The 72,089-nt window shown below is 40.3% G+C and overlaps 1 protein-coding gene across 1 annotated transcript; it reads left to right on the plus strand.

Moving 5' to 3' along the window:
• Positions 1-4,798: 4,798 nt before the first annotated feature.
• On the plus strand, positions 4,799-48,948 carry KL (klotho; the record flags this gene model as incomplete). Its single annotated transcript, XM_081305589.1, has 5 exons — positions 4,799-5,608; positions 40,386-40,896; positions 41,633-41,901; positions 46,840-47,941; positions 48,611-48,948. 5 exons carry the CDS (start codon positions 4,799-4,801, stop codon positions 48,946-48,948), a joined length of 3,030 nt encoding a protein of 1,009 aa, XP_081161715.1.
• Between the last annotated feature and the right edge of the window lie 23,141 nt (positions 48,949-72,089).

Raw genomic sequence — 72,089 nt, forward strand, 5'->3', positions numbered from 1 at the left:
CAACTGAGAAAAGCAAAGCAAAAGTAAAATTTAATCACCATGAGTTAACCTCTAGATCAGTTCTCTCTTCTAGGATCATCTTGTAACAGTGTCCCACTTTATGTTTTGAATATAGCCCTTGCTGCTGGCAACTTACTCTTCCTCTCTCCCTGCTCCTCCTTAATCTCTCCCCCTCCCTAATCTCAGGGGAAACAGGGTTATCTTTCTTCCCCATCCTAGACAAAGTTGTCTGTCCTTGAGCACACACCCACCACAGGAAGGAAGTCATACAGACTCTGGGATGGCATCAGAAGATCTCAGAAATCACTATCTCCCAAATTAACAAGGAATGGCCACTCCAACAGAGAACATGGGGAATGTAGCCTTTGAATCCCTCTTTAAAAGCTTCCTGTTCTTGCTGATAGTCAGAATCACAGCTTCTGGGACAGGAGTCCCCCCCAAGTTTCTCCTTTGCTGACAAAGCAATAAACCTTTCTTCTTTTTTCTCAAAACAGTGTCCTCATTACTGGATTGGCACTGGGGACAAGGACTGAGCTTTTAGTAACAATCTCTGTTATTGAAATATTTATCTAACCTTGACAGGGACCCTGGAGCTTTTGATATTCCTCAGTATTTTTTTTTTTTTTTTTTAGAATTGTTTTGGCTTCCTTTCTTACTCCATCCTACCCATCTCCCCAGGTGGAGAAATACACCAGGCTTCAGTCAGTTCTTTCTTTTTAGTTGTATGTCTTTTACTGCCCTCATTTTGTCCAGTATTCAGGCATCAAAGTTTCTGGTCTTAACTCTTTCATTTGTAACTGCCTCTGGAGTTTTGATTCTATATCTCCACTTATATGCTTGATATCTTCATTTATATCTTTGACAGATACTACAAATTCAACCTGTTTGACATTGAACACATCTTTTGCCCAAATTAATGATACCTCCTGATGTACTTATGCAATACTTATGTTCCTGTCATTTTTAATTTCAACTCATCTCAAACTATGTAAATCACCTCTAATTTCTCCTCTCCTACCTTCCATATTTCATTTGTCTTCTTTTGTATTTTCTTGCACCTTTACCTCTCTTCTTTGCATTTTAAACCATGCCTGGGCATAAGCCTTCCTTAGTCCATTATCCAGATTACTACAGTTGCTTTCAAAGTGTTTTCTAGATCCAAGGATCTCCTCTTAATTAATATTGAATGTTACCGCCAAGTCAATCGACTCGCTAATTAATACTGCCCCTTTATTACAATAACTTGAGGCGTCTTACAGTTTGCCCTTACATTCTTCTACTCAAAAACTCTAGGTGACTCCTGAGTTTGAAATTGGGATCTTGGAAAATGTAAATCACTTTTACTTTTGTTTCACTTACAGATAAGCAGACAGAGGCTGCTGCTGGGTGTGAATGCCCCCCTGTTGCCTCTCCAGCTCTGTATGGAGGTGTGCCTGATATTTGGGGGTTCTGAAAATCTCCCTGAATGAAGAATTTGCTAGGTCAGAGCAGCTCTAAACTCCAGTGTCCCTTCCTTTTCAATTTTGTTTGGCTTGTCAGAGTTGAACCAGGGAAGTAGAATAAAATGAAACCTATTAAAGACTCCTAATAATCTGCCCCTCATCTGACTTTTCAGTCCTCTATTTCCTTGCACATATGAACTTATTTCCACCATAAATACACTGTGAACCTTTTTCTTCTTCAACACATTGCTGTCCTGGGTTCCCTGCCTCCAAGTCTCTTTGCAAATTTTACTCTTTAAGCCCCGGATATTGCCCTATATTCTCTGAGAAACTTTTCCAACTAACTCAAAGTAGAGTAATTTCTCCTCTTTCTGAATTTTTCTAACAGCTATTTAAAGTGTCATTTATCGACACTGAATAAAACAAACGAAACCACTTATTTATTGTCAGCTTAATCCTTTCTTTCCAATTACACATTGCTTTTGAGGGCCAGGGCTGTCACTTATGTTTCCAAGTCTAAGCACTTCACAGTTGTGTTGTTGGTTCATGGTTGTTGCTTAATGAAATGGTGGTGCCCATAGAAACACCTTCCAGGGAGGCTGAGTGTCTGCTGCTAGTGAATTGACTGGTGAGATTGGTATGTGTTTGGGTTCATGAGAATCAGTGAACCTCTTTCTGTTCCTTTGGTGGTGGAGGATCCTATGATCCCAGAAGCATGCAGGAGAATAGTTGCGAAGGGACTAGATGAAAGAATGTGGATAATGGAGGAAAAATAATCAGAATTTTGGCCACTTTCAGGCTGTAGGACCCAAGTAAAAGGAAATTTTAAAACGTCCTTTCCTTCCATGTACGGATAATTCCACCTTCATATTCAAAGCACAGCAAGTAATTAATCTCTCATATGCAAAGGAACAAAGCATGTGAAACCAACTTGGTAAATGTTTGAAGGTGGTAAAAAAACAAAAAACAAAAATAAAACCAAACACATGAAAAGCAGCATTAGTACTTATTCACACTTTGGGAATCCAGAACTTATTAATCATGAATGGAACTTTGATAAACAAAAAATAAAGTTTAGCAATCACATGATTTTTTTCTGTTGGGTTAAATTAGCCATCACTGGGGAAAACTGCAAATGCTGAAGGGTTGATGTCCATCCTAAGAGATGCATGTGACTTATGTTCCCTTTAGGTGAATTTGAGATGTGAAGCATTTAATCAACTTGATCCCACTTTTTAATCACTGCTCTAAAAGAAACTTTAAAAAGCTATCAATTAAATAAAAACAGCAATAGATACAATCTGCCCCGAACAAACAGACCTTACATCAATAAGTGAATACTTAGCCTAAGCTATTCTCCACGAGACTCATCAAGCATTTCTAATTGAAAATTAACAAGCTCCCACCCAGCAAACACTCTAATCTTCAGCTCTTCAGTTCCAAAAGGGAAAGGTGATGCAAGATGTAGAAGCTTTTTAATGTAGCTGGAAGGGAGGGTAACTGTGCAGTTGTGTGGTATAATTTTTTTAATTGCTGAGGTATCATTGTTTGTTATTTTACATTTATTGAAAAATGTAAATAGCACATTTAACAGAATAGCAATAAGCCTTTTTTTCCAGTCTGATGACTTAATCTTACTAATCATGATAATGTATGCTAGCTGGAGTTGGGAATATTTAATAAAATACTGCAATAAATTTGTTGTGCTTTCATTTCAAGGGAATTAATAAAAGTAGCTTGTCTGCAACACTTAAAACTTCATTGCCTTTAAATTTGTGTGAGACAGTGCAGGGGAGATCACCAGTGAGAATGCAGGTACCTCTGTAAAGAGATTAGTCATGCGACACATGTGTGGGTGGTCAGGGAGTGAGTTATAACACGCTGAATAGGAAGGTAAAAACATTAGCTGTTAGCAAGATTTTTCCTTTGTCTGGGCTTTCCATTTTTGAGTCACCTTTATGTACATTTATTTTCATTCGAGCACCAGAATCCTCTGAAGTGACAGGTCAGACAGTCCATCCTCCTTTTATAGAAGAGAAAACTTGAGCTTTGAGAGATTGCTCTGTTCCAAATCACAAAAGTGGCATCCAGGGCTTCTACGTCAGCAAATGTATATCAATTTTTCACCATTCCTGTATTTATATGTAGGTACATGTATATATACACACACATGAGTATGGCTGTCCTGGCACCTAACTTTTGTCCGAAGGGCTTTATAGCAACTGGAAAATTGTTATAGCACTATTTTGTTGTAGGGGTTGGGAATGGTTGTGCTAAATCTCCTTTCCCTTTCCCTCTATAGAAAAGGGAGCAAATGTGGGGACCCTGGGAGCCTTAGGCTCCAGTACAGCTGTGTCAGTGCACAACTTTGCCTAGGTAAGTTTCTTGCTAAGTCAGAACTGAAAGCTGAAAAGTGATTGTATATAAAATGAATGCGAAAGGGTAAAAACAGTTGATGAGATGTACTCAAAGTCAAATCTTGGTGGTTTTGTTTCTGTACTTTTGCTCCTTCCCCCCACCTCCCAGAAGAACAATCAACATTTGTGATTTGAAGTTCACTAGGGAATTCCGGGATCCATTTAAAGAACTAGTGCTTGTTTAAAATGGTTAAAAGGTGAGTGGGGGTGGGGGAAGAAGCAAAAACCTAGCGCAACCCATAAATCTATTTTGCATCGTCTTTCTAAGGCTTCTTAGACGGCGGGGGGCGGGGCGGGCAAGGAAGGGCCATCCCTCTCCTGATGCCAAGGTGGGGTGCATCTCTGAAAGCACCTTACCTAAGGGAAAATCTGCCACATAACCTTTCTCTAAGCACAAGGCAAAGTTCAACGTGGCCCTCCCTCTACAATGTCAAGAGGATTCCTAGCAATGTCAAAGTCAATCCCAAGCTTCCCTCGTCCTCCAAGTCAGAGAAAAGAGAAAGCAGGTGCTTGCCCGCCGGTGGGCTCCGTGACGGCCCCGCGAAGACAGCGCGCCAAATGCGGGAAAGTTGGGCGCCACTGTTTCTCCCAGGAGGGCTCGCTGATGGCAAAGAGAAGGTGGCGCTCAGAACTTGAGCGTCGCGGAAATATCCTGTGGGGCTCCCATGATCTGCGAGGAACAGGTGCCCTTCCTCCGACGTCCGCAATCAACACTGGCCGCACTTGACCGGCTGTCGCGCTGCGTCCCGGGGCGCCCCTCGCCCTTTGCGCCCTGGTCCCCCTCCCATGCCAGGGCGGAGGGAGGCGCCTGCTCATAGGTAATTATTGCCACGGGGCCCATGGGGAGCGGGGGTGGGCGCCGGCTGGGGCGGGCGGGACTGAGCGACGCAGGCATAAAGGGGCACGGCGCGGGGCCCCAGCACCAGGTTCCCGCGCAGCATGCCGGCCCGCGCCCCTCTGCGCACCCGGCAGCCTCAGCGGTTGGTGCTGCTGCTGCTGCTGGCCCTGAGCGGCCGCTGCCTGCGCGCCGAGCCCGGCGACGGCGCGCAGACCTGGGCCCGCTTCGCGCGCCCTGCGGCTCCGGAGGCTGCAGACCTGCTCCACGACACTTTCCCCGACGGCTTCCTCTGGGCGGTGGGCAGCGCCGCCTACCAGACCGAGGGTGGCTGGAGGCAGCATGGCAAGGGCGCATCCATCTGGGACACGTTCACTCATCACCCTCCGGGGACCCTGGGCGATCCCCCGACAGCTGATCTGCCGTCGGGCGCTCCATCACCTCCCCCGCCCGCCACAGGGGACGTGGCCAGCGACGGCTACAACAACGTCTTCCGAGACACAGAGGGGCTGCGCGATCTTGGAGTCACCCATTACCGCTTCTCTATCTCGTGGGCGCGGGTGCTCCCCAATGGCAGCGCGGGAGCCCCCAATCGCGAGGGGCTACGGTACTACCGGCGCCTGCTGGAGCGGCTGCGGGAGCTGGGCGTGGAGCCCGTGGTCACCCTGTACCACTGGGACCTGCCCCAGAGCCTGCAGGACGCCTACGGCGGCTGGGCCAACCGCGCCCTGGCGGAACACTTCAGGGATTATGCCGAGCTCTGCTTCCGCCACTTCGGTGGCCAGGTCAAATACTGGATCACCATCGACAACCCCTACGTGGTGGCCTGGCACGGCTACGCCACCGGACGCCTGGCCCCAGGCGTCCGGGGCAGCCCGAGCCTTGGGTACCTGGTGGCGCACAACCTTCTTCTGGTGAGTGCGAGGGGGAGAGAGAGGGTCTGAGAGGTGCCAGAAGCACGAGGGGCGCCTGAGTCTCCAGCTCTCACACGAGGCCTCGCTTGAACTGCTTTGTGGGGTCACTCAGGATTCGCACCTCGCGAGGCAAGTGAGCAGCTTGGGCTGTCCTTGAAGGCGTGGAGTTAGGACCTGCAGGGAAGTCCTTCAGAGAGCGCGCGAGTGAGTGCCCCTTGGAGCGCATTTATCCAAAGGAAATAGGAATCAGTTTCTTCTGTAAGGAAAGATAACTTTCTCTGGTGTTGAGGAATTCTAGAGGGAAGAGTGGCAGGGATTTCCTTGTGGCAGCAGTAGGGAGAGAATGAGGAGGATGGATGAAAGAAACAAGTGCGTTCACAAGCTACACAGACGGGCGGGCATTGCAATCAGCCAGAGATCAGTGTTAATCCGTTAAAACCTTTTTTACTTGAGGCACAAGGGCACACTGCTTCAAATGCGAAGGTGTCAAATCCGCACCTCAGGGAGGGTCGGGTTTAACCCGTGTTTGGAGATTCCTTCTGCCCTAGGGCAGAGGACAACATTCACACCAACCTTACTCAGTCACCAAGGATCTGAGGACCCCTTTACACAGTCTTAAACAAAGCTAGGCACAAACAATACAGAACCAACTGCAGGATGGTATAGATTGTGTCTGCAACATCTGTATTTCCCCAATGCTGTCTCTAGTTGAAAGGATTCTTAACTGATGAGATTATTAGCCTGACAAAAGTAATTTTAATACCCTTGTGCAAAAGATCTCATATATTTTGACAGCAGGAAATATTGATATGCCATGATAAAACTGTCTCTCAATTATTGCTTCCTCCTTTTCTGCTTAATGTTCAAATCCCTATTGGTTTGAGGGCTCATGCCAGTCCTTTCCGTACCCCTTTTGGGTGACTTGTGGATCTACTGGAAGATAGATTTTTCAATTTAGAATAAAGCCACATATTATGAACAAATTCAAGATGAAGACTTTCTAAACACTTTTAATGAAAGCCATAGATAATTGAGGCAGAACAATACTGGGTTATTGAGTTGCTTTAGTGCTCTGAGCTGCTGGTAATGTAATAATGGTGAAATTAGATTGCATGTCTGCTTCACAACCCTGTTTGTTACCATCGGTCATGCAAGAATGTCAAATTTATTTGACAAGTTGTGATTTTGCTGATCATATATATATATATATATCTATATATATATATCTATCTATATATAGATATATATATCTTCTCATAGGGTTACTTGTTTAATTTTTTTCTTCTGTAAGTCCTTTTAAGGAACTAATAAGCTCTAACCATCACCAGTTGATGGTAGGTAGTAGAAAAACTATGGGTAGAACTGCCTCATATTTTGAAGAAGACTTAAGCAAATGGTCAGTTCATGTCACAAACAAATAGGAGATTAGTGGACTAGCTTGGGGGGATCTGATACACCTGTCTTGTAAAATCACTATTTAATATTTAAATGATACAAGATCTATTTTTTAGAGTGCATACAACAGACTATATGTACACAAAAGTAGTTGGTTGTTATTATATTGACCAAATTGCATTTATAAGATGAGGAATTGCAAGAACTCTCTGGTGCTCTGGTATTTCAAATGATTAACACATTTTAGGTTCTTGTGTCCACTTTTGACCTGTGGTTAACTTTTCAGTTACATTTTTGAGGAATTACACAAAAAAATTGCCAACACTAACCATCTGTCCTAGAAGTGCAGTGGACTTTGTATTCATAAGAAATTAGTGACTGATAGACACTAGGCTTGGTTTTGCTGATGCTGCAAACACAATGTTAGTTGTTGTAAAATATTAAGTTTCCTTTCAAATTTGTTCAGGCTTGGAATTTAGTCATTTTTGTATCTCATTTAGAAGTTGCCATTATTTAGGAGGGTATCTTAAATTTGCTTTGTTGTGTGAAATTCTTTAATTCTGTTTTCAATGTTCTTTCTAGATGTGTGTAGGGGGTAGAGGGTTGGATAGTTCATTTTTTACCTTATCTGAAAAAGAGAAAACTTATTCTGCAGATTTTGGTAATAGAATATTTCTGCTGAGGCTAGATGTTGCTTTTGTGCAGAGTTAGAGACCAGGGATCCCTTAGCATATTAATTACCATCTGGGGATCTAATGATGGTGAAGGACAAAGCTGGCCCACCCCACCCCACACCTCTCTGTTTCCACTAATTTTCAAGTGGCTTAGGAATACTGGGGAGAATGGACACTTGAACCCCACAGAGATTCCAGAATCCTTGTCTGATGGCCTGGAGGCTAGGAGGCAGGGCAAACAAACAGCAGGACAAATAATGGGGGACTCTGTTCACAGTGGAGGTCTCCATGATCCTCTCCCAGGTTCCTGGTATAGGCATGAGCCTTGACAAAACTGTGTGTTGGGGAGGGTAGGGTGGAGTGGGAGAGACACCTTCAAGAGGAATTTCTCTGCTTCTCTGGCTTAAAAATGGTCTGCTCAGCTTTCATGGCTCTTGAAATAGGGTTCTTGATGTTCTTGAAAAACCAGCATTAAGTTTTGGAGTCTAGCCCCAGGAGCACTTTTGAGATTTTATTTTGCCCCTGGGTTTCTGAGAGGATCAACACCAAGTTGAAGATACAAGTATCTCCAGCCCTGCCTGCCCGCAGGAGATGCTTGTCAATATTGACTGGTGTTCAGTGCAGCGTGGAAGCTCGTGTCTTGGCTGATCTGTCCTGTGCGGCATGCATCTAAGCCTCCGCACATCTAAAGCCCCCCTTCTTGTCACACTTCCTCAACTTGGCTTCCAGACCCCTGCTCTCTCTTGTTTCTCTTCTTAGCTCCTTAGTGATTCCTTTTCCTTCTCTGTTGTTTCTTCCTTATCACTTCATCTGGAAAGAGTGCAGGGGCCAGGGCTGTGTCCAGGGTGTCCTGTCTAGATTTACTCTAGGGATCCCATTGAACAGTCTCTGTAACCTGATAATTTCAAATTTTGTGTCTCCAGCTGGGACTTCTCCCCTGAGCTCCAAACCTGGAGAGATAACTGTCTTGTCCTCTTAGCTGTCTAATCGGTGAGTTACAAGTAACACGTTTAAAACCCAATGCCTGCCGTCTCTGTTATGGCACTCAGCTTTTCCTGTTTGTTGGGCCCCAAATCTCAACTCTCCCCTTTCTCTCACATCTTATTTCTAATTTTTGACAAGTCTTAGAGCTCTACCTACCATAATGTATCCAGAATCAAACCCCTTCCACCTTTATTTGTGGCTGTGGCTGAGGTCCAAGCCACTATGGGATTCTGCCTGGGTGAGAGGAAGAGCCTCCTACCTGGAGCCCATGCTTATGTCCTTGCTCCCTGGCAGTCCCAGTTTGTCACTGTGTGAACAAGTCAGGAGTCTGCTTATAAAAGTCCTACCCATTCTTCAAGAACCAGCAAGCTTACTCTTTTGGCCCCATACCTGAATGCTACCTTTCCCTTCTCTGGAATCCCACAGTACATTGCTTCACTCTGGTGCCTCTTACCGCATTTCCCCTTCTATTTAACCACTAGCTGGACAGTTCCTTAAATGAGGGAGCCTTGTTCCCTTTACCTGCTTCTCCTAAAATGGTATCATGCCCTTGGTAGCTGCTCAGGGGGTGGCTTCTGGCTACTGAATAACCTTGTTTTGCCTTTATAAATTTGTGCTTCTGGGATTTTCTCTCCTTGCCAGTCTTTCTAGCCATTTGGAACAGGAAATACCAAATCCTATCCAGATAGAAAAACCAGTGAACATAATGATGTAGCATCTGACATTTACAGTGAATATTTAAGGTTCATCACCAAATTTATGACTCCATTGTAAAAACTTCCAATCTAAAACTATCTGTATTCACTATAGAGAGCATTATGAGATGTTTTCAAAATGGGGTGAGTGGTGGAGTCTCTTGGTTAGCTTTAGGCATATATGTATTTGCTATCTGGTTGAATTTTCATTCCCCAAGTAATAAGTGTAAGCAAATCATCTACTACATGTAAGTTCAAATTATATATACTATGTACTTTTAGGAAGCACTTTACAAATTTACCTCTCATTAAAATGTATGTGGTACATGGCTGGGTTGAAAGGTAATGTATTTTGTAGAACATGACTGAATGCAATCCCCACTCAATCAGAACTAGTTTAAATGTTTTTCAAAGAGCTTGACTCACTCCTCTTTGAATAGCTGATTGAAGACAATATTTTATGAAGATTACAGACAAATCCAAGAAAAAATTTAAAATAGGAAAAGAACTAATAAAATAATGTTAAAAATCATAGCACTACTTTAACAACATCAATTATTTTGAGTTGAAGATGGAAAATGTAAACTGATAAGCATCTAAATAAGGTCAGTGTGCATTTCTCAAGTGTAAAATGAGTGAACCGTGACACCTGCATATGTAGTCAGTCACAGCTTTGCACACAGGAACTTTCTGAGTTATCTTAGTTTTTCAAAAAGATCATTGCTCTAAACCATAATTTTATTATAATCGATTTGTGCAAAAGGTGACTTTCTTTCAGTGAAGGTTATATTTTTTAGATATAAAGGAATTTTTGGTGTAGGAGGACATAGAACATATGTCTATTGGGAGGGTAGCAGATAAAGAGGGGATGACTAAAAACGCCTATTGTTATTAAATCCTCCAAAATGCACATCTTCTCCAGAAATGTTACAAGAAACATTGTACTTGTAACCTATATTTAAATAGAACCATAATATACATTTTATATGCTCTATTTTGATACACAGTGGGTACAAAGTTAATCTGAAGGAAATATATATCTCTTCTCACCTCCATCTTGGATAAACCAGTTTATTGTCCAATTTGGGGACAACAACTTGCAGAGTGGATCATTTATTTACTCATTTGTGGCTATTTGAGGGCACAGACTACATATATTTATTTTCAAATTTTTAGGGTTTATGTCAGTATTTGACACAGAGGAACTATTCCATCTACTTCTAATGAATAAATAAATGTATATGCAAAATATTTTCTGCTTATTTCAATATGTCCATCTTCTTGTAAATTAAATGCTTATAGTTTGCTTTTTCCTGCTTTATCTTGGGAGAAATTTTTCAGTGAAGAAAAATAGTGAAAACGTTCCTAACTCTATGTACAAACAACCTCTGTGAGTTTCTAGAGCAAGTAATATCCCATTTTCATTCAGTGGGCAGGGGAAGAGAGTAGGAGGGAGAACAGGGCCTTTATCAACTTCCTGACCTGGAAGTTGTTTCTTCACTTCCACTCAGTTCCCCTTGGCAGAACCCAGTCGTGTATGCAAAGGAGTCTGGGAATTACTGTCTACTGCTGAGCCATGATCCTATTATGCTGAAAGCAGGTAGGAACAAATCACTCAGGACAGACAACAATCTCTACCCTGTTGCTTCCCTTCCAGGTATTGTGAGAATTAAAACCACATCATACATGCCAATATGTTTTGAAAAATGCAAAAAGTCCTATAAAGGTAAGTATATTAGTTAGCTTCCCATTTCTATAACAAAGTATCTATGATAAATAACTTAAAAAGAGAAAGGGTTACTTTGCCTTACAGTTTTAGAGGTTCCAGTCCATGACCTGTGACCCTATAGTTTGGGACCCTGGGAGGGCAACACATCATGGCAGAGGTCTGTGGAGAACAAACCAGTTACCTCATCAGCCAGGAAGCAAATGGGCATGAGAAAGGGACTCAGGTCCCATAGTCCCCTTTGAGGGTACAGTCCCATGACCTAGGACCTCCCACAAGGTTCCACCTCCTAAAAAGTCAGCAGAATGTTCCAACAGCACCATCGTGGGGAACAATCCTTTAACACATGGACCTCTCGGGGGTACTCATCCATGCCATGGCAGTGAGATATGAATTTACCATCAATAATGATAATCATAGCAATAAATATTTAAGAAATGATCCTCTCCAGTTAGAAGAGAATCAAACAAATGCTTTAGAATGTGTAACGTCATCTAACTTCTCAGTTTGGCACCTATGGCATTCAATAGGATGGACTCTTCTTTGAAATTACTTTAATAGCATTTGCCCAAAATTATCAAACCATGTTTAAAATAACCTAATTTTTGTAATATGTACTATCAAGTACCTTTTTGGGACCCAGTTTGGTGTTGGAAAGACTCAAGTTTATGATTGATGTAATATAATACATGAGCTAAAGAAAATAAATATTTAGTGAAATTTGTGGTCACAGTCTAAATAGATGTTATTGGTTAAAGTAGAGATGTCAGAATATCAGCCATGACCCACTGTCATTATAGTTATTCACAAAATAAACTGAAGCACTGAGGTATGTTGAATATAGTGGTTATGCAAATATTATTTCCATGTCTATATGTGCACTTTTTTAGTGGATGATTAAAATATTAGAGTCAGAGGGACCTGGGAAATTCCAGGCCACATTTCTCCCTGGGACAAACCCTGGTGGGGTCATCTACCTTCTGCTCTACTCTCTTCAGTAAGGCGAACTCAGCTCTTCTCAAGTTTCCAGCTTGATTTTGTCTTTTGTAATGCACTGAAATCTGCTGCTGTACAGGACTGGACTCCTGGTTGTCTCTTTGCTTTCCTAAATCTCAAAGAATAAAGTCAATCACCCTTTGACAAGACAACAGCTGTGCTGTGAATGCTTGTCCCCTCCAAAACTTGTGTTGAGATTTAATTGCTGGTGCCATGGTAGTGAGAAGCGGAGCCTAATGGGAGGTTGTTAGGTCAGGGGACTTTGTCCTCATGAATGGATGAGGGTTGTTATTACAGGAGTGGGTTTGAAACTTCAGCATCCTCTCAGTCTCTCTCATGTGCATTCGCTCTCGCTCTCTCTCTCAAGAGAGAGAGAGAGAGAGAGAGAGAGAGAGAGAGAGAATTTTTTAGTATTTATTTTTTAGTTTTCAGTGGACACAACATCTTTGTTTGTATGTGGTGCTGCTGAGGATCGAACCTGGGCCGCACGCATGCCAGGCAAGCGCGCTACTGCTTGAGCCACATCCCCAGCCCCTGTACATGCTCTCTTGCTGTGTGTCCTTCCACCGTGTGATTATGCAACATGAAGGCCCTCACCAGATGGAATCCTTGGACTTCCCAGACCCCAGAACTGTGAGAAATACATTTCCTTTTAAGCCATCCAGTCTATGATATTCTGTTCTAGAAGCGGAAAATAGACCAAGACAACAACTTTTCTAATATTTGAAAAAGCTACTATGTTCTTCCTAAATAGTTTCCCTTTCATTAGAGTGAAATTCTAAAACATGCTCACAAAAGACAGCGGAGCTGGACATTGAGTCAGGGATATTTCTTGAGAGCTTCCTGTGGGGCAGGAAGCTGTGGAACACAATGAAACCTTTGACTAGGCCCCTCAATCATCTGACCCTTAAGGATGGGGTGGAGGAGACGGGATGGAAAAGTGGACCTGTCTCCCCGCAGAGGGACGGGCCTTGGGTTGTCTGTGGAGTCTGCCTCTGTGCCATTGTCCTTCATGAGGGAAGGTGATGGGTATAGATGACTAAGGACGAGGTGCTGGAGGTAGGCCTCCAACTCTGGCTCCTGAGCTGTAGTTACAGGCTCTTTGTTTTAAGGGGACGGCTTTAAAGTCCCAGTGGGGGAAGGGCTGGTGGAGGCAGTGCCCACTGCATCAAGGCCCTTGCAGAGCCATTTGGGGGTCCTCCTTCCCTCCCTTAGCCCTTCTTCTCTTTGGATTCCTCATCCCATGATCCTCTCCTTTCAACCCCTTCCTCTCTTCAAGTGTCCCAAATTCCTTCATGGTGTCCATTTGCTACCCCTGGCCTTCCTGACAGATTTTGTAGAGGTAGGGGAATGGTGGTAAGGGTCTTTCACTCTGGTGTCAGGTACCTTCTCCCTGAAATTAAGTCAAACACAAGTTATTGCAGTATTTCTTACTAAAAGGACACTGGTCTGCATGAGAGAGACAGCTTCCTCCCGTGTTCCTAACGCCGGCTGCTGAGGAAGCCCGAATGTGGGCGGCCTTTTCGATCCTTCTTCTCTGGGGTTGCATTTCCAAGTCTCTGTGAACTGAGAGAAGAACAGCCCTCACTCTGATTCTGCTGCTTTGCCTCTCCCTCTAGAAGGGGAGTGGGTATTGACTGTGGCTGGGATTTTAGGGTGGCAAATCTCACTTACGTTGCTGCCAAAAAAAATGGGGAATTAAGGTAAGACCTCTGTCACCATGTCACAGATTAGCGAGGGAGAGATAATCATCAAATAATTGCAATAGAATGTATAAGTGCCTCAGTTTTGAGGGACAGGAAGAATGTTGGGGAAAACTGTTCAGATGAGATCAGAGGCTGACAAGCTTTTTCTGCAGAAGACTAAGTTTCAGGTTTTATGGGTCATGTAGCGTCTGTTGCAACTTCTCAGTCTGTTGCACCAAGGGAACAGCCATAAGCAATATGTTAATGAATGGACACATGCTGGGTTACAATAAAGTTTTATTTATAAAACTAGGGAGTGGGCCTTTCTGCTGGGCTAGACATGTCAGACACACAAAGTAGGAAGCACATTGTGTAGTTCTATATGAAATAGCCCTTCTGAAGTCAGGGCAGGTGAAACAATTTGACAAATCACAAAACAGGATGCAGTACTTCGGAAGCCCTGGTAGAAAAGGACAAAAAGATGAAAAAAGAGGTCTGGGAATTTCCAATGCCTCTTTTAACATTTGCTGTGTAGAGCAAAGAGGTGCCCCAGATGTACAGTCGACTTGAGTGATTACATTGCTTGCTCTAGACACCGAGTCATTTTCACGCTGTCCAAGATTGCATTAAACAGTTTTGGCTGTCACCTCATGGCTGGCTCAGATGAGTTTGTCATCAGCTAAAACCTCTCAGGCTTTCCCCTCTCGTGCACATTACTGTTAGGCCAGCCACCTCCTGTCATCTTTTGTAGCTTAGTTTTGAACTTTTAGTCTTATTAAATTTCATTCAGAGAAAGTTTACCACAGGTGATGGGTTATTCGTAAGAATTGGAAATAATCTATATGTTGTAAAATGATCAGTTTAAAGAACAGTGTTACACTTGTCCAGTGCAAAACTAAATGATTATTGAAAGGTGGACATTTGGTTTTCTATAAGTTGCACGTGGTATATTGTTAAGAGAAAAACAAATCAGTTGTGTTATGCTTTTTCCATATCTCTGCTGTATAAGTAAGTAACGTACACTTTGCAGGCCTTTTTATCTTGTCTCCCAGGAACTCTGCCTGGTATGCAGGTCCAAGAATGGGTTTTATAGTTCTTCCTTCTTTTCCTCCCAAATACTGTACTACCCTTTAATAGTACTTCACACATTTTATTGAAGTGGTTTATTAGTTTCCCCCCAGAGATCTCAAGCTGGGAGGAAGGAGCCATGTTTATCTTACTTTCCAATATACCCAGAACCTCACAGGGCCTGGAGAGAGGAGCTGTGCACATATTTGCTATGTGAGGGAAAGCATACTCTGCTTCTGCCTACACCCATACAGTGTGAAAGGAGAATTTGGGTTATTTGGGGATGGTGGGATTACAGGTTATTTTGTCCTTTCTGATTATCTAGATTTTCAATTTTCTGTAGGTGATACGTGTCACTGATGTAACAGAGAAACACCAAATACTATTTCTGAGGAAAGACAGCAGATTGAACTCACCCATCAACTTTGTTCCCTGTTGAAGCCTCATTAAATTCAACTGAAGAAAGACACACACACACACACACACACACACTCACACACACAGACACACACAGAGAGATCTGGAGTGAGCAGAATAACTGTATTTTGGAATTTGAAGGGCAGATGGACAAATGTTTATGGAGTTGATTTAGCAGACCTGGAAAGCTGACCACTAAATTGGCAGTAGGAGAAGCCAACAGCCAATCTGATGATTGCAGAACCTTCAAAGGGCTGAAAGAAGCAAATCCAGTTACTCTGGAATTGGGGGTAAAGGGAATGATTGGCTAAAATGAGGAGAAATAGTTGAAAGCTGTTTAAGAAACAATACATTTCTAGGTCTATAAAACCAGTCTTCATTGTTGGACATTTGCCCCTCCTTGTTCAAGGAGGGAAACGGGGAGTTAATATTTGCAGAGTATCACATGAAAGGTGTGTGGACTATGGAACATGAAGCACACTTGGGGCATGAGTGAGCACCACACTGATACAGATTCAGAAAACACACGCAACTGAGAGCTGGGCCCATCCCAGAACTCTCCTCTCCAGGTTCTCAGAATGCTGAGTTTGCTTCTACTCTGAGGCAGGGACGACTGGAAGACCCTTTCCCAGGAAGTCTGATGAGCTCATGAGGAAAGATCACAGATGCCAATCTTAGAAGTTCCACAATAAATGGTCAAGGTAGTGCACGGTACAGCACAGCTCAAGTCAACAAACCACATCCATGTGCTCACACCTCCCAATTAGGATTTTGTTTCTCATCTCTTAATATGAGTAGGCAATCAAGAATAAACAGACATCTGAAGAAAGCCTTTCACATGAAAGACTGAGACCCACTCAAAAAAACAGGAGGGAAGAAAGCTACTTAGAGAAAAATGGATTAGGCAGGGAGGGGGGAAAAAGACAACAGTAACAACAGTAAACCCCAACTTACACTAATCTTCTTGAAGAGATCAGAGAAGATCTAGAAAATGGGAACAGGGTAATATATCAAATATTCAAGGGATGAAAAAGGAATATTTTGAAATTAAATACATTATAGCAGAAATGAAAGTTTTAGTAGAAAGTTTGGAAAATGAAGTTTATGAATCTCCCTTAGAGTAGAACAAGAAGGCAAAGAGATGGAAAATAGTGGAAAAATGTAAGATAATCAGTGGAGCAGTCAGAGGTGTAGAATTCAAATAACAGGAGTTACAAAAAAGGGAGCAAGCAGTGTTGTACCAGTTTCCCCTACTGAAAATGTCGCTCAGTGTCTACACCTTTGTACACTTGCCTCCCATGTGAACTGAGGGCTTGACTATGTGACTTGCTTTGGCCAATGGGATAGTAGGCAAGTAAAAAGTGGATAAGTCTGTGCACATTGGAATTTTTCCTGTTGGGTCACTCCCTCTTAAAAGCCAGCTTTGATACTTGGGCTATGTTGTGGTTTCCATTGTTATAGTTTACTTTTAATTTACTCGAGAGTGGCCGTAAGCCAAGATAGTCACTCTTTAGGAGAGTCCTGATGAGTGGAGGAGTTCAGGGGAGTTAGGTTCAGGTGTATATGTCCATCAAGACACGGTGAGGAGGTGAAATCAGAATATATGTAACTGAAAAAATGTATTATTCATAGGTCTCAGAGAGGTGAGGGCACCAACTGAAGGTCGATGAAAAATCTTCTGGTGATGGGGAGCTCAACCAGTGGATGGGTAGGAGAGGAAGAGGGAAGATGGGAAAGGGGAAAGGAAAGGACCTGTGGGACCGTGCTTTCATGAAGGTTCACTGGTGTCATTCCCTTGGCCTTCCTGTGGGGTTGTGGCTAGGCTGGTTTAAAGAAAATAAATGCAAAGGAGGACATGATTTACATGATTCTAAGTGTTGATCATTAAGTGGTCTGTTAGGGGGATGTTTTGGAATTTGGGTCATCGGGGTGAGGAACAAACAAGATAAATCACAATCAATCATACAGAGAAGTTTTAATGAGGCCAAAGGTGACAGGGCATGACGGGGTCTCAAACAACGACATCAGACCTGAAAGTGGATGTCAAAGCAGAAACTTAACCGTATTAAACAAATTTATGGCAGACACTCTTACTGAAAGATGAGAGGTCGTGTGGACGGAGACACTGGGGAATAAAAGTGCATCTTGGTCAGGCTAACTGAATCCTAACCGAATTAACCACATGAATGACTTCTGCTATACAGCACAGAGCAGAACTACCCCAAAAGGCCCAGTTAGCCCTCAGAATGAAGAGGAAAAAAATAAACACTATACTGGGGAGGAGGTTTCAGTATTTCACAGCAATAAGTAACTGAAATAAAAATAAAGGAAATGGTGAAGTAATAAAAAAATTTCTTAGACCCAGAGGATGTGAAATGTCACATCAAATGCGAAGAACTGAGGCAATTTCTGTGGTAAGCAAGGTTCTTTTGCCCAGGGACCTGGTCACCTCTTTCATCAGTGTTATGAGATGAGAAAATTGGCTAAGTCTGGGGAAATGAGCAAGGGATCATGACTTCTTAAAAATTTTTAAATTTTTAATTTTTAGTTGTAGATGGACACAATACCTTCACTTTTTTTTTTTTTTGAGAGAGAGAAAGAGAGAGAGAGAGAGAGAGAGAGAGAGAGAGAGAGAATTTCAACACTTATTTTTTAGTTCCCGGCGGACACATCTTTGTTTGTATGTGGTGCTGAGGCTCGAACCCGGGCCGCACCAGGCGAGCGCGCCACCGCTTGAGCCACATCCCTAGCCCATAATACCTTCACTTTTATTTGTTTATTTTTGTGTGGTGCCAGGGATCGATCCCAGTACCTCACACATGCTAGGCAAGAGCTCTACCACCGAGCCACAACTCTGGCCCTGGGTCATGACTTTTTATTGAGCCATTCTTTATTAAGCATCTTTACAACTCCCTGGCTTCCAGAGCTTCAGCATGACTCCCGACCTGCTCTCTATTACTTCAGGGTCTTAGTATCTCTGTGCATGCCCAGCCCAGCCCAGCCCTGACTCCCTCTCCTACCACCAGCCTGGCCTGGAGAAGAGCACCACCACTGAATTTCTTAGAAGAGCTGGTGTCCCTGACAGGTGTGTTCCTGATGGCTTTAGTGATTGGTGTGTGGCCTTACTTGGAGAGTTATTTGGCTCACATAATATATGGGTTCCAGAAGACCTATATTTCTTAGTTTAGTCCTTCCTGTACCAGCGTTCAGGGCCAGGTTTTCAGATACTTCCATCTACTTAACATTGGTCATCCCTTTCTCCGGGCATATCTGAGCCATCCTAGCAGCAAGTTTACCCCATCCCCTGGGTCCTTGGTCAGAGCTTTAAACGTATTTTTGGAAAAAGTGCCCCTAGTCAATGGATTATTTCTTGTCCTGTCTTATATTCTAGTTCCTTGATAAAGGACCTTCAAAATTTGATCCCAGTGGTCTGGTTCTTGTAAAACTTGCTAAATCATGAAGCTACTTGGGTATATAATTTCTTTCCTCCTTGTTCAGACATGGCTCTCTCCAAGTAGGTTATACTGGAATTCAATCTTAGTGATCTGTCAGCTCCTAGAAGCGGTACCTGTTGTGCTTTAGGAGCGAGACCTCTTTAGTATAGGAAAGTGTAATCTCTTACCAGGGAAGTATGGACTACTTCTGTAAGCTCTAAGGATGCCAAGGAATCTGAAGAGCCAGCTTCCTCAGGTGTGACCACATCTCAAGTTTCAGAATCCCAGATTTTCCTGGTCAGCCTTCTGGCCTCAGCATGAAAGTCCTGCTGTGGCTGAACATCTAAGTATCCCTGCAACTCTATTGGGTCTTAAGTCTGCTGCTAACCTCTGTCTACTTCTCCATTGCAGTAGATAAGGACTTCTCTGTGAGCTACCAATGGGTTATTCTTGCTCTCATATTGATCCTTTAACTACTTGATAATGGCCCTCAGTTTCTCATTCCCTCTCCATAGGATTGCAATATAATATAAAAAGCAGTCAGTGCCCCTTTCCTTCTGGGCACTGGAATGCCTAAATCATCGTACCTAAGCAATGGCATGCCTCTCCACCAGAACACTTCCCCGGGTTACCCCGGGTGAGATAATCAGTAACTGGGACACCGTTTATGCCGGGAGACTCTCTGTCCCTTACACGTCACTCAGAATGGCATACTCTTTGTCTTCTAGGAAATGAGTGAGTTGGTTCTCAAAGCCCAGTTGTGTTAGTTTGGGTCTTCTAAGAAGTAAATGTCAAGACAGGATTAGATGTGCAAGAAATTTACTGGGGAACCAACTATAAATGATAAAAGGGAAGGAGCCAGAGAAGGTAAGGGGGCCTTTAGAATGCTGCATATCTGGCCTCTGTGAAGGAGAAGGGCAGGAAGGAGGGAGGACTGGGTAGGAGGATCTCAGGTGGTAGCACAGGTCTAAGAAAGATCTGGCCAGGTCAGTGAGGAGTCCTTGAGCCAACACTGTCCACAGGAGGAGTCCACATCTTGCCGCAGTGGGATTCCATTAGTATCCCTGCCATGTTCTCATATGAGAACAGCCTATGAGAAACACGGCCTCAGGACCAACTGTGGTAGGGTTCCAAAGGGATAGCACCTGGTGCCATCAGTGGACTGTGCTCCTAATAGCCATTATTATAGCTATTTTTATGGCTATTGTGAAGAACAGTGAGGAATGCCATACAGAAGGGAATGAAAATTATTTCCATCTAGAACTTAATAGTTGTCCAAACCATCAACCATTTATGACTGTAGAATAAGGAAATTTCCAGATATTCAAAGTCTCATAAGAAAAAAAAAATTTCCACGAATCCATGCTCAGGAAGCCATGGGAGAATAACTTCCACATGAGCTATTAAGACAAGAAGAAAGAGTACATAGGAAAAAACAAAACAGAGGTCTAACTCAGGAACGATGAAGTATGGACCCAGAGGGTTGGCAGTGCAATACATGTAAAAGCGACTAGTGCAGAGGAGAAGATTCCAGAATGTAGCCTCCAGGAAAACTATTGAGGCTAATGTGACCTCTCTGCAGTCTGTGCAGAGAGTCTACTGGAAATTGTAGGAAGAATGATCTGCAGACAAAGAAAACCAAACAAATGAAAAAGCAATGGAACTATTATCATTAAGGAAAAACATTAAGAAAATAGAGTATTTGTTACTGTATTATTACACCCATCTGTGAATAATAATCACATTGGCAGAATAATGTCAGCACTGAATGTTAGTTAAACTAAAAACTGTTGTATAGCTAACGTGGCTGTACAAGAGAGCTAAATCCTCCTGTGCTGTAACAGGAAGTCAATGGAGTTATTTCAGTATGGGAGTTATTAGGTGTGTAAATTCCATAGTAAAGGTCTTGAATCACAAATGATTTTACCCATAGGGAGAGTAACTGGAGAGAGATGAGAAGGGAGGACAGAGAACTATGATTATTCTTGTAAGTTGTATTCAACCTTTTAAAACACTAATGTGTTGCTTTCATAAAATAAAAAAATAGGCATTTTAGCATCACTTTAAAAATTATTTTTGCTAGTTATAACACATTTATAGCATTCCGGACTATAGAGATCTTTTTGAGTCAGGCTTTGGAGAATTTCCATATTTTCAGAGTAATGCCTTCTGAGTTTCTCTCTCTTTCTCTCTCTCTCTCTATTTGGTACTGGGGATAGAACCCAGGGGTGCTTAACCACTGAGACACATCCACAGCCCTTCTCTTCTTTTTTTTTTTTTTTTTTTTTTTGTATTTTATTTAGGGATAAGGCCTTATCAAATTGCTCAGGGCCTCACTGAGTTGCTATGGCTGGCTTTGAACTTGAAATTCTCCTGTTTCAGCCTCTCAAGTCACTGGGATTTCAGGCATGCGCCATTGCACCTGGCTCTGTCCCTGTCTCTTTGATTATAAAAAGTTATAAAGAAATAGGATTATGAGTAAACTCATATTGTTAGTTACTTTCTTTGAAGTGGATCTGTCTCATTAATCAGTGTTTCACTATGTGTCAGTGTTTGGCACTTAGAAAGCAACAACAAATTTTTGTTTAACCAGTGAATACTCTTAAAATACAGTTTTTCAGATAGCACCAGTACTATCTTATGTATGCTCCATTTTCTTCTTTTGGGCTCCAAGAATTTCACTGGGAGGCTTTATTGGTTTTGAAAATAATTCCTCACAGAGATATGATTATTGTGTTCCAGATAAGCTATATAATACTGTAAAAATTATTTGAGGCTAGTTTGGTAGACTGAGTCTACGGGTCTATATTGTCTCCTATTATCTTCTCTTCTTTCGTACTTAGGCAGTTTTATTAAACATTACATGATACTTTATTCATGGGTCTGTTGTTTCTGCAAACTATATTTCCTTCCCTTTAAAACTGAGATTTTCATCTTTCATATAAATGTTATTATCAATTGTTGTACCTATTATGCAACTAACATATTGTATGTGACTTATAATCCTGGATTTTATTTCATACAGATACAGTTCCACTGAGGAAGCTCATAGGAACATGTGGGTTGGCATGTTGACCAATTCATGATCTTTCAGGAGGGCTGCTACCTAGGATAATGATGCTGAGCCGGGCAAATAGGTCTTTTGCTTTAGTGAAATTGGCCAGGGGTAGGAAAAACTGGCCTTTGATGAACCTGGGTCCCAACTAGTCACCACAGCAGACCATTATCAGATGTGGTCCTGCTAGATTCTCTGAGCTTTCAAAAGAAGCTAGAAATTCAAGATCTTAGGTAAAATTTCCTGATTTTCAAAGGGAATGGCTGAGATGTAGCACCTCATCTTTCTGATGAATTATTAAATTTCAGAAAAATCATAGTATTTAGGATGGTGATGGTGATTACTAGAAGAAACAGCTAAATGTGACTGTTGGGAGCAGGAGTCGGGGGCTGAGAGGTAGGGAAGAGGTTCACTGTTTCTCGTGATAAGCCTTTGGTATTACTTGATTTTAAGCTGCATGAATGAACTTAATTAAAAGTAATTAAAAATACCACTGAATAAGCTTTAGAGGATCTGAAGTGTTTTTGTGTGTTTTTATAGGGCAGGTAAGTTTATTGAGAGGCTCAGAGAATATAGCTTTCTTGGGGCTGCCAAGTGGTAGAGCTGGGACAGAACCCAGGTTTTCTGAGCCACTAGTCCCAGGGTTCAGTCCAGGACTCCATACTGCTCCAGTTCAGCACCAACTTCTTAAGGGGTGCACTCCCCAATATCTACACCCTCCTTGTGCACATCAGCACCTGAAATGGAGGAAAATGTGAATCCTGACTTGTCTCTAACCTTCACTAACATCTGAGAGGCTCACCATGACCCGTTTTTAAAAATCCACTGACCAAGATACACCGGTTTCAGTTCCTAACTGCTATATAGTACCCTCAGGATGAGGGGCTTTAAATAACCATTTTATGTAGCTTTCAGTTGTGGGTCAGGATTATGGAAGGGCTCAGCTGGGCAGTTTTCCTGTGGTCTGCAGTCATCTGAAGCTTCTACCACATTAGGCATCCAGGACCCGTCAGCCACTGATTGGCACTTGATGCTGGCTGTTGACCACAGCACCTTTGTTGGCTTCATTAACATGGTGTTGTCAGCGGGAGAGGTCATCTGGAATGCCCAGGAAATGGGATCTTTTATTATATGGTTTAGAAACTACTTCCCACAGGAAGACTTGGCCAATTTCCCTCAGCAAAGAGTATTTCCTTCCTCTGAATCGAATCACCATTGCAGTTCCTAAAAATCCATCTTATGGCACTTTTGCTTTCAATCTTGCTCCATAATTGTCTTGTGTACCTGGGCTCTGGGCCCCCACGATGTGCTGCATAATAACCATTGAATAAATATTTGCTGAATGAAACAATGATTCCATGATAACTCAAATAGCAGTCCTGACACAAAAATGCATGTCCACTCTGATCCCTTTTCCTTTTCCTTCCCAATTCTCATGTTTAAAAAAGGAAAAAAACCAAGGGCTGTCTTATGAGGAGTCACAGTATAGACAATGCGGCTGTCTCCTGTGTTTACTGCTACTCTGTGAGAAAGAAAAGGCACAGAGGAGAAGTGAAACACCGTGTCATTTACAATTTGATTAAAAACCTTCTCCTTTTTCCTTTTATGTTTAAGCCCTGCAATTTTAATATCTCCCTTTTGTCAGAGGGGAAGATGGATCAAGCAGCTATTATCAATGTAGTTCCTTGATTATCCTTCCAGCCACACCAGGGTCTTGCTGTTGTGCCTTGGGGTCTTTATTTTTTTGACTCCTTTCTGCTAGAATGTTCTCCCACCTCACCTACTCCTCCTAGCCCAGAATCCTTAAGTCTATGCTCCCAGGCCACTTTCTCGAAACAGGCAACCCTGTACCACCCCCATTTAAAACTGTTCTCGAAGTGACCCAGCCTGACATGCAGCAGAGAAGGCCCCTTCCTGGGGCCTCTGGGAGACAGGAAGGCTCCACAGTACAGGTCTGGCCCATGAAATGTATGAAGCAGATTTTCTCTACTTTGATTTTTTTTTTTTAATCTTCTGAATGGAAGTATCAATAAGAGAAATGTTTTATAAAAAAACAAAAACAATCAAAACCCATCTGGCAGAATAGTGGCTACTGAAAAGGTAATGTGAGATTGCTTATGAAATCCCCAGACAGAAGCTAATTCTTTGGGTTTAGTAACTGTAGGGCCAAGAGGTTTATATAGTGTTCATTAACACCTCTGGAGGAACACTTACAAACGAATCTGGTTAAAGCCTAGCTTTTTTTTTTTTTTTTTTTTTTTTTTTTGATAAAGAATAATCTTTGGAGATTACTTCTGATCACAAAGGGAGACTGTAAGGACATTTTTTTTCTAGATTTGGAAATGGGGCAGAAGGATTATTGGTGTCAGAGCTGAGGCCTCGGAGCAGGTCTGCCTGGTCAATCCCAGTCCCTGATACTGATTCTCTGGGGCTGCAGAAGGGAGTGCACCTTTGTACAATTTGCTTATGGAAAAGAGCGATGATAAGGATGCTTGCCCAATAGGAATCCACATGGATTTTTGAAAAGATTAAAACCACAGTGTATTTAATGAAAGGGAAAAATAAAGACTCTGGTGAGTGTCACTGGGAAAAAATAAAATGGCACCTCCTCTCTATGGCCCACCTTTATCTCATTCTCTATTTTTTTTTTTAAGAAAAACCACCTGTTGTCTCCCAACATTCTTTACAAATTACATTGTAATGCCTGTTGGCTTTCAGTCCTGCTAAAATGGAAGCTCCATAGGGGCAGAGGTTTTTGATCTGATTTGTCATGTTGTATCCCAAAGCGCTACAATGTGCCTTGCCCATAGTATGTGCTTCATAAATGCTTCTGGAATGGAAATATCCTTAGGTATAGGCCAGTGACTTTCAAACTTTTTTGACCTTGATCCAAAGTAAGAAAGGTCATCCTTTTTTTTTGCGGGGGATGGGGTACCGGGGATTGAACTCAGGGGCACTCAACCACTGAGCCATATCCCCAGCCTTATTTTGTATTTTATTTAGAGTCAGGGTCTCATTGAGTTGCTTAGTGCCTTCCTAGGCTGTTGTTGAGGCTGGCTTTGAACTCATGATCTTCCTGCTACAGCCTCCCAAGCCCCTGGGTTTACAGGTGTGTGCCACTATGCCAGTCTGGTAAATGGCATCTTGAAATATAATTGAAACTAAAGGATCATGAAACAATACTTACCTTATTAGATGCCATGCCTTCTAATACATTCTAACCTCTTCTATTTCAGTTTTCAAAATTATTGAGGCTACCCATGGATTGACTGCACCACCTGTAGAATGAAAAACTTTGACATAAGACCCTGAAGATTCTGCTACCACAAATAAACAAATGGGAAATGGAAGTGTGTGTCGGGGGAAGGGCAGGCAGATTACTTTTAACTGACCACTACTCCAGAGAGCGGTGGATGTAGAAATGCATTCACATGTCATTTTTTTTTCCTTGGGTTAAAAGTGATCTCTGCTGCCAGGGGAATTGAGTTATTTCAAAAGCAAAGCACTTTAAATGATCCTGCGAACTGATAAATGATCATCGTAAAGTCTCGGGGAGAGTGGGTTGACATCTGCTATTGATAATTCAGAGCAGGAGAATTAGGTGAGGAGGCAGAAGGAGAGCATTTAGAAGGGAAAGGTGACTATTATGGAAAGAAAACACTTGAACCAGTTTTGTTGAAATTGGAGAGTAGCTGTTTCATGAGGGTATTATAGAATTACGTGGGCGATTATAGTAATAGATGTTTACCAGAAAGATCTGATTTGAAAGATGAACTCCAGGATGCTTTTGCTGACTTGTAAATACATCACTTATCTCAGTTCTTTATCTTCTTGTCTCTTTTCCTCATCTAACCTTGTGCCTCCCTACCGCTTCCTTCACTGTTCTCACGTTATTAGAAAAACAGAGACAGGAACCCAGGAACTGGAACGCCTTATGTCTCAAATAATAATATTGTTATTAGTGGGCTAGATGGATTATGGCCACAAGCTGGGATATTTTAACAACCTAACGTCAGTGATTTGGAAGGATTTTTGTAGCAGCATGATTTAGTATTAAATAGAATGATTTCACTGATGTTGATTAGTTCTGTACATATAAATTAATGAGGCAAAAACCTAAGCTCAGATTTATTAGTGTAGTTTCCTAATGTGAGTTATGAAATTATTTTTATTTCCTTTGAAGGAAGCTTTTATTTAAAAACAAATGAATAAGGCCTTTTATGTAATCTACTTTGAAAAAAACCCAGACAAAATATCTTAAGTAACAAAACTCCAAAAATCACAACATGATTTGAAGAACTAGACCTTGGCCTTTATCATGCCTGGTTGTTAGAGCACAGCTTTCCCTGAGGTGCCTGTAGAAGCTCAAGGTTGGGGATAAGTGTGTTAAGAAACCCTGCATTTGCATTTGACCAACTCAAACTAATTCTAGTCCCAGGAAGAAAAGTGACTTTATAAGAAGGATATGGAATTCAGAAAGAGCCCCAGGGACCCTAGGCTTTAGGAGCTGGGCTTCATTAAGGACTTTGCCCCAAACACACACAAGCACACCCACACATTTGTGCCTGGGTTAGTTGGGCTTCTTGCACCCCACCACAGAGGGTCTTTTTCCATGTCAGCACTCTGGATTTACCTCCTCTCCAGATGTAGGAGAGCTGCTGGCCTATTTTTCTAGCAGAAAAATCTCAGGGAAGCTACGTTGTTGGTCTGGCTGGAGTCCTTCAACTTGAAGTAGGACAAGAGAAACAAGTGGATTTTTAATTATTTTATTATTATTATTATTATTATTATTATTTTCACAGCTTTTCTGTGAAGCCAAGGAATCACAGTAAACATTTTTGGAGAATAGATATCATACTTTATTCATGTTCAGTAGGTCTCTAGAACCTAGTATGAGAGTAGTACATAGTAGATGCTTAATAAACCAGTTTTTGAATTACAGACTTTAAAAATTGGTTAAAGGGATAAATTTTACATTGGGGATATTTTACCACAGTTAAAAAACCCCTAATATCCATCTTACTGTCCATTTCTCAAAACTAGCATATGCCATAATGTCTTGTGATTTCTAGAGATCTAATCCCAAAGTTAGTTCTTTGAGGACAGAATAATAAGCAGTTTTAGCAGTCATATGTAGCAGATTTCACCTTGCAGATCTTAACAAAGATTTGAAATAAAAATGTTACAGTATGGAACATAACCATGTTCTGGGGGGTAGGTGGAAATATCTGAATATTGAGAGCACACATCTTTTGGATGTGTATTGAGGAACACTGGAAGTCAGTTTTTCTATTTGTGTTAGAATGCTGTAACTAATGGCACACCTGGAATTGTTGTTCATTTCTGTATTCCCAGCACTATGTGTCTGACATATAGTAAGGGTTGAATAATGCTTGTTGAATAAATGATTAAATTCCTTGGCATGGGAGCTAAACCATCTATCAAATTAGTCACCTTTAAAAGTCAACGAAGATTTTTGAGCCTGTAGATCCAGCCAGAGAGTGACAGAAACTTCACTTTTCAGGCTAACTCATGTATTAGTTTAGCTCTGAATCATACCTAAGCTGTCATCTTCAACAGTTTCTTTTTCATTGCCTCAATTTAGTCTCACCGTCTACAGTAGGCTGATTAAATTCAAGCCTCGGGTTAGTCATCTCTTCATTGTATCCGTGCCCTTTACTAAGTAACCTTGCAGTGTTCTCCACACTGGCAAACATTCAGCTCCACCTTTGACACTGGCCTTAGTCACATGACTTGTTTTAGCCAATGGAGTGTTAGCTGTTGCAAAGCTGGTAGATGATCTTTGGCAATTGCTGGGAGAAAAAGCCTGGGTTGATCCACTGGGAGATGAGACATGTGGAGCAGAGTCACGCTGTCCTATTTGTCCCAGCCAACGGCCTCCTGGATCAGCCACAGGAGACAAGAAGAAATGCTCGATAAAGCCTAACCCAGCTCAGAAGTAATGCTTATTCATGGGCGTGAGTGATGCTGTAACTATTGCATTCTGCTCTTTCCATTCTCTGCTTCCAAACGTTTCTCAGATTTTCCCTTTTTGCTTTCCAGTAGTCGTCACCTCTGTTCAGGACCTTGGAAATATCTAGATTTTGGCACAGTCGTTCTACCTTTCAGCATCCAGCTGTTCACATTTGAATCCATTCTGCATGGATGATTTCGAGCATAAACCATAGATCATCACTTGTCTCAGAAACTTTTGCTCTTCCCTTGTGACCTATTACATCAAGTCCAAATAACTTCATGCTCACATTTTGTCTTGTTCCAGTTCCATACTCTCTATTGTAAACTTAGTTTCCAAAAGCCACAAACTATTAATCCTTTCCTCTAATTAGGCTGGCATTATTATTTTCCCAACACATTGGTTAAATTCTTATATCCATGCCTTTAATCATAATTTCCATTCTTAAATGCCCCATTGCTCTCCCCTAAGCATGAGACAAATCCCACGATGGGGGATATTATAAAGATTCTTTGCTCCCAACCCATCTGCCCCAGAGGTGGCACAGGCTAGGAAAGAAAGGGCAATTGTTTGGCTTCATTATCTGAAATTTAAAGTTGTTTTGGAGAGTTCCAGATGATTTGATGAAATGCAACTTGGTAAAAAAACATTTGCAGTGGAGAATAGTTTAATCAGCTAGACCATTTGTTTGAAAATGAATCCCAATTACTAGACTTCCCAGTGTTAATAATTTTGGTATTCCAAGAATTTTTAAAGCATTTCTAACTATTCTTTTTTTAAAAATTATAAGGTTAAAGTGTAAGCAACTGTTACCCTTCCGTGTTTGTAAGATTCTGGAACAACTGAAAGGGAGAGTAATAGGATATTTATAAATCAATAAATAATTGCTGAGTGGTGAGGGATTGAATTAGTTGGAACAATCCCTGCCATCCATTCTATGAAAAGGGGAAACACAGTTAAATAAGTAGAGCAGACACCATCAGTTTAGAAAAACTGTGTAGTCAAGAGTTTGCAGAGGAAAAGTCTCTAATCTAAACTTGAACATTTGGTTTCTTTTCTTACTTGTTTATTTTTTTTTCTTATTAGATAAGCAATACACATTTATGATATAAAAGTCAGAGAGTCAGAGAAACAGAAGGATGTAAAAAGTTGCCCATATCCTACTCAGTAGGTGCTGAGAGCCACGTAGGGACAATTATTATCCCATTAGTACAAATCCTTAAAAATCCTGTCCTAGGGCTGAGGTTGTGACTCAGTGGTGGAGCACTTATTTAGCACATGTGAGGCACTGGGTTCCATCCTCAGCACCACATAAGAATAAAAAAAAATAAAATAAAGGTATTGTGTTCAACTACAGTTAAAAATATTTTTTAAATTCCTGTTCTATGTATATTTATTTGATATCTGTAAAATGATTCCATAAATTAGTCAATACTGAACATGGCTTATCTACAGCTAAATATAATTTATTAAAGTAAATGATAATACTTTGTTGCTAAAAATTAGTTTGTTCCAGTTGATCCCTTATTCCTGGGTTATTTCAATGAGTTCTTACTATTTGTCCTTTTTTTTGTTGTTGTTGTTCCTTTAGCTTGTTTCTAATGATCTAGGAATTAATGGCTGGTGCTTAATAGCTACTCAATAAATATTTGAGAGAAAGAATAAATACATGAATAATCCCCAGTTGTTGGGAGTTCATGTTTTTCTATTCAACTCCACTATTGCTGGAGAGCATGCATATAATCTTACTGAAGAGCCACTAACTTATGGGGAACTATAATGACATATGGTATCTATTCCAAATGAATGTGTGTAGAGTGCATTGGTAAAGAAATATGTATATGAATCTGTAGAGCCAAACAAAACTTCACAGTAGAGATGAGAATTGAACCCAATTTAGAAAGAATGAGCATTTTTCAGCGAATAGCTGGGGAAAACAGAAATTAAGAGTGGAGTTAATTAGGGGCGTCTTCCTAGATGAGGCAAGTCTGAAACAGAAGGTGAAGAGGGATATAGATTATAGAGGAAAGGCAGATGGTTACTTGAGGGTTGTCAGGGGGTCATTCAAGGTAGGTACAGCCGTAGGTGAGGCATAATAAGAAATTAGCCTAACTATAGTAGAAGAATTGGGTCGGAAGGTGATGAGCTATACATTTACAGGAAACTGTACTGATTTTTCCTAGTAATTTGTGGGAGGTTGTAGGGCTTGGTGCCCAGAGTTAGAAATTTCACTCATTAGATTTGCTAAGAAGTCCAAAGTAAAAGCAAGCAATCCCAGCTGCTGCCTAGTCACATATACCCATGTACCAGAGTGCCAGGGAAGGCAGATGTGAGGTCCTGGGCTCAGGTTACGGTCTGAGCAACTTATAAGGAATTCAAAGAGACTCCTGGCTATTTTTGTGATAAAAGCTGTAGATGGCTATTTTGGAGGAATCATTTATGCATTCTACTAGACGATTGTTTTGTAGAAGGCCATTTGAAATGCTCTCTCAAGCAGCTGCAGTTTATGATCCATGGAACCATGCTGATAGAAACAAGAGGAGTAATTTACTCTACAAACACCAACATTAGGCCCGTTGGCATGCTTGTGTAACAGCATGCGATAAAGCAGGGACTTTGAAGAAAGTCCTCAGACAGGGCATCCTGATACTGTTGTTGAAGTCGAGGTAAATGAATGTCCCAAAAGGAAAGAAGCCTCTGGTGTGCTCTGAAATATTTTTAAAAATATTTGTTTTAATTGTAGTTGGACACAATACCCTTATTTTATTTATTTACTTTTGTGTGGTGCTAAGGATCCAACCCAGCGCCTTGCACATGCTAGGCGAGTGTTCGACCCCTGAGCCCCAACCTGTGATTGAGACCTGAAGTAACATCTGGAGGGCGCCAGGAGGGAGTAGACACCCATGAGCTGTTGGAACCGTTTTCTGTTTGTGGGCTGCATTTCATTTCTTTCACTCTTGGTCTCAGTCAATTTAATTAGGATTATTTATAGGATTAAATTAATCTTTTAAGAATCATTCCATTTCATTTTTTAAAAAAATCTAAGGAATGGTAACAAAAAGTATCCCCATAGGTATTACTCCTGAAATATATTCAAAAGATCATTAATACTAACAATGTTTTTTCCAACTACAGATTCATAGGCCCAGTGGTCTCCCAAGCAGCTTCTCCGAGATGGAAAACCCATGACCTATACTGAACTTGACTCCTTTGCTTCCCCAACCTTTTATTTTTGGCTTTCTTTGTTGTCTTTAATGGCCCTCTCCCCAGTACACATGTAAATACATACAAATCATCAGCAAGTACTATTGATTTTGCCTTCAGTAGGAGCTTAAATTTGGCCACTTCTTGCTACCTCCTTTACCAACATCATCTTTTACTTGGATTGTTGGTCCAAACCACTGTCATCTTTTTCCTGGACCACTGTAATAGCCGCCCAGCTCTCTCTCCACTCTTGCCCTCCTGGATCCTATTCTCCACGGAGCATTCAGTAATCTAAAATTCATAAATCAAATTATATCACCACCACACGTGAATAATAAACATTGGTATGCTACTTATTATGTGTCCGTCACAATTCCAAGGGCATTCCATACACATCTTTTATTCAAAATGCTCCAGACCAGAAGAATTTCTGATTTTGAATTTTGGAATATTTGCATACACATAATGAGATGTCTTGAAGGTGGGATCCAAGTCTAAAAATGAGATTCATTTACGTTCCACATACATCTTATATACATAGGCTGAAGGTAATTTTATATACTATTTTGTGTGCATCTGTGTTTTGACTGCAGTCCATCACATGAGTTCACAAATTCCAGTTGCTTTACGTCCTTGCTAGAATTGGTCCTCAGTCTTTCTAATCGTAGGCCTCTTAGTGAGTGTGGTTGCTCATTGTAGCTTTAATTTTTATTTCTCTGTTGATGTTGAGCACTCTCTGTGTGCTTATGGGATGGGTGAAGATTCTCATGTGAAGTGTCTGTTCAGGTCTTTTGTTCAGGGTGGGGAAGGGAGTATTTTGTTTTTCCTACTGATTGATAGGATGATTTTTTTTTAAATTTTGTATAGAATTATTTTAATATATATAATATACATATCACACATGCTATATATATGTATATCTCCTATTTACCCCCATTAATTGATTTGCCTTTTCATTCTGAAAACTTTTGAACATATTTTAATTTTGATGATGTTCAGTTTGTTGATTTTTTTGTTAAAGTTTTCTGTTTTAATTTTTTCCTATCCCAAGATCAGAGGCTATTATCTTGTGTTTTGCTTTTCAAGCTTTGTAGCACTAGCTTTTATATTTGGACCCAAAATTTAATATTGAGTTTTTGAATTTATAAAAATGGTGTCTCTCTCTTTCAGTTTTTCTTTAATTTCTGTTAGAAATATTTTGTAGATATCATTGTAACAGTCTTGCACTTCTTTTGTTAAATTATTCCCAATTATTTTATGGTTTGGAGCTGTTGTACATAGTTTTGCATTTAAATTCTGTTTTACAGTCGTTTGCTGCTCATGTAGAAATACAATTGATTTTTGTACATTGACCTTGCATTCTGTTCCACTTAGGAAATTTACTTGTTAGTTGTAATCATTTTCTTTCTTAGACCACTTCAGATGTCTACAAGGACAATCATGTTTTCTATGAATAGCAGAGGTTTTGTTTTCTTTCTTTCTAAGAAACATGCATTTTATTTCTTCAATTTGCTTACTGCACTGGCCGAAACCTCCACTGAAATGTAAATAGAATCGTGGGGTGGCTAAATGTATTCCTGAGTATTTCATTCTGTTTTGATTATTATAAATGAAATTGTTTTCTTAATTACCTCTTCACTATAAAAAAACCACTGGTCCTGGGCTTTCCTAAGTTGAGAGATTCTTGATTACTGAATTCAACCTTTCATTATACATCCATTCAGATATTCTGTTTTCTTGAGCCACATTCGGCAATTTGTGTACTGACAGGAATTTGCTCATTTCGTCTAAGTTATCTGGTTGTTGGCTTCCAATTATTGCTAGCATTCCCATATAATGCTTTTTGTTACAGAAATGGACACAGAAAAGTGTCAGTAGTAATGTCCCCACTTTCATGTCTGGTTTCATTAATTTGAGTTTTCTCTTTTTTTTCTTGGTCTAGCTAAAGGTTTGTCAATTTTGTTGATCTTTCAATTTGATTTATGAATTTTAGATTACTAAATGCTCCATGGAAAATAGGATTTTGTTGATTCTATTATTTTTTTTTCAAGGAATTTGTGAATTCTGCTTAAGTTGTCAAATTTTTGACATAAAGTGCTTTGTAATATTTTCTTTGTTCCCCTGTTAGTATCTGAGTATTTGCAACAATGACCGGATTATCCCGTTTCTACTTTTACTTATAATTTTTAGATTTTTTTTTTTTACTTAAGTGTTAATAGGAATGTGTTAGTTTATCACTATACTCAGAGACTATTTTTGCCTCTGTTAATTTTTTCTATTGTTTATTTTCTATTTCATTGATTTTAGCTTTTATCTTCATTATTTCCATCCTTTCATTTGTTTTGCTTTTAATTTGCTTTTCTATTTTCTAACTTCTCAAGATGAAATTTTAAGTTGTCGGTTTGTAGGTCTCTCTTCTAATATTAGCATTTAAAGCTATCACCTTTTCCTTCAAGTTTTATTTTCACTACATCTCATACATTTGGATTTAATATTTTAATTATTATTAAGTTAAAAATGTTTTCTAATACCCCTTTTATTTCTTCCTTGACACATAGATTATTATAAATGTGTGTTTAATTTCCAAATATTTGGTGGATATTCTAGATGTGTTACTAAATTCTAATTTAATTCCATTCTGATCACAGCACAGTCTCTGTAAGATTCTATTGTATTGATATTTCTTGGAATTTATTTTATGGTTCAACGTATTATTTATATTCATGAATATTTCACAAACACTTGAAGATATTGTTTAATGTAGTGTTGATATTGTCAAGTTGATTGATAGTAGTGTTTAGACAACATCTACATGGTTAATGTATTTTTTTTTTTTTGCGTTTTCTTTAATCAATTACTGAGAATGGAATTAAAACCTCTAAAGAAAATTGTCCATTTTTCTATTGGGTTTTTAAAAAATTCTGTGTCTGCTTTATATATTTTAAAGTTCAGATATCATTACATTTAGAATTTTGTCTTCTTGATGAATCAATCTTCTTTTTATGTCTCTGTCTTTGGTATCAGTGCTTGTCTTGAAGTCTATTTTCTTCTATAGCTACTATAGCGTTCAGCTTTTTTTTTCCATTTCTCCACATTTTTATTTTTTTTAAAGAGAGAGAGAGAGAGAGAGAGAGGAGAGAGGAGAGAGAGAGAGAGAGAGAGAGAGAGAGAGAGAGAATTTTTAATATTTATTTTTTAGTTCTCGGCGGACACAACATCTTTGTTGGTATGTGGTGCTGAGGATCGAACCTGGGCCGCACGCATGCGAGGCGAGCGTGCTACTGCTTGAGCCACATCCCCAGCCCTTCTCCACATTTTTAAAACTTGTGCCATATAGTTGTCCAGTGGTGGGACTTGTTACATATTAGTACATGCATACAATATAACAATATAATTTGAGCCACCAGCTTTTTAATGCTTATCCTTTGCACTATCTCTTTTCATTCTATTTCTTTCAAACTGACACCTTATATATATTTATTGCACACAGATAAGGTTAGAGCTGACTTTTTCAAAAATGTACTTGACAGTATTTTTCCTGTACTTGGAGCTTTAGTCCATATTTCTTTGGGAATTTATTGATGGGATTGGGTTTATGTTTACCTTCTTTCTGCTTGTTTTCCATTTACCCCTTCTATCATTGTAAATGAATTCTATATTTTTAGTAATTATTTTTCTCATTCTATTGACTTTTTAGGTATTCCTTTTACTATATTTTGGTGGGGTTTTAGGGATTACATTATTTATCATTATCATCTAGTCCATTTAGAATTAATATTAATTCCATTCAAGAAACTTTCACTTTGTTTTATTTTTCAGTTCTAGATTTAATGTTTTTTTTTTCAGTTTTTGTTTTGCTTCTGTTATTCCCCATTTGCTTATTATATCTTTTCCTCAAAATCCTCAGATATATTTATAATAGTTATTTTAAAATCCTCTGCTGATTTCAAAATCTGGGACATATTGACTTCTGTTTATTTTGAATCTTTTTTCTTAATTAAGAGTTTCATTGTCTTGATTTTCCATATGTCTAGCACACTATGAATGACACATTATAGGGGATCTAGCTAGTGTTGTCTGCTTTTAAATGGTATGTTTTATTCTTCTAAGTGGTTGAAATTGCCAGAGGATTTTCTTGGTCCTGCCTGGCTTGGGTTTAATCTTCGTCAGGGCTGGTCTACTTCTGCTGTTTCCTTATTCCTGTGGTGTGACTCTTCCATTGAATGTCTGAAGTGCTGGGATGAACTTCTCTACTGTGGCTACTCTGGATTATCATGTTTCCCAGCCTGGCACAGCCTTTGGTGTTCAGATCCAAGACGTGACAGTTTCTCTTTGCTAAGTACCACAGAATTCTGCTCTGTGCAGATGCAGGCATGGACCCTCACAAAACCAGAAGTCAGCCAGGGAACGAGAAGCTTGCGGCACTTCCTTCTCTTCAAGAGGTTGACCTGCTTTAGCAGTCCTTGCCTCCGACTTCTGCCTTCTTAGTTCAGTGAGACTGTAACCTTTTGGTGGCCTGTATCTCCCTTGCCCATGTCTAGAACATGACCCAAGGCAGGAGGCCGGAGTAGACACAAGTCTCACCACTTAAGGTTCCTTTCATCACCATATTTTGTGTTGGACACTGTGAAGGATACACATAGGTAAATGATAAGGAGCTTACAATTTATCCCAAGAGGAAATGTCTGTCTGTGTTATAAAATTTGGAGTATTATCCTTGACTTCCAAAATTTGGGAATACTAACTGATTGGTAGGAATGAATACCAGATCCATTTTTTCCTACATTTTTTAGACCTTATATTTCAAGTCTAAACTGAGGCTAAGAAGGAAGTGAGGAGAGTATCACATGCCAGAATGATTTTCATCCCCAATTGGATCATTTGTACATGGTAAGACAATATAGTATCACTCTTAGGGACTACCTTGTCAAATTCCTTCTAATTATTATTTTTTAAATTTTATGTGCATAAAAATTCTCTGTCTTCCAAGGTCTTAGAAATAAAATAGAACCAGGGTATCTTTATTTTTTAATAGAAAACAAGAAAAAACACTTTAATGAGAATTTGTTTTACAGTCTAATTATTATTTTTTATTGGTTGTTCAAAACATTACAAAGCTCTTGACATATCATATTTCATACATTTGATTCAAGTGGGTTATGAACTCCCATTTTTATCCCGTATACAGATTGCAGAATCACATCGGTTACACATCCACGTTTTTACATATTGCCATACTAGTGACTGTTGTATTCTGCTATCTTTCCTATCCTCTACTATCCCCCCTCCCCTCCTCTCCCCTCCCAGAACCAGGGTATCTTATGAGAGTGTTTCCCTGCGTTGGTGCAGAAAATCATTTGCATCTGTCTCAGACTGTTTGATCTTCCTGCCAGCCTTCCTTCCTCCATATCTATTTATTACTGAGTCTATTGCAGATACTTTGCTGGAATCTAAGGAGAGAGAGAGAAAAAGCGTTTGAAGCACCCGCAATCCAGATACTTAAATAAATGCAATAAAATATGGTTAACGTCTTGGATTGAGTTTAGCTGTGGAAACAGATAGAATGGACCTGTAGCTCAGCAAGATTGGGGAGAGGGAAGATGTCAGGGAGGCTTTATGGAAGTGGTGATGGGGGGCAGAGTTTTGAAGTGGAGGTAGAGTCAAAGGACCTGGAATAGCTAAAAATAATACTTTAGGGGGCTTTACTTATAAAAATGTGGGCACCTAGGGGATCTCAGAACCTCAAGCAGGGCTCATTGTGCTTGGGATTTGGGATTTGAGGCAGAAACTATAGGGAAACGTAGAGAACAGGTTGGTAGGGGTTAGTTATACCAGGAGAGCCTGCCATCCAATTGCTATGAACCATTTTCCTTTTTGAATTTTAATTTTTTCAAATCTCTAAAGCAATACATATTTATGGTCGGAAATGAAAAAGTGAAGAGAATTATACCACCCACAATCTTGCCACAAAACTTCTTTTAAGAAGTTGTAAATCCTTCCAGATCTTTATGTACATATTTTTCTTTAATAAAAAAAAAATTGCATGTTCCTTACTATTTTATAATTTGTTTTTGGCTCAGTTATGATTTTAGAAACATTGTTAACTGTTTATAGATATTCTTTTTTAAAATTTTTTTTTAGAGAGAGAGAGAGGGAGAGAGAGAGAGAGAATTTTAATATTTATTTTTTAGTTTTCGGCAGACACAACATCTTTGTTTGTATGTGGTGCTGAGGATCGAACCTGGGCCGCACGCATACCAGGCGAGCGCGCTACCGCTTGAGCCTCATCCCCAGCCCAGATTTGTAATGTTTTAAAAGAATGTCTTATTTTTTCAGTCATAGCATCATGTATTAAAACATTCCTATATGTTTATATGGTTGTAAACATATTTGAATATTGGACACTTCAATTGTTTTCAGTGTTTTGCTATTTAGAAATAGGATGTAGATGAGCATTCTTTCTTGCCCATACAGTTAATTATTTCTCAGATTCCTCGTCACTAGCTTTATTGAATCTCAATCTTCAGGTGACAGGCTTATAAAATGAACATACCTGGAAAAATTAGAAAGCAAGGGAAGACGGTGCATGACCTTTTTCCTGTCAATCATCCTTGATTGTTGCAAGACCCTTAGTGATGACTTTTCCCATATTCTGCCTCAGTACTGCATCTGATTTTCTCAAACCTACCATCTGCAGATGGAATGAACAACCTCATGAGGAGGTGATGGAGCAGAGTTAATTCTGTTTAACAGACTCGGGCCTCTGAGGGCCAGGGAGGCCATGAGGGATTCCTCAGGAAGCTCAGTCTGGAGAAGGATGCATCATTACCCTCATTAAATGATGGGAGCACAGCATGTTGGAGACTTGAATGTGCAGTTCAGTGTGGCAGGTCAGATGGGGTTGGGATTTCCTGGAGAAGATGCCAGGCACAGGAGGACCACCTAGCTGGGCTGCTCTAGAGAACAGACAAATAACAGATGCAATAGAGATTTGGAGTAGAGTTAAGCCAAATAGTTCCTAAGATGTTTTCTATGCTGTAAATGTATCCTCTAAAATAATCAACTACTTAATAGGCACTTTGACTTGCATCAGATCAATTAATCCTCATAATCCTTATGGGAAAATAGATGGTATTTGCATTTCCACTGGTTGATGAAAAAACAATGGAGACAACTTCAATCATGGAAGCAGCTCTCTGTGCAGTACAGTAAGCTACCTCTGAGATAGGATAAGCAACAGAGGTTCACTTTGGTAACAGATAAAGGAGTTGTGATCTAAACTCCACATTTTGTCACTGCATCATATCACTGTTATAGTCTGGATTGCAGAGCAGGTGGGGCTTCCTTTTCCAACAATGTTCATGAAATAAACATTCATGGAGACTCTACTATAGAATCTCTGTGTCGGGAGCTTTTACATAAATTATCTAATTTAATGCTTGAAACATTCAATGAGAGGCACAGAAAGCTGGGCTTCCCTGTCCAGGTTAAATAATGTGGTCAAAGGCACATAACTAAAACTTGATGGAGCAGGAACTTTAACTGACACCAGCGATCACCTGTGCCTTTGTCAGTGGCCCAGGTCATTTATCATTTCATCCACATTTCCTCTGATCCATGTCAAAGTCTTCCAGGTTAGAAGTGTGGTCCATTATCATGAACAATTCTGTTGCATGATTCCAGCTACCTGTACAACTGAGCCAGACTGTGAAGTTCCTACCTATTCAGTGCTTGCTCTGAAGATGACTGCCTGTTAGAATTTAGGACATGACAGTTCATAGGCCTCAAATTGGGCCAAATTAGGAATATCCCTTGGTCCTAGGTCCCAAAGGGTGGATTCCTGAGTACCAGTTTGACTACTCCCCTGCTTTTCTATTTACCTATCAAGTGACATCATGGTTTCCTGTCAACAGAGAAGGGAGGGATAGTTTGGTGGTGGCAAGGAAAATAAAGAAGGGCAGGTGAAATCATAGAGCTAACAGACAAAAGTCACTATTGCTTCCATTCACATTTTATCCTCTATTTCTTTCTTAGCTTATAGATAGCTGCTATATGGAAAGAATACACTCAGTGAAATGAAATAACAGATGTCACTAAGAAACTAAAAATAAAAATCAGACATAAACAATCTTATTTCATTGAAATGGTTAGCTGAGCTCCTAAGAATGGTGATGAGGCCATTTTTGGATTCCTGCCCTGAAATGAACCAGGAGAAGAATATTTAAGAAAAATGAAGAGGATATTTGGCATACTGAGCAACAGATCTTCTTCCGGCTCAGGGACTGGAATGAAAATTGGCATGATCATGTTGTAGAATATACAGAATTAAATGGAGAATTAAAATAGAATTTTCAAAGAATATATGTTAGGGGAATAAAAGGCTAATAGTATTTATATTTGTAGGAAAATAGTGGGAGTAAGTCAAGGAATCCAAAGGTGAAGCGAAACTTCAAGTAGAAAGGGAAAAATACCATTTAAGTCTCAATATTTGTAAATAAAAGAAAACAAATGAAAAGATATCAGAAGTCAGCAAGATTTAATGGGAATATAAAGTTGGTTTCATGGAAGCAAAGTCCTTTCACTGGTAGGAAACAGTTACTGAGAGCTGACTTAACGGTAGAGTGCCCGTCTCCTGCCAGTTGTATTTAGCTGTGTTTTTCCTCTAGGCTTATACCTTGTGCCCTGGATCTGAGGGAAGCCAGTACTGTCCCAGAGTTGTGGAGGGTGGGCCAAGATTAGAATTTGGATTGTCTTTTAATATATTATGCTGATTCGTAGGGAAGAACAAAGATTCTGAGGACACACGTTGGAATTTAGCTATGGGAGATGAGTAAGAAATATTAAATTGACTCCAACAACTTGAGTCAGTTTGGAAACTCCCAGTCTCTTAGGATAAAGTATATAATCCTATTTAGAAATTCCTAGTGTGATCACAGATGTGACAATTGGTTCTTTTCATGGAACCCATTAATTAAAAAGTCCATAATCCAAAGTCAAGTAAGTAGTAAGACAGTATAACAAATTCTTATTTCATTAGCTTTTCAAAATATGAATAATAACTACCAACTTACCCTAATAAATTCATAATAAATTTCCACTGGCTGCTGAAAAACAATGGAAATAACTTTAATCATGGTAGCAGCTCATGGTGGGCTGAGCTACCTCTGAAATAATTTATTGGTTCCAGCTAATTTTTTTAAAAAATATTTTTTGGTTGTGGATGGATATAATTCCCTTATTTATTTATTTTTACATGGTGCTGAGAATCGAACCCAGTGCCTCACACCTGCTAGGCAAGCAGCTCTACCACTGAGCCACAACCCCAGACCTGGTTCCAGCTAATTTTTATAGTGTGGGGTTAGTCATTAGGATAGGCTTGATGAGAAACAGATACAACTAGAATTGGGGAAATGACTATGTCCTGCATCCCTCACCATCAGAGAAATTCACCATGATTTTTCTCTTCATAGGCTCATGCCAAAATCTGGCATCTCTACAACACTTCTTTCCGTCCAACTCAGGGAGGCCAAGTGTCCATCGCCCTCAGCTCTCACTGGATCAATCCTCGAAGAATGACAGACCATAACATCAAAGAATGTCAAAAATCCCTTGACTTTGTACTAGGCTGGTTTGCCAAACCCATATTTATTGATGGTGATTATCCTGAGAGCATGAAGAATAACCTTTCATCTCTTCTGCCTGATTTTACTGAATCTGAGAAAAGGTTCGTCAAGGGAACCGCTGACTTTTTTGCTCTTTCCTTTGGACCAACCTTGAGTTTTCAACTATTGGACCCGCACATGAAGTTCCACCAATTAGAATCTCCCAACCTGAGGCAACTCCTTTCTTGGATTGACCTTGAATATAACCACCCTCAAATATTTATTGTGGAAAATGGCTGGTTTGTCTCAGGGACCACCAAGAGAGATGATGCCAAATACATGTATTACCTCAAAAAGTTCATCATGGAAACCTTAAAAGGTAGGATTTGGGGTAAAAATATTCATTTCTTGTCAAAATCCATGGGGGAAACAATCCTTAAGATAATCTGCAATATTCTGTGTTCTATTTTTAATCATAATGTAGGAATTCATTTTGGTAATAGTAGAAATGCATTTAGGTAGTGCCTTTTTTGTTTGAGGCCTTGAAGAACTTAATTTTTATCTTCTCTCATAAGGGAGAAACTGGGTTAATGTTTGAAATTACTTGATTTGCAGTTATTAATTAAGACTTTAAGTATAATAAAAATCTTAGGACATGTAGCTCTCTGTGCGTGTTCTTGAGTTTTTATTACTTTGACTGATTAAACACTTTTTTTTTTTTAAAAAAAGGGTGTATACATATTATCTGGAAAAAGTAGTAGTTCATGATTTTAAAGACCTTTTTCATTTATGATCTGAGGTTCAATGCTAGGTGCTTAGGCAGAAAACAGATATTAGCCCTGTAGTGCACCCACTGGGAGTAAGAAACTATCCTGTCTCAGAAATCCAAATAAAAACACATTGGAGATAAGCCTATTTGTGAAGCCATTTATTTGTAGAGTTATCTAGAATCAATGAGAACCTTTTGTCGATAAGAAAAAAAATCATTGGTTCGCCAAACTGGGAGCATTCTACTTGGCGTTTCCTTAAATAGTGAAACCCTCAGATTCTCTCGAACCATGAGGTGAGTGCCCAGGGAAGGGTCATGCTGCTCTTGTCCTCTCTGCCTTTTGCAGCCATCAGGCTGGATGGGGTCAATGTCATCGGGTACACGGCGTGGTCCCTCATGGATGGTTTCGAGTGGCACAGAGGCTACAGCATCAGACGTGGACTCTTCTATGTCGACTTTCTGAGCCAGGATAAGAAGCTGTTGCCGAAGTCTTCAGCCTTGTTCTACCAAAAGCTGATAGAGAAAAATGGCTTCCCTCCTTTACCTGAAAATCAACCCCTAGAAGGGACATTTCCCTGTGACTTTGCTTGGGGAGTTGTTGACAACTACGTTCAAGTAAGTCAGCTGACAAAACCAATCAGCAGTCTCACCAAGCCCTGTCACTAGTAAGTAGTGCTTCCTTCTCAGGCTCTTGTCATGGTGCACTCTCCGCTCTTGGAGCCAAACAGTTCCCAGTGAGCACCTGGAGATCACCATTTGGAATGCTGCACTCTTCTCCCCAAAGATCTTCCAATCTTCATCGTATGCTTTAAATTAGATCCAAAGGAAAATAATTTAAACACCTGAGTATTTAAGATTTGATAAGACAATTAAAAAAAACACTGTCTTTTAGTATTATGGGGTTCTAAAAACAGTTGAGCTTTTTCATAAATAAGATATGACATGGAACTCCAGAGTCTCTGAGATCTCAGTAGACCAGCTGAGAATGAGGGTACAGCTCTCCTGAGGCATAAACATGGACCACCCTCACCCCCAGACTTGCAGAAACCCCTCATGAATGCAAACCCTTCTCCAATGACTCACTGATAGAAATGCCCTTTTTAGATACAGTCACTGAAATGATATGGAAATGCTTTAAAATGATCAATCAATATTTATTGAATATCTACTTTGTAGTTAGTTAATCCTCAATGTTCTTTTTTAATTCCCCTAATTTAAAAGGGACTTATTTTCTTGGGTTTGATTGAATACTTCATTAAGTGTGTACAGAGCCTTGTGTGGTGATGGGGTCACTTGATAAGGGGGGATTGTCAGTTTAGTCACTGAAATGAGTAAAATCACCACCCTGCTTTCAAAGGAGTAAAGGAGACTATTGAGATTAAGAGATGGCTACACAAACAAGGTAAAGGAGTGAACAGAACTTGAGGGTAAGTGAGCAGGGTGGGATGGTGGGGTACTGCCACATAGCCTGAGAATGAAAACTGATCAAGACAGAGACACAGTTCAGTCTCCATTGTTAAGCAGTGAGATTTAGCATGTTGGATTCTTCTAGTCACTTTGTAGCTGCTATAGCTTCAAAAGAAGTATTTGGAAGAATGCTTGGATCTGAGGAAAGGTGTTCTGGTTGCAATGCATTGTTGTTTCTTTGTAAATATTAAATTGAAATATTTATAAGTAAATAAATCAACACTAGCCTTCATATGTTTTTGTTGGTTTAGATTTTTCTTACATTTTTTTTTCAGAACATGTAGTATGGTTTAGACGTGGTCTCAGACTCAATTCCTTTCTTCACATTTACTGAGGAATGTTGGTTTGGTGCTTTAGTGTGGAGTTGGAATGTCCCCAAAGGCCCATGGGTTAAAGGCTTGGTTTCCAACTTGGCACTACTGGGAGGTGGGGAGATGTTTAAGAGGTGGGGCCTGGTAGGAGGCCTTTAGGTAATTGGGGATGTGCCCTGGAGGAGAATAGTAGGTCTCTAGCCCTTTCCTCTTTTTCTTTTTTGTATCCTGACCACGAGATAAGCAGCTGGCTTTACCATATGCGCCCCACCACGATGTCCTGTCTCACCATAGACCCAAAAGCAAAGCTGTCAATCAATCAAGGACTATAACCACCAAAACTGTGAGCCAAAAGGAAATGTTTCCTCTCCATAAGTTGATTATCCCAGGTACCTGTCATGGTGATGGTAAGGATGTCTGAGTGCAATAGGAAGAAGGCTTCTTAGCTTCAATTTGCTCAGTGTGGGCTTTCCTTCTTGCTTGTCTCCCTTCTTCCCCAGTCCAGAGCTATTTGGAACCTTCTTTCTCTCTCCATGTGGGACACAAAATGGAGCTTAAGCAGTCTCTGAGGTGGCAGAGTTGGGGCTGATAAGGAAGGAAGAGGGACAGGGACAGAGAAAGGGAAGAAGATAGGTCCTTCAGTCCCTCCTTCCTCCTGCCCTTTATTGGGGATGGGGTGAATTAGATGGTGCTTGGTCTTTATTCTGTATCTTGACTTCTCACTCACTCTCTGAAGGCATTGAGCACTGTCACTGAAGGGCTCATGTTCTCCCTGATTTCTGATAGCAGCCCAAGTCTGGCAGGTAACTCCCAATTTGGTCCTTTGTGTGTGGAGAAGTCTCATAGCCAGCATCTCTGTGCAGGCGGTGGGAACGTAGGGAAGTGGAGGCTGTTGAAAACCATTTTACTCCTTCCCCATTTCCATGCAAAGCCTGCATCTTATTTCCTTGAGAGAGAAGAGAAACTCTGATCAGAAGCAAAAAAGTATGGCAGCAAATAGGAAAATGGGGAGAGAAGTTCCTTTTTATAGAATCTTAATCTTACTAAGTCCCAAGTTTTCAATTCTGTGAATATTTCAAAGAAATCAACACAGGTACATTAAAATAGGTTGAAATAGGTTGGAAACCGCTGGGTGCCATGGCGCATGCCTGTAATCCCAGCAGCTTGGGAGGCTGAGGCAGGAGGATTGCAAGTTCAAACCAGCATCAAGAATTTAGGGAGACCCTGTGTCTAAATAAAATACCATATGGGCTGGGGATGTGGCTCAATAGTTAAGCCCCCCTAGGTTCAATCCCTGGTACCAAAAAAAAAATAGTTTGGAAACCATAACCTGGAGCCCATATATATGACATATTTTATTTATGTATATAATATTAATATTTATTATAAGTATTATATATTACATAATATAAGTTTTTATAGATGTTCTACACCTAGGATGATGGGACAAAATGGGTTAATCCTGGGTGAGCCACTCACTGGTCTCAACCTCTCTGAGGATGCACTTTTAGCTTATCAGGCCCCAAACCCATAATTGACTCTCAAAGCCATGGTGGATACAAACTCCCTGGAAGCTCTCTGTGGGAACAGGCTGCAGCTGCATTTTCTTCTTTCTGGTTTGCAGTTTGGGCTTGGCCTCATATTAGCAACTCCAGGCTAATGCCTGATTGGCATAGTAAAAGGAGGTCCTCTGACCCATCTGTTCCAAGTTGTGAGAGCATTTTTATTGACAAGCAGTGTTCTAACTTAACACGTTGATGTCCTGAGAAGTTGATGTCTAAACCATCCAAATTCATCTTTCCCTTCCTGGCTAGTGTTTCAAACACTTAATATTTGGGGCTTGTGTTTCACTTTAATAAGTTGAAAAATAATATCCCATTGACCATGACCTGTCTGAAGTCTGATGTTGGCTCATTCATAGGCATTGTCATTTCACTTGGACCCAACTTCTAGCTGGCAGGCTTGTTTTCCCATAACCACAAATGCTCCTAGGTAACAGAAATAAAGAATGTGCTACATACTGAAGACATGGAGCTTCTTTGACTTCAGTCCCTGTTAGGAGAAAGTTTCTTCTATAACATACTAGATACATACTTTATACCAATTCCTTCTCAAAGGTCTAATTTTATTATTTCATTTTTAAGCAAAAAGGAAGTCAACAAATTAATAGCAGTTAGATGAAATTTTACCTAAACACTCATTTCTAAATGCTTCATATTTTAAAAAAATATGATCCCAACCCCCCACCCATGCAAAATAATCATATCTTGGTCTTTCATGTTTGTTTTCAGATGGAGTGAATCAAAGATGTTGCTTTGGATGATTCTGGCAGAAAAGTTATGAATTTAGTCATCTCAAAGCTCTATAAAAATAATGCAAAAAATTCCTTCAAGTTCTGAACACTTTTTCTTCAAAATAGCATGCAAATATTTTCTCTTGTGAAGCTAAGGAAACACAATTTGTGGGTATACGGATGTGGAAAATGACTTCTTACAGCATTCCCACAGCACTAGGGGAAGTGCATGAGTGGGTGATCCACAAGGGACAATTCTCCAGAAAATCAATTTCCTCTGACACCCTGCTTTTTATTACTTTCCCTTACAAACACAGCACTCACCCCTCCAGAGAACCAGCAACGAATTGTGCGTTTATGACAGGACTGTAAAATTCACAACACCTCTTCTAGAGCTTCAAAACCAGGGTTTATCTGATCTTTGCTTTTATGGCAGGGTCAGGCCAAGACACCTGTTCTAAAAGGATTATTTCAGAGGAGAAACTGGCTTAGGTTGCAGGTCTCTCAGATGGACTTTTCAGTTTTTGTGTAAGCTGTGGAGGGAGGATTTCATGATTTTTTTGCTTTCACAATTTGTCCACTTTTCCTAAGTACCTGTTTCTATTTTGGAAGCTTATATGTCATATGTCTGAGAACCCTATAATTAATATTAATACAGAAAAAAATATTTTAGAAAACTAAAGAAAAACTTCATTTAAAAGAAATCCCTCTCTGGGTGGATAACATTATTGTTCCTTATTTCCACATTCTCTCTCAGGCTTTATACCAATAGATTGAATTTGTTAAATTCTATCACTGACCCTAAACTCCATGAAAGACAACAGTTATGCTTATTTAGCACCCCAGGGCAAACCTAAATGTAGGACATAATTTTAAGAAGCACAATTTAATTATAAACGATTTCATTTTCTAGCTTTAACTCATGCAGCTTTTAAGCTTTTACATTTTGCCTATTTATTTTTAAATTTGAATACCTCATGCCATTAGTGATTTCTTACACTAAAACATCCAACAATACCCTTCTTGCACAACACAGACTGCCTGCCTGCAAAAATTATTTGTTTTTGTTAACTGAAGTGACCAAAATCAGATAGTTTTTAAAAAACACTAATCTTAAGTGTAAAGTTTAGCAAAAACTGTGAGTAATGTAAATGTACTTTTTTTTTTTTTTAAAGTGAAATCTTTGCTGGGGTTGTGGCTCAGTGGCAGAGCGCTTGCCTAGCATGTGTGAGAGGCACTGGGTTCGGTTCTCAGCACTGCAAATAAATAAATAAAATAAGGTTCCATTGACAACTAAAAAAATTTTTAAAAAAGTGAAATCTTTTCTTCCTCAAGAAACTACAATTTACAAAAAGTGGTTTAAATTCCCAGCTAGAAAGGAGTTTAATTTTGCTCATCTTACTTGCTAATTTTGTTGAAATACTTGCATGGACCTTTCAGGATTTTCCAGGTGAAGCAAACCTTTACTCTATTTTTTTGTAGGTGGATACCACTCTCTCTCAGTTTACTGACCCGAATGTCTACCTGTGGGATGTCCATCACAGTAAGAGGCTTATTAAAGTGGACGGAGTGATGGCCAAGAAGAGGAAATCCTACTGCGTAGATTTTGCTGCCATCCTGCCCCAGATCGCCTTACTCCAGGAAATGCACGTTACGCATTTTCACTTCTCCCTGGACTGGGCCCTGATCCTCCCTCTGGGCAACCAGTCCCACGTGAACCACACGGTCCTGCACTTCTATCGCTGTGTGGTCAGTGAACTGGTCCGCGCCAACATCACGCCGGTGGTGGCCCTGTGGCACCCCGCGGCCCCCCACCAAGGGCTGCCGCGTCCGCTGGCCAAGCAGGGCGCCTGGGAGAACCCGCGCACCACCCTGGCTTTTGCAGAGTATGCCAGACTGTGCTTTCAAGAGCTCGGTCACCACGTCCAGTTTTGGATCACGATGAATGAGCCCGACACGCGCAATATGACCTACCGGGCGGGGCATCACCTTTTGAAGGCCCATGCGTTGGCTTGGCACGTGTATGATGAAAAGTTCAGACCTGCTCAAAAGGGCAAAATCTCCATAGCCTTGCAGGCGGATTGGATAGAACCCGCGTGCCCTCTGTCCCCGAAGGACAAAGAAGTGGCCGAGAGAGTTTTGGAATTTGACATTGGCTGGCTGGCCGAACCCATTTTCGGCTCTGGAGATTACCCACGCGTGATGAGGGAATGGCTGAACCAAAGGAACAATTTTCTTCTACCTTATTTCACCGAAGAGGAAAAGAATCTGATCCAGGGTTCCTTTGACTTTCTGGCTTTAAGCCATTACACCACTATACTTGTAGACTGGGAGAAAGAAGATCCCCTAAAATACAACGATTACCTTGAGGTGCAAGAAATGACGGACATCACCTGGCTCAACTCCCCCAGCCAGGTGGCCGTGGTGCCCTGGGGCTTGCGCAAAGTGCTGAACTGGCTGAAGTTCAAGTACGGAGATCTCCCCATGTATATAATGGCCAATGGCATTGATGATGATCCCCAGGCCGAACAAGACAAGTTGAGGATGTATTACATACAGAATTATGTAAATGAAGCTCTAAAAGGTAAGGAACCCCTGAAACAGAAAGGCCGCCAAAGGGTAGCTGATAGAAACTCTCCAACAGGGCTGGGGATGTGAGCGGTAGCACGCTCGCCTGGCATGCGCGGGGCGCTGGGTTCGATCCTTAGCACCACTTAAAATAAAGATGTTGTGTCCACCGAAAACTAAACAATAAATATAAAAAAAAATTATCTCCTCTCTCTCTCTCTTTAAAAAGAAAAGAAAAGAAACTCTCCAACAGAAACACACACTGCCACTCACAACAAAGGACCTGGCTACACTGAAACAATCCAAGAAATAGTATTTTCCTCTAGGAGTAAGAGTTTAGGGAAAAGTGGAAGACCAGACAGAAACCCCTAGCTCTACTAGGGGATAGACTTTCTCATCTTCAATCACACATGGTCCCACAGACACCTGAAGTGCTGATGAGTGTAAAATTTAAGCCAAATGCATCATAGTAGGTTTAATTACATCAAACCACTGTTCCGTGTAGTTCAATATTTGTCTTGATATTTACCTATTTGTCTCCATATAAAAAGATTTTTCTAATTAAATCTAATGGATTCCAAAGTTTTATTAAATGCTCTTTTCCCTGGTGGACCAATGCTATGTCAAAGGGAGGTCCTGTGTGCAAAATATTTTAATGATTCCTCCTGTCCTTGTGTCTTTCCAGCCTACGTGTTGGATGGTATCAATCTTTGTGGATACTTTGCTTATTCATTGAACGATCGCTCGGCTCCGAAGTTTGGCCTCTATCGATATGCCGCCAATCAGTTTGAGCCCAAACCATCCATGAAGCATTACAGGAAAATTATCGACAACAATGGTTTCCTGGGTCCGGAAGCGCTGGAAAGGTTCTGCCCGGAAGAATACACCATGTGTACTGAATGCAGTTTTTTTCACACACGGAAGTCTTTACTAGCTTTCATCGCTTTTTTGCTTTTTGCTTTTATTATTTCTCTTTCCCTTATTTTTTACTACTCTAAGAAAGGCAGAAGAAGTTACAAGTAGTCTGAGCTAGGCTTTTCCTGTTCATTTGTCTTGAAATAATTATGCACACACGTGAACTGTTAACCGTTTTTACCTCTCAGTGTTGTGAAATTTCATCCATTTGGCTTTTAGGAAACGTTTCTGTGGCATATGATAGAGGTTCTAAAATGGGCATAGGTGACTGTGAAATAATGAATAAGGAAAAGAGTGTCTGAATTTGTTCTTTTTTGGGGGCAATTAAGAGACTGATAGGCACCATGATTTCTTTAACACTGCATGGGAAGCATGAAAAATGGGAATCACAGCAGAGAAACCTTTGTACAGAAATTTGAATGACAAGATTAGGAATATTTTTATCTGTGCCCATTTTAAATTTTATGGTTTTCTTGAAGGGACAACTGTAAGCATTAGATTAAAAAAGTTAAGTCCCAGGTCTCTCCAGCTACCATGATAATACCTAATGGCCAAGCCTCTAACTCACCAAGTTTCCTATAAAGAAGGTAGCAGAATACATACCGGAGAGATGACAAAGGGGCCCTATTATTCCCTTTAAAAATAGTGTTTTATCCAATGCTGCTAATATCAATTTATGTATTTGATTAATGATATATTTATCAGATTATGGACATTTATATTTCATGTGAATTTTTAGAGGCACTCTCTGAGCCCCTGGTCCTTAAGGGTTTAGTTTCACTGGTGCCTTGTTGAGGGCCCACACCTAGGAGACTTTTGATAAATGTTTGCAAAAACATAAAGATGAATCATGAGATGCTGGGTTCTTGGGGAAGCAGAAAGCAATTGTGAAATGCAATCTCCTGCAGTGGCTCTAGGTGGACAAAAACATGCTTATTGTGAGCAACATGATTAATTGATTTTACATCCTTTTGTTTTTGAGCAGACCTTGGAATGAGCGAAATGATTTTTCTTGAGAGAATAAGGATGAAACCGTAACTCATTCTGTGAAGACTGACTCTGCTTTCTGTTCTTCAGAATGTGCTGTGAATTTTTTGAAAAAAAAATTCTTAATACATTTAAAATTTCTTAATATGTTCAAAAGCAATCAGGTCTGATAACACTGGATTTTTTTGGTTTTGCATCTGTGGAAGTAGCTTTGAACTAATTTTGCTTTGAACTTTTCTACTGAAACATGCTACTGATTCCTGGAGAAAGGACTAATTAGGTCTTCTTCTTTAACACCCTTTAAATAAGTCTTGCTGATTTTTAGACAGGCATGTCTCTTTCTTACACTGGAGTTGTTTTATAGATAGTCAATATTGTATCAGGTGACATAAAGCAGTCATAACAGGCATAACTAACCTTGCTGACACAGGGTCATAGTGTATAATAAAATACTGTACTGTATTATATATCATCTTGAGAGGTGGTATAATTTTTCCATGAAAGATAAGCTTTTGGTGGGATTCTTTATAAAATTGGACACTTTATTAAAATCGGACACTAGAGAATCAATAGTTTATTTTATGTATATATTTTTCAGATTGTAAGAGTAATATATGTTAGTTGTAAAAAAAATTAAATACAGAGACTATATGTAAAGAAAAATAAAAATTACCTATAATGTTACAACCCAGAGCTAGCCACTATTAACCTTTCCTATGTATTTTATGTTATATAGTCAGATCATATCACATATAGTTATGTACCTTTATTAATTTTTATTGTGTAACTTTTATCATTGGTCTTCAAATGTATGATTTTAATAGTTGTAGAGATTTCTACTATATGACTATATCACAAGTTATTTGACCATTCTATTTGCTAGACTAGTTTCTTTCTAATGTTAAATAATGAATGTTGTTTAAAACAATTTCCTTGCTACAACATTTACATTCATTTTCTTGAGTGTACAGAGAAGTAGCTCTGCCCTTTGATGAAGTATTGTAATAAATCTGCCTGCAACTTTATCTTTTTTTGTAATCATGTGTCTGATTACTAGCTATTTATTTTTTAATTAAAAATTTTTGAGTTGAACTAAGCTACTTAAGATGTGACTGAAATAATGAAGAAATGTGACTGCAGGGGAATGTGACCTACCAATGATGGACGATGGCGGAGGCAGGGAAGGTGTCCCAGGAAGTCCATGTGGTTGAGCTGAAAGAGAATTTCAGACACAGAGAGAGTGAAATAAAGGAAAAGCTGAAAGGGGTAAAATAGAGAAGCCAAAGTACCCAAGAGGAATGACATCTCAAAGCCATTCAACTCAACTGTAACGAGAGCATCATGTTAGAATCCTGGCTGACCTTCAGAACTGGCGCTCTGGCTAGGTCAAAGGAGCGAGGGCCCCTCTCAGATTAGGCATGGTACTTCTAGGAGGGTCTGGGAGGAGAGTCTTTCTGGTCCAATGGGATTGTCTTAATTGTCTTCTGTTGTTATAACTGAATCCCATTGTCTGGGTAATTGATAAAGCATGGAAGTTTCTTTGGCTAATGGCACTGGAAGCTGGGAAGTCCAGTATCTAGGTGCCAGGTTGTGCCGAGGGCCCTCTCTTGCATCTCAACATGACAGAGGGCATCATATGGTGAGTCAGAGCGAGCATGCTAGCTAGCATAGGTCTCTCTTCTTTTTTATTTAATTTTTTTATTGGTTGTTCAAAACATTACATAGTTCTTGATATATCGTATTTCACACTTTGATTCAAGTGGGTTATGAACTCCCATTTTTACCCCGTATACAGATTGCAGAGTCACATCAGTTACACTTCCACTGATTTACATATTGACATACTCATGTCTGTTGTACTCTGCTGCCTTTCCTATCCTCTACTATCCCCCCTCCCCTCCCCTCCCCTCCCCTCTTCTCTCTCTACCCCCTCTACTGTAATTCATTTCTCCCCCTTGTATTATTTTTCCCTTTCCCATCACTTCCTCTTGTGTGTAATTTTGTATAACCCTAAGGGTCTCCTTCCATTTCCAAGCAATTTCCCTTCTCTCCCTGTCCCTCCCACCTCTCATCCCTGTTTAATGCTAGTCATCTTCTCATGCTCTTCTTCCCTACTCTGTTCTTAGTTACTCTCCTTATATCAAAGAAGACATTTGGCATTTGTTTGTTAGGGATTGGCTAGCTTCACTTAGCATAATCTGCTCTAATGCCATCCATTTCCCTCCAAATTCTATAATTTTGTCATTTTTTAATGCAGAGTAATACTCCATTGTGTATAAATGCCACATTTTTTTATCCATTCGTCTATTGAAGGGCATCTAGGTTGGTTCCACAGTCTTGCTATTGTGAATTGTGCTACTATGAACATCGATGTAGCAGTGCCCCTGTAGCATGCTGTTTTTAGGTCTTTAGGGAATAGACCCAGAAGGTGAATAGCTGGATCAAATGATGGTTCCATTCCCAGCTTTCCAAGAAATCTCCATACTGCTTTCCAAATTGGTTGCACCAATTTGCAGTCCCACCAACAGTGTAGAAGTGTACCCTTTTCCCCACATCCTCGCCAGCACTTGTTGTTGTTTGACTTCATAATGGCTGCCAATCTTACTGGAGTGAGATGATATCTTAGGGTGGTTTTGATTTGCATTTCTCTGACTGCTAGCGATGGTGAGCATTTTTTCATGTACTTGTTGATTGATTGTATGTCCTCCTCTGAGAAGTGTCTGTTTAGGTCCTTGGCCCATTTGTTGATTGGGTTATTTGTTATCTTATTGTCTAATTTTTTGAGTTCTTTATATACTCTGGATATTAGGGCTCTATCTGAAGTGTGAGGAGTAAAGATTTGTTCCCATGATGTAGGCTCCCTATTTACCTCTCTTATTGTTTCTTTTGCTGAGAAAAAACTTTTTAGTTTGAGCAAGTCCCATTTGTTGATCCTAGATATTAATTCTTGTGCTATGGGTGTCCTATTGAGGAATTTGGAGCCCGACCCCACAGTGTGTAGGTCGTAGCCAACTTTTTCTTCTATCAGACGCAGAGTCTCTGGTTTGATATCAAGCTCCTTGATCCATTTTGAGTCAACTTTTATGCATGGCGAGAGAAAGGGATTCAGTTTCATTTTGTTGCATATGGATTTCCAGTTTTCCCACCACCATTTGTTGAAGATGCTATCCTTCCTCCATTGCATGCTTTTAGCCCCTTTATCAAATATAAGAAAGTTGTAGTTTTGTGGGTTGGTTTCTGTGTCCTCTATTCTGTACCATTGGTCCACCCGCCTGTTTTGGTACCAATACCATGCTGTTTTTGTTACTATTGTTCTGTAGAATAGTTTGAAGTCTGGTATTGCTATACCACCTGATTCACACTTCCTGCTTAGCATTGTTTTTGCTATTCTGGGTCTTTTATTTTTCCATATGAATTTCATGATTGCTTTCTCTATTTCTACAAGAAATGCCATTGGGATTTTGATTGGCATTGCATTAAACCTATACAGAACTTTTGGTAATATCGCCATTTTGATGATGTTAGTTATGCCTATCCATGAACGGTATATTTTTCCATCTTCTAAGATCTTCTTTAATTTCTCTCTTTAGGGTTCTGTAGTTTTCATTGTATAAGTCTTTTACCTCTTTTGTTAGGTTGATTCCCAAATATTTTATTGTTTTTGAGGATATTGTAAATGGAGTGGTTGTCCTCATTTCCATTTCAGAGGGTTTGTCGCTGATATACAGGAATGCCTTTGATTTATGCGTGTTGATTTTATATCCTGCCACTTTGCTGAATTCATTTATTAGCTCTAATAGTTTCTTTGTAGACCCTTTTGGGTCTGCTAGGTATAGAATCATGTCATCTGCAAATAGTGATAATTTAAGTTCTTCTTTTCCTATTTTTATGTCTTTAATTTCTTTCGTCTAATTGCTCTGGCCAGTGTTTCGAGAACTATGTTGAACAGAAGTGGTGAGAGAGGGCATCCCTGTCTTGTTCCAGATTTTAGAGGGAATGCCTTCAATTTTTCTCCATTCAGAATGATGCTAGCCTGGGGCTTAGCGTAGATTGCTTTTACAATGTTGAGGTATGTTCCTGTTATCCCTAATTTTTCTAGAGTTTTGAACATAAAGGGATGCTGTACTTTGTCAAATGCTTTTTCCGCATCTATCGAGATGATCATATGGTTCTTATTTTTAAGTCTATTGATGTGGTGGATAACATTTATTGATTTCCGTATATTGAACCAGCCTTGCATCCCAGGGATGAATCCTACTTGATCATGGTGTACAATTTTTTTTGATATGATTTTGTATCCGATTCGCCAGAATTTTATTGAGGATTTTTGCGTCTAGGTTCATTAGAGATATAGGTCTGTAGTTTTCTTTCTTTGAAGTATCTTTGTCTGGTTTAGGAATCAGTGTGATGATGGCCTCGTAGAATGAATTTGGAAGTTCTCCCTCTTTTTCTATTTCCTGAAATAGCTTGAAAAGTATTGGTATTAGTTCCTCTTTAAAGGTTTTGTAAAACTCTGCTGTATACCCATCCGGTCCTGGGCTTTTCTTAGTTGGTAATCTTTTGATGGTTTCTTCTATTTCCTCAATTGATATTGGTCTGTTTAGGTTGTCTATATCCTCCTGTCTCAATCTGGGCAGATCATATGACTTAAGAAATTTATCGATGCCTTCACTATCTTCTATTTTATTGGAGTATAAGGATTCAAAATAATTTCTGATTATCTTCTGTATTTCTGAAGTGTCTGTTGTGATATTGCCTTTTTCATCCTGTATGCTAGTAATTTGAGTTCTCTCTCTTCTTCTCTTTGTTAGCATGGCTAAGGGTCTGTCGATCTTATTTATTTTTTCAAAGAACCAACTTTTAGTTTTATCAATTTTTTCAATTGTTTCTTTTGTTTCGATTTCATTAATTTCAGCTCTGATTTTAATTATTTCTTGCCTTCTACTTCTTTTGCTGTTGTTTTGCTCTTCTTTTTCTAGGATTTTGAGATGAAGTATGAGATCATTTATTTGTTGGTTTTTTCTTTTTTTAAGGAATGAACTCCATGCAATGAATTTTCCTCTTAGAACTGCTTTCAATGTGTCCTATAGATTCCGATATGTTGTGTCTGTGTTTTCATTTATCTCTAAGAATTTTTTAATTTCCTCCTTAATGTCTTCTATAACCCATTGATCATTCAGTAACCTGTTGTTCATTCTCCAAGTGATGCATGATTTTTCCTTCCTTCTTTTATCGTTGATTTTCAGTTTCATTCCATTATGGTCAGATAAGATGCATGGTATTATCTCTACTCCTTTATATTGTCTAAGAGTTGCCCTGTGACTTAATATATGATCTATTTTTGAGAAGGATCCATGTGCTGCTGAGAAAAAAGTGTAACTACTTGATGTTGGGTGGTATATTCTATATATGTCAATTAAGTCTAGGTTGTTAATTGTGTTATTGAGTTCTATAGTTTCCTTATTCAACTTTTGTTTGGAAGATCTGTCCAGTGGTGAGAGAGGTGTGTTGAAGTCTCCCATGATTATTGTATGGTGGTCTATTAGACTCTTGAAGTTGAGAAGAGTTTGTTTGATGAACATAGCTGCACCATTGTTTGGGGCATATATATTTATGATTGTTATGTCTTGTTGGTGTATGGTTCCCTTGAGCAGTATGTAGTGTCCCTCTTTATCCCTTTTGATTAACTTTGGCTTGAAATCTATTTTATTTGATATGAGTATGGACACTCCTGCTTGTTTCCGAAGTCCATATGAGTGATATGATTTTTCCCAACCTTTCACCTTCAGTCTATGTATGTCTTTTCCTATCAAATGCGTCTCCTGTAGGCAGCATATTGTTGGGTCATGTTTTGTGATCCATTCTACTAGCCTGTGTGTCTTAATTGGTGAGTTTAAGCCATTAACATTTAGGGTTATTATTGAGATATGGGTTATCCTTCCAGCCATATTTGTTTGTTTATGTTACTGAATATGGTTTGTTTTCCTCTTTGATTATTTTCCCCCCTTTACTGTCCTACCTCCCACTGTTGGTTTTCATTGTTATTTTCCATTTCCTCTTCCTGTAATGTTTTGCTGAGGATTTTTTGGAGAGATGGTTTTCTAGCTGCAAATTCTTTTAACTTTTGTTTATCGTGGAAGGTTTTAATTTCATCTTTCATCTTGAAGCTCAATTTTGCTGGATACACAATTCTTGGTTGGAACCCATTTTCTTTCAGTGTTTGAAATATGTTATTCCAGGATCTTCTAGCTTTCAAAGTCTGTGTTGAGAGATCAGCTGTTATCCTTATTGGTTTACCCCTAAATGTAATCTGTTTCCTTTCTCTTGTAGCTTTTAAAATTCTCTCCTTATTCTGTATGTTGGGCATCTTCATTATAATGTGTCTAGGTGTGGATCTCTTATGATTATGCACATTCGGCGTCCTGTAGGCTTCTAGGATTTGGGATTCTGTCTCATTCTTCAAGTCTGGGAAGTTTTCTCGAATTATTTCATTGAATAGATTGCTCATTCCTTTGGTTTGGAGCTCTGTGCCTTCCTGTATCCCAATGACTCTTAAATTTGGTCTTTTAATGTTATCCCATATTTCTTGGATGTTGTGCTCATGGTTTCTTAACAGTCTTGCTGAGCTGTCTATGTTCTTTTCAAGTTGAAATACTTTGTCTTCATTGTCTGATGTTCTATCTTCTAAGTGTTCTACTCTGCTGGTAGTATTCTCAATTGAGTTTTTAAGTTGGTTTATTGCTTCCTGCCTTTCTAGGATTTCTGTTTGTTTGTTTTTTATAACTTCTATCTCCCTGTATAGTTGATCTTTTACTTCCTGGATTTGTTTATGTATTTCATTGTTGAAGAGATTTTTCATTGTCTGATTTTGCTGTCTAATGTCTTCCTTGAGACTCCAGATCATCTGAAGCATGTATCTCCTGAATTCTTTATCTGACATTCCATCTGCTGCAGATATTACCTCTTCTAACGTTGAGTTGAACTGCATTGCTTGTGGTCCTTTCTTTCCTTGTCTCTTCATACTGTTCGCGTTTCTTTCTGCTTACTGAGACTGTTGTGTTGTTGAATTTTCCTCCTATATATTTGTATTACTCTTATATAGTTGCAAAGTCTCCCGCGCAGGCGCGGGCAGGGGCTCTGCTCCTCCTCCAATTGGGGCACTGTGCCTACCACATCGGTAGGCCGCTGGGCCTGTTCTGCTGGTGGGTTGCAGGTCTGGCTACCTTGCAGGCGCGGGGGGAGGGCGCACACCTATTTGTATTTAGACAGTTACGCGAAATGGAGGACGTAATGCTTGGGATAAAAGTTGGGGGGAAGGGGAAGGTCAGTGGTCTTGAAAAGAAAGAAGGAGAGGGAGATAGATAGCATAGAGGAGAATGGAAAGAGCAGTAAAACTTGGAAGGGGAGAGAGAGAGGGAAAAGGGAGAGAAAAAATTAAAATGGAATAGGAAATAAAATTAGGTCTTAGAGATCCATTTTCTTCTCTTCCCGTAGGCAAAGCTGTGCCCTCCGGATTGAGTTTTGCCCTCAATGTGTCAACAGCAATCCCTGTAAGGCGGTTCCTGGGAGTCTCTCAATCCTGTTGGTCCAGAGCCATTTCACTTCTACGGCCCCTCCTGCCAGCCAGCCAGGTCCTGCTCACCGGAGGCAGTTCCCCAAGGATTTGGTTACACTTTCAGCCCCACCGAGTGCTCTATTTCCCTAACTACTGAGCACTCTCGCTGTCATTCATCTAAGCCCCAGTGCTGTGGAGCTGTGGTCTGGGAGTCAATTGTTTAATTTTTCCGGACCCCTTTGGTGGGCACACCTTCGGAATCTGGCAGCTAAGACCATTGGTGTCGCTGCTGGTGGTAATAGGAGTTGGGGGTCGAGGATCCCCTCTACTTCCCTCAGCCCCTACAGTCACAACCACTGTGCTGGCGGTAGGAGGAGTTGGGGGTCTGGAGTGTCCTCTGTTTCCCTCCGCCCCTACCGTCACACCCTCTCAGTTCGCGGTTGGGGGAGTTGGGGGTGGGGAGTCTTCTCTGCTTCCCTCTGCCCCTACAGTCACGCCCTCGTCACTGGCAGTAGGGGGAGTTGGGGGTCGAGAGTCCTTTGGCCCTTACGGTCACGCCCACGGAGAGATTTTGAAGTTTCCCGGTTGTTTGTATCTGGTGTGGGTGGGAGTCACACACCTGCTAAAGTAGATTCCGCTGGGAAGGAATCTCTTTGGCTGAGCTTTGGTGACTTCCCCTCTCTGCTATGGTGGGCCCCTGGCTCCTTGCCGGAGTGTCTGAAGGGAGGGGTGGAACTGGCTTGTCTCTGGTCTGACACAATCTCTGGTTTTAGTTCCCAGTTCGCTATTTCGTAAAGGGTTGGTTAGATTCCCTTCACACTGTCTCAGGGGGGGAGCCATTCGCCGGGTGGGCGGGGCTGTTAGTAGAGCCGGGAGGGCACGGGCTGTCTGCTGGGCCAGGCGGGGCCACTTCTCGCTGCGCCGGGCTGCCTGTAGAGCCGGGCAGCTGTGGCCGCGTGGCTAAGATCCGGGCGGGTGGAGTGGCCGTTCGCTGAGCGAGAGCGGGGCCTCCCGGCTGGGCGAGGTGGTGGGTGCCATCTGCGGGTTCAGGCGGGCCGCGCCGCTTGGGGCTGCCGGCCGCTTTCTGAAGCGGCTGGTGGCTGCGGGACTGGACCTCCGCGCCCGCTTGGCCGGCCAAGATCCACTTGTCTGGGACAAACTGACACTTCTAATAAACCTACCAATTCCTGGCAGGTCCCCTCTTCACGGAATTTTGCTAGAAGTTCCTCAGTAGGTAGACTGCAGCTGTTCCAATGGGTCTTTCTGATCCCGGTAATGTGGAGACATTGGAATCGCTGCTTCCTCGCCGGAGGCCATGTTGGATCCCCTCACAATGTGTTCTTGATACCACGACACACAAGTAGAATCGAGACACCAGGAAAGTACCATGTACATGTATGTGGACAACTGATTTTCAACAAGGATTCAAAAGCAATTCAGGGAAGAATTTTTCATCAAATGTGCTGGAACAAGCAGATATACAATGGATGTTTCACTTCCAGCACACCCTATTGTGATGCGCCCTCCTCAGGATGTCGCTGCCTTAAGCCCAGAGATGACAGGAAAGGGGCGGGGCACCGGGTTACTCTGCCCTGTAGGCCCCGTGGAGCGTCCACAGAGGATCAAGGCGAAGGCCGAGGGCAGCGACGCCTCCGCTTCCTCCTCAACCGGATCCCTCCAGAGCTGGCTGTGAGGCGGCCACTCTGGCGGCTGCGCCTACCAGAGCCGCAGGGCAGGTTGCAGGCCGGCTCCTCTGCCCAGGTCTCTCTTCTTATAAAGCTGCTCCCCCATCATGGGAGCCCTACCCTCCTGACCTCATCTAACTCTGATTACCTCCCGATACGATTAATATATGACACTGGGGATTAAGTTTTCAACACAGGAATTCCTGGGGACATGTCTAAATCATGGTGAGGTGATGCATGTTCATTTCTTTTTCTTTTCTTTTCTTTGAATACAGTGCTGAGGATGGAATTCAGGGCCTCTTGCATACCAGGCAGGTACTCTATCACAGACCTGTACCCTGAGTCCCATGCTCACATTTTCACTGGATTCTCAGAGCCCTGCATTCTTTGCACTCCTGACCTTTTCTTTGATTCTCTATTCTTATAGGTTCTAGGTTTTCCATTCATGTGCCATATATATTCTCTTGGAGTCCCTACCACTCTCCTGTGTTGTGGGGCCAACTCTATAGTCAACAATGAGTGGAAAACTCATGGATTCCTGAGGGCTTGCAGCTATTTGCAACTACTCTGTATTTACTGCATATTCCCTTGATCCCACATGGGCCATTTGCACGTACCCGCACTTCATTTTGCTCTGATTTGGAGAACAGGGTTTTCAGATCATTTTATTTTTGTCTTCCATGGATAATTATTAGAATGCCTAAAACCTTGGAGGCTTTTCTTTATATTATGTATAGCAGTGTTGTCCAGCAGAGATATAATAAACCACATATTTATCAAATTAAAAATTAATCTTATGTATTTTACTGATTCAATTTTCACCAATATATCCAACATATTAGAATCTCAATATGTAGTTAGTTTAAAATTATTGAGATATTTTACATACTGTTTTTGTACTGAATCTTAGAAATCTGTGTGTTTAACACACACGGCATAGTTGTGTGCTCAATTTGGACCAGATACATAGTAAACTCAATGGCCACATGAGGCTAATGGCTATGGTATTAAATAACACAAGCCTTTTAAATAGAATTAATATTTCCAAAATATTTAACAAATTAGAAGAATTCTTAGGGAGAGTTAAACTGCTTTATAATTTACATATACAAAAAAATTCAGTCTTTTCTTCAAATTGTCCTTTTCTGAATTAATAGAGTAAGTTCATTGTTCTATAGCATCCCCATTTATTATTTCATATTATGCAATGCTGCTGGCAATTCTACCTGGGAAATAAAATGTTCATTTGGATGATTTTGATCATCCTCAACATGAGGGTCTCAGAGGTCAAGTCATCTTTGTTTTATTTTTTTCCATGTTCAATGCAGTGTCCTTTACATAATATTGTTCAAAAATTTTGATTGGCTGGGTATGGTGAAGCATACCTGTAATCTCAGTGACTGGGAGGCTGAGGCAGGAGGACTGAAAGTTGGCAGCTAGCCTCAGCAACTTAGCAAGACCCTGTCTCAAAATAAAAAATAAAAAGGGCTGGGGATGTGGCTCACTGGTAAAGCACCTCTAGGGTCAATCCCTACTACCAAACAAAAACAAAAACGAAAAACAAAAAAATGATTAACTGGAAATGTAGAAATGAATGATAGAATAAATGAATAAAAAATTAGCTTACTGCCATTATCTTTATTCTAAAGACTGAATTAATAAGGACCAGCAGTCAACAGGAAATTGACATGTGTTAGATGCCATACATTTCAATACTGTGTATTGGGAAGAACCAATAATCTTTCACACAATGACCTTTGATAGCTTGCTTTTCTAGGTAGTAACTCAGCTATCCTAAATTATCTCCTCTTATCACTGAGAGGATTGTAACTTTCTGTCTTCGTTATTCACACTGTCTCTTAACTAGGTAGCTAAGTTCTCTGTTCATAAATACAGATAGGGAGGTCATCTTACAGAGAACATTTCACGTCATCCAAATGCTTATAATTTCCTAGAACAAGCAGCTTTTTTTCCTTACACCCCTTGCATTTCCCCATTTTTATAAACACTAAGTATTGCTGGAGTCTTTTGTTGTTTTCAAGATATTTCCTGGAATGTTATTTTCATGAGTTTGTGGCAAATGCAATTGTTTGAAATCATAAGGAGAAAGAGGTCCAGAAAAACCACAAGAAAGCTGGGAGTGAAGGGTGGAAATGCCCCTGAGGACTATGGTAAGGCACCTAAAATGTGGCAAAATTCCATTTCAGGACATGATTTCTGTCTACCAAAAAGACTTGATGACTGATAATATTAAAGTCTCCCCACCCCTTTTTTTTTGACCAAGATGTTAAGAGATGAAAAAAAAAAGTCAACTTACATATCAATTGAGATGGAAAGACAGGAAAAATAGTGAGCAAGACCCAGGTTCAAAATGACCTTGCAGTTGTGTGCTCTTGGATAATTCCACCCTGTAGAACCTCAGTGTCCTCATCTTTGAAATGGGGAAAACAGATCAGTTTTGGCTCAGAGGGAACATAACAAGTTTTCAATAGACAATGCACCTGCCCCAGATGTATTTTTCTAGACTAATTCCACTACCGCTAAGGCACATGAGATTTCTTATGAATTGGATTTTTAGAGTTCAGTTTTGTAAAACCAAGGACTATTACAGTCAAAATGATTCACTCTGAAGCTCTTTAGTTATTTTATTTGTGAATTTGGATAAAAGAATCCCTTGGTAACACTAAAAGAGAAAAACCCATCCTCACATTCACTTAATATTACTAAATTATTATTTTTTGGTTCATATATTACAAATGTTGGCTTGGTAGAATCCTGAAGATCATTTGGCAGAAGATGTTGTAGCATAGGCTCTTCCGATACAACTTAATAACAGACAAAACATTAAAATTTGTATATTGTTATTTAGTTGGTAAATAATTTAAGTCTCATTAACTAATTTTCATGTGATTCAAAAACCTTTGTAGAGTTTCTCATTTTAGTATGATTTCCATATACTTCCATAAACTAATATTAAATGACTTTATTCATTTTGTTTAAATTATTTTCAACTGAAACATTGCCCTTTAATTGTTAGAATAGGCTGGTCTTTTTTTAAAAAAAAAATCTCACTTAATTAGTTTGGAACATTCCATTTTCTTTCAGTATTGTAGCTGTTGTCTAATTACAGCCTTAAGCATAAATGTTGCCTAAGCTATTTGATTGGTTTGTTTTCTGTATGTGAATCAAAGCTTTGGTTAACTTATTTCTAAGTTATTAGATGGCAATTCTATAGTGTTTTGATGTTGTTTTATTTAAGACTTAAGGTTTTATAACTCCTTTCCCCCTTTAAATTTAAAGAGTTTTTTTTTTCCACCCAGGGGCCAGTAGTGGTAAACTGGAGAGAAGCAAAAGAGAGATATAATTAGAGAATGATAGGTGGGTCAGGTGAAAATATTCTACCAGTAAAAGACAAGATGAGCTGGGTGCAGTGGCTCACACCTGTAATCCCAGCACCTTGGGAGGCTGAGGAAGGAAGATCACAGGTTCAAGGCCAGCTTCGGCAACTTAGCAAGGCTCTAAACAACTCGGGACCCTGTCTCAAAATTAAAAAAATAAAAATAAAAAGGATTGGGGATGTGGCTGAGTGGTTAAGTGCCCCTGGGTTCAATCCCTGATACCAAAAAAAAAAAAAAAAAGACAAGATTAATAATGAGTCAGACTTTATTCCAAATTGGTAGCATTCTAAAATGTCCCTATTTGTCTGTCTGAAATGGACCTACTAATGCACCAAAACAAGCACAGTGGGGATTACTCATGTCCTCACGGTGAGCTGTAGAGTCCAGCAGTGCTGGGGACAAGCAGGGCACAGTGGTTTACTCAGGGAAGGAGGGAGATGAGGGAAAGCAGAAAATGGGTGAAAGCTCTGGGGAGGTCTCTGAGTGGAGCTACACCTCTGGATCTACGTGCCCTAGGGTGTGTGTCAATAGGCAGATGACCTGACCTCCTCTAAGTGCTCCTGGGGAGAGGGCAGCATTGTGTGTGGGCAGGCAAGGGGCTCTCCCTTGTGATTCCAATGGCCTACTCTTTGAGAAGCACCGGGCTGTATAGAAATATTGTCAAGAGCAGATTCAGTGGATGCCAGGTGAGGAGGATCAAAGCACAGGGCATTGAACCAGAAGCAGGAATTGAAAACTTGGGAAGCTTAGAGGTCAAGTATGTTCAGTTGGCACCAGGAGGATGGTGTTGAAGGAGCGATGCCACTGGAGGTGATGAGTCAGTTCACAGTGTTGTTAAAGACACTTCCAAAGAGGCTGAAAAGGCTGAGGATGATTTCAGGGTTTATGAGGGTGGGGCTCATGGAGGAAAGCAAGCATCATTGAAAACTGTAAGAGGCATGCGGTGTGTCCAGAAAGGCAGAACACACCTAAGACTAGCAGGTAGATGGAAATGGAAGCAAGAATGAGGCCCTCTCCCCCACGTGGGAACAGAGGCCTGGGACTTTGGGAGGAATGGGCTTTTATATAGTGGAGCCAGTCCCATATCAGACAGAGACCTTCCAATTTCTTATTCATGCAAATTTTTGCTTTGTAACCTGGAACAAATCATCTAACCCACGGGCATTGTTCTTGTCTATAAAGAGAGAGTTAATCAAGACCAGTGGGTTTAATTTTGGTTACACGTTCGAATCACCTGGGAGTTAAAAAAAAAAAAATCTTCAGGCCAATTAAATCAGTTTCTCTGGGGGCGGGATCCAGCTCCCAGGCAATTACAATGGGAAGTTAAAGCTGGGAACCCTATAATCTCAATCCTCCTTCTCCAACTTTAATGTACAGATGAATCACCCGGTGATCTTGGCAAAAGGCCCGTTCCGATTCTGCAGGCCTGGTGTGGCCTGAGGTCTTGCATTTCTCACAGTGTTCCAAGGGTGCCCATGATTTGGTTGTTCTAAGGACCACACTTTGAGGAGAAAGGGGCTCAGGGCCCTCTGTGGTTGAGTAAGGGATGTAATTTGTTCTAATGAGGATAATAAGACACAGAGAAAAGAACTACTAGTCTGTTTTTGTTGGAATGGTAAAAAGGGCCAGAATGAAGCAGGTGCCACAGGATGGCAAACAGGCGCCAATTCCAGGCTATCACAATCAAAACTCTATGACACAGTGTTCTAACAGAAAATTCTCACCTTAAAGACATAGTTATCTTTGAAACAGAACTTTTAGGTCCAGGTGATTATACTTTTACAAAAATTAATAGTCTTTGGAGTCTAAATGACTATAGTTTTAAAGTTAAAAGTAACTTGAATCTTTTTTTTTTAAAGAGAGAGTGAGAGAGAGAGAATTTTTAATATTTATTTTTTAGTTTTCGGCAGACACAACATCTTTGTTTGTACGTGGTGCTGAGGATCGAATCCGGGCCGCACGCGTGCCAGGTGAGCACGCTACCGCTTGAGCCACATCCCCAGCCCGTAACTTGAATCTTAAAACCTTAAAAAAGAAAAGCCAGGACAAAATTATCTGCATTTTTCTTCTTATTTTATCATGTTAGAAGAGTACTTGTGTTTGTAGCCTTATGTTACAAACGTTCTCTAAGATCTAACGTCTGGTGATGTGTGTTCAATATGAGATATAAAAACAGAATTAAACATGACAGATATTATAACGACATAAGATGTTGTGTATATTTACTAACGGATAAAGTGTGTATTATGAAACATCAGAGCTTCAAATTCATTGGAACTTTTTTCCACATTGAACTGAGTGTGGGGGCACAAGCCCATAATCCCAGCAGCTCAGGAGGCTGAGGCAGGAGATTGCAAATTTAAAGCCAGCCTCGGTAACTGAGTGAGGCCCTAAGCAACTTAGTGAGACCCTGTCTCAAATAAAAGATTGTAAGGGCTAGGGAAATGGCTCAGTGGTTAAGTACCCCTGGGTTCAATACCTGGTAGCAAAAACAAACAAACAACAACAAAAAAAACCACATTCACATTGAATGAAGACCATAAAAAGCAAGGCTGATTTGGGCAGCTCCAAGTCTGAAAAATGGCACAATTCTAGAACAAACACTTGTGTATACCATAGACCTGTCCTTTCTAAGATCTAGGAGATTGGGATTTTATTATTTGTCACTTCTGTTCAGTGCTTGATGCATCCATCTGCAAGTGGTTAATGACACCCACTTCCCAGGGTTATTGTGAAACTGAGTGTATTAATGTCATACGAGAAAGTAGTTTGTAAATGTCAAAGCATCGTTCAGGTGGAAGATCTTATCTGGCTCTCTCATGCTGAATTCACTTCTGTCACCTCTAAAGAGATTAAAAAAAAAAAAGGAGTCAATGAAATGCTGTTCTTATAAGTGAAGTGCAGGGTTCTTACCAGCCCAATAGCCATGCAGTTTTAAAGTTCAGTCTCTCTTGTCTCAATTGGTTCCAGCTCTTGCCAGGAAAGCACAAATCCACACAGTTTGCCAAGAGGATCATCACTCTTCATCTCTGCTCACGGGATGAATGCCGTATCCAGTTTTCTTCAACATAAACATGAAAGTCTGGATGATATTATCATCCACATCATGATTCTGTTAAAGTGGAAAATTGTACCTGTTTGATGCACATAAAAATGACTTGTACTGCTATGTTTAAAAACCTTTAAGAATATGTTAACCAAGGAATTTCTATTTTTATTCAAAATAGTTTGGAATATGAGTGATGAGTGTTTTAGTTCTGGATACAGGTAACACAATGACGATATCATAATAAAACTACTTTTCAAACACTGTCAAGATGTTTGGTGCATTCTTGCTGGGTGTCTCTTCTGGGATGTCTTATTCAGCCTTCAACCAGGTTTGCCTGAAGGGGAAGAGCCAATCTTTTCCTTCTAAGGAACTTCTTTTCTCCTAATTTTCCCAATCAACCCTTGAGATACACAGGCATGAAATTCTAGGAATTGTTTTCATTTTAATATTTCTAGCACACTCCCTTCATTTGTATACTTGCAGCAACTGTCCTCTTTGGACCATTTGCTTAGACTTTTCAATAATCCCTGACTGGTTTTCTGGCTTGTGTCCTTTCCACACATCAAGCACCATCTTGATGAGGTCATCTCCATCTCCAGATACTCCTGTAAGTGAAGGAGCTTGCTCCCTGCTGTTGATTGGCATTTGCTTTCAAATTTCCCTTCTCACATGCTCTGGCCTGGTCAACCTCAGACCTCACTGAACATTAGAATTCACACCTACGATTCCCAATAAGGGCTTGACTGTGTGATTACCTCATTTTTGCCATTAGATTATAAGGTGCTCTAAGGCAAGGGGCTCATCTTGACTTGTTATTCCCTAGGATGCTTATTAATTTCTTAATAAAATACATTGTATGATTAAACACCTAATGACAAGTGTTATTACAGGTGGTTCTTTCAAAGCAGTTGACTATTTTTCTAGCTACTTCAGGCTCAGTTGAATTCTCTCATCTGGCATTTTGCCAATCGGGCTTCTCTTTAACATGATAATTGGTGTTCATGGTATTTACCCAGGGGCTGTACAGAATCTTTGGATGCCTTCTCAGTCATTTAAAGAAGATCATATTAAGATGTTTGTTTCTCATTAACAGTTCATTATATGTATCATAGTAGATTATCAATTTTCAAAGAATTAAAATACAATAAAAATCACAATAATATCAATCTGAACATTAATCTTTCTTTGATGGTTAGTTCATTCAACAAATAATTAGCACACACACAATATGTGCAAGTTAATGGAGTTATTAAGCAGGATATCCTACCCTAGTCAATTTATGCATATTCAAAATGTCTTGGCATAAATTATGTGGGATAATAGTTTACTGTAATTAGCATACAGTGTGATATTTAATCACTTTCTTCATAGACATTAAGAAAAGTATGGTTCTTTAAAATAGTGCCTTTTATAGAACAATTACTAAAAAGTGACCTATGAAGCTGGGCGCCGTGGCACACGCCTATAATCCCAGCGGCTCAGGAGGCTGAGGCAGGAGGATCATGAGTTCAAAGCCAGCCCCTGGGTTCAGCAAAAGTTAGGCACTAAGCAACTCAGTGAGACCCTGTCTCTAAATAAAATACAAAAAAATAGGGCTGGGGATGTGGCTCAGTGGTCAAGTGCTCCTGAGTTCAATCCCTAGTACATGCCCCCACCCCCCCCACCATAGAATGACCTATGAAGAAAAGTTCTACAAATCAAACACGGTTCTTTGCTATTTCTTCACAGGTAATTTAGAATGGATTGTCTGCCTGGGCTACTGGTACCTTTGGTGTAGACCTGGACCTCGAGTGATGCTATGTCACTCTCTGTTAGTCTGGGACAGATTCAATATGAGCCTGGCCCTTGGGGTTCAGTAATGCATCCTCTATACTGTCAACTGGGAGTGCTAGTCAGCTTTCCATTACTGCAACAAGAAACGAAACAATCAACTTATAAAAGAAAAGGTTCATTTTGACTCACCATTTTAGAGGTTTCAGTCTTGGATTGGTTGGCCCTGTTGCTTTGGGGCTGTAGTGATGCATGCAGCCCATCATGGCTGAAATGCATGGGGGAACAGAGCCACTCACCTGAAAGAGAGAGAGGTGCTGAGGTCTCACGGTCCCCTTAAGAGCATGCCTGCAATGAGCTAGGCCCCTCTCTCAAAGGCTCTTCCATGTTTCAGTAGCATCACCCTGGGGACAAAATATTTAACACATGGGTCTCTGGGGGACACTCCAGATCCATGCTATAGCACTTGGGTGGCAGCTGTTTCCTGTGTCGCTAATCTCTGATTTTCCTCACCATCCCCAGGTGGCTTTTCAGCCCTTCTCATTGCCTTGTAATCAATCGTCTCTCTATGAGGCTTCCTTGGTTGTGAATCCCAAAGTGGTTGCAACTCGCTGGATCCTGACAGAGCCTGCAGTGGACAGGGAAAAGTCCTGCATGCTCTGGAGCAGCAGAGCACAGCCAGCTCTAGTCCTGGCTGAGAAGGCTCCTGCAGGTGGGGATGGAGAATGGGGAGGACACGGGTTTGGTAACCATTTCTAGAGGTCACTCGTTGAGCTGCAGAGACAGCCCCAGGTGTTCTACCCCACAAATCTCCTGGGAGGATTTAATGAAACGCGATGGCTTCATCACTTTTGATGATTTAATTTCCCTGTAATAAGTCACACTTATATTTTATAAAATGCATCAAGGAAGAAATTAAATTTTAACATGCCTATCTATGGGTATATAGGGTTGATTAATTAGCCCTAATTAACCTTTTAGTCTCTACTGGCAAAGCTGATGAAACTTAAATGTGAATTCCTTTTTATGTTCTGAATTCCTTTTTACAGAATGCTGGTGTTGACTCAGGGTTCAAACTCATGACCAACATAAGATAGGTTTGAGAAGCCTCATCCCACTTCATAACAAAACAAAAACAAAACAAACGACACTTCAAAAACTGCCTTCTCTTTTGTCTTGTGTGGGTTAGAAGAGGTGTTCTATTCTACATTCCTTGTCCATGTTGTCTCACTGCAGATCTGCTGAGGCCTCTGTGTACCCAAGAGGAAGCAACCCCAGCAATGGAATGAAAGCCCTGTGTGTGTGTGTGTGAGTGTGTGTGTGTGTGTGTGTGTGTGCGCTGTACATGTGGATGCTCAAGGTCTTCCTTCAGGTGAATGCAGGGTAGAATGTGTGCAAATCCAGAGCCCTTTCTACACATGCATGTGAACACAGGTCCATACATGCACGTGTGAGCACGTACGCGTGCACACACACACACATACACCCTCAGCCGATGCTGCAGCACCTTCCCCTGACTTTACTTTTCAAATGGTCTTACTGCATTTGATTCCTGTTTCTGTTCTTGGTAGACTACTTCAGAAAGCCCTAGTGAACATCCTCTCCATTTTTCACATGCAAAAAATTTGCTAGTCAAAGCTATTATTTCTGTCTCCTTAGGAACACCAGTGCTATAAGCTAAGATATGAAACCCCGTTTATTTAGAATTGGATAGTAATAAACATTTATCAAGCCCTATCTTTAAAGATATACCATTATCCCCATTTAAAAGATGAACAAATTGAGGCTTGCAGAGGTTAATAACCTGCCCCAAACTTGCAGCAGGAAAGTGGTGGTAGAGTGGGATTTGAGCAGGCAGGATTGCTCTAGAACTTGTGGCCAGGACATTCTCAATGGCTGTGTGAGTCCAGGGCTTCTCCAGGCCTGAGTTAATAACTCCTGAGGAAGATTAGCGACTCAAAAGGCCCAGCAACTAATTTAGGTCATTAGTAATTATTGAAAGTTGACTTTTGTAGAGAAGATAGCCAATTGACTCACAAGGAGAGAGAGATGCTGGCTGGCAAGCCGCACAAAATCTCAGCCATTTCTAGGGGAGATTGTAGGCAGCAGATTTATAAGACAAATTACCTACTAGATTGGCAATAAAAAGTGCATTAAACACTCCAACCCAAACTACTGGTAGGTGGGAAAGCAGACATTACTATTGATGTGTATCTGGACTCACGGACCCCGGGTGGCTTCGTGGTGGTGTGACCTGTGTAATTGCATGCACAGGACCTTGTGCTTGACCCGATGTTCCTCTGTGACTGTTTTAGGATTCTTAATATAATTTTCTCCTTGAGCTTATATTTTTCTGATGATGTCTGATGAGTCAATGTAGAATGCTCCTTGTGCCAGACACGAGTGTGTGTGTGTGTGTGTGTGTATGTGTGGTTGCTGTCCAAGAGCAGCCCATGGGCGTGGCAGGAAGCGTGTGCACACACAGCCAGTGACCAGGTCTCATGTGCTTGGGACAGGCCCAGGTTCCAGAGAGGTGCCCAGGCCAGGACCGAGGTCCAGATTGGTGGTAATATCCACAACAATCACAGAAGTGGCAAAGCTCCATAAATTAGAGGAAATGTCAGAGAGGATATTAAAAAAAATCATATAAAATAACATTGTATACCTTCAAAGATAACTCCAGACTTCTGACAATGATTTGAACGGAGCTAAGTTTTTTAGAAAAATTGCTCTGCGAGAATTATCAGTTCTACATGTAATGAAATTTAAATTTTGAGGAATTGATCAGTAATTTATTCCAATAATATATCAGAAAATAATCACAGGGATGTTGTCACAGCCTATAAAATACTGTTCATAGCTCCATTAACAGTTGCAAATGCAGAAAGATCCTTCTCAAAATTAAAAATGATCAAAAATTGTAATCTTTCATTTATAAGAGCAACTGATGCTACTTTAATTATATCTATCAAAAATAAAGTTCAATTACTTAGATTTTGATGACACTAAATTTCTAAAAAAAAGTGAGCTGGAAAAAATATTAATTAAGAAATCACATTAATAAAATATCATATTGTGTTACTGTATATAAAATTATGACACCAAAATATTATTTTGCAAATCTGAATATTCATGTTGTTATTAGTGTATCCCTGTTACCCTTGTTACTTGCCTTGTAGCAAAGTATTTTTAGAGAAAAATACTTTACACTTTAGTTTCTTCATGGCACGTTTTTCCTGATTTTAGAAAAAAGAAGGCTTCCTTTTCATTTTGCATTGGATCATTCAAATTATGAACCTGGTCCTGCTTCCAGGAGAAGAAAAATTATTTCTGGAATAGGAAGGAGGACAGAGCTCTCTACTAGGAGCCCAAGCTTCCTTTTTATCCTGATGAAAAATACAGACACGCAGCACAAGAAACTGTCACCTGGGGGGTTGGACTTAGAGTGGATCAAGTGCTACCTCCTGGCAGCCAGCCAGGCCAGGCCTGGGCTTCAGATGGGTCTGTTCTTTTTCTCAGTTGCCAAAGCAGCACATTAAGTGTTGGAGGACATTAAAGATGAAGAAAGGGGAGCAACGCTGTTTTTCTTTCCCTCAGTCACCACTCTTGTAAAAACATGCTGGAACATTTTATGTGTGTTTTTATTTTCTTTCTCTTTTCTCCCTCTAAAATTAGAGCTGGTTCTCTAGGGATAGGGGAATGACAGACCCTCCCAGGGTCCGTGCTGTTGGAAGTGAGCCCAGCTTTGCTTTTATTGCAATGCCCTTTACAAATCACTCAAATCTTTAAATTCTGTACTTTCTCTGTATGTGGCAGTAAAAGGTATGGTGACGACCCTTTACTTTGGGTGACATTGCTTTGAGTCATGCTAAAGAAACCAGGAGTTTCACCTACCATTGCTTTTGTTGTTATAGCAAATGTCAGCAAGATGGGAAAGGCAAATGACTTGTTCATATTCTTATAAAAGTAGTGGTGGTCTTGTAGACCCTGGAGAGAATCTTGGGTGCTCCAGGTCTCTGTGGACCACATCTGAGAGATCCTGTGTCCTGGCATCCTTTGATGGACTCCAGTTGCTGGGCTTGGTCCCCAGTGTTCAGAGAGGGCTCAGGAGGGAGGGAGGGAGGGAGGGAGGAGAGAGAGAGAGAGAGAGAGAGAGAGAGAGAGAGAGAGAGAGAGAGAGAGAGAGAGAGGAAAAACACACAGAACACTCTGACAAGCCCTCAAATGAACGGATTAAAACTTGAACCAAATGGAGACACATGTAAGAGTAGTCAAAGAAGTCAAAGAATTCCCGCATCATCTTTGAACTAAGAATTCCAGCAAACAAATTGAAGGAGAAAAGTGGTCACTGTTGAGACTTGCATTCACGGCCTCGAAGTTCATCTGGAGGTGGTAACTCAAAACACAGAGCAAAAATGTAAGAAGACCATCACGAGGGAGAACGATAGGTTTTGAAGACTGTTATCTTGAACAAACTAATATGAATCAGAGAAGATTCAGAGAGAAAAAAAAGGAACAGAGGCAGAAGAGGGAATCGTTCCATTAGTAAAAGAAGAAAGTGTCTCCAATATGAAGAACAACCTAAATGGGCAAATTCCAACTGTCCACCAAGTTCCAAGCAGAAGGGACGAGGGAAAACATCAGGGACAATAACAACAACAACAGTCACTGAGGCTGGTTTGGGAAGTTTTTGAATCTCAGGAATGAAAACAAAACATTACAAACTTCTGGACACAAATAAACAGTTACTTGAAGGAGCAGACTGTCATGTATGCTTCATGTACCACGTTTGAAGACAGTGGAGA

Source organism: Spermophilus citellus (assembly GCF_964194105.1).
Source record: "Spermophilus citellus genome assembly, chromosome: 1".
NCBI classification, from domain to species: Eukaryota; Metazoa; Chordata; class Mammalia; order Rodentia; family Sciuridae; genus Spermophilus; species Spermophilus citellus.